This window comes from Phragmites australis, chromosome 6 (assembly GCF_958298935.1).
Source record: "Phragmites australis chromosome 6, lpPhrAust1.1, whole genome shotgun sequence".
In the NCBI taxonomy this organism is placed as follows: Eukaryota; Viridiplantae; Streptophyta; class Magnoliopsida; order Poales; family Poaceae; genus Phragmites; species Phragmites australis.
Window position 1 is genome coordinate 31,959,895 of NC_084926.1, and position 71,487 is coordinate 32,031,381.

General features: G+C 45.8%; 4 protein-coding genes and 1 pseudogene across 5 annotated transcripts; 3 read left to right on the forward strand and 2 right to left on the reverse strand.

The window, feature by feature from the left end:
- The first annotated feature begins 12,375 nt into the window (after positions 1–12,375).
- Positions 12,376–14,259, forward strand: LOC133923128 (NAC domain-containing protein 18-like). The gene is made up of 2 exons (XM_062368572.1): positions 12,376–12,455; positions 13,605–14,259. The coding sequence occupies exons 1-2, from the start codon at positions 12,376–12,378 to the stop codon at positions 14,257–14,259; spliced, it is 735 nt and encodes a 244-aa protein (XP_062224556.1).
- Positions 14,260–26,204: 11,945 nt separating this feature from the next.
- Positions 26,205–32,662, reverse strand: LOC133922232 (uncharacterized). The gene is made up of 3 exons (XM_062367464.1): positions 32,339–32,662; positions 31,276–31,712; positions 26,205–26,952 (listed from the first exon to the last, which is right to left on the reverse strand). The coding sequence occupies exons 1-3, from the start codon at positions 32,501–32,503 to the stop codon at positions 26,514–26,516; spliced, it is 1,041 nt and encodes a 346-aa protein (XP_062223448.1). The 5' UTR covers positions 32,504–32,662; the 3' UTR covers positions 26,205–26,513.
- A 3,890-nt stretch (positions 32,663–36,552) lies between these two features.
- On the forward strand, positions 36,553–41,872 carry LOC133922234 (uncharacterized). Of its 2 annotated transcripts, XM_062367467.1 has the most exons (6): positions 36,553–36,918; positions 37,135–37,265; positions 38,078–38,131; positions 38,799–38,912; positions 40,781–40,894; positions 41,559–41,872. In XM_062367467.1, the coding sequence occupies exons 1-6, from the start codon at positions 36,618–36,620 to the stop codon at positions 41,601–41,603; spliced, it is 759 nt and encodes a 252-aa protein (XP_062223451.1). In that variant the 5' UTR covers positions 36,553–36,617; the 3' UTR covers positions 41,604–41,872. The 2 variants fall into 2 exon arrangements, with proteins under 2 accessions (XP_062223451.1, XP_062223453.1); XM_062367469.1 differs by lacking the exon at positions 40,781–40,894.
- Positions 41,873–48,156: 6,284 nt separating this feature from the next.
- LOC133923129 (uncharacterized) lies at positions 48,157–49,361 on the reverse strand. The gene is made up of 2 exons (XM_062368573.1): positions 49,090–49,361; positions 48,157–48,718 (listed from the first exon to the last, which is right to left on the reverse strand). The coding sequence occupies exons 1-2, from the start codon at positions 49,359–49,361 to the stop codon at positions 48,157–48,159; spliced, it is 834 nt and encodes a 277-aa protein (XP_062224557.1).
- A 21,300-nt stretch (positions 49,362–70,661) lies between these two features.
- Positions 70,662–71,487, forward strand: part of LOC133923130 (nicotianamine aminotransferase 1-like) — a 2,266-nt pseudogene continuing 1,440 nt past the window's right edge.

Sequence of the window (71,487 nt, forward strand, 5' to 3'; positions counted from 1 at the left end):
GCCCATGCCTATGCTGGTTACTGATGACGACTCCATGGGGTTTTCTTTTGCTCGTCCGCGGCCTCCGCCGCTCAGCAAGAATGGCCACGCACAGCTCCAGGCGACGCATCCGCCGCTCGAGCACCGCCCGTCGCGCGACGGGCCCAGGCCAATCACATCCACGGTCGTCGTTGTGACTTGGGACTTCGGCTGGGATTAACGAGGGGCTTGGACCAGTGCAGTTAATGAAGCGACGATTCACCGAGGAGGCCGGGGGTAGACATGTCACATTGTCACTGCGCTACGAATCCATCTTGTTCGTCCTTGTACTGACTACTGACAGTACCTCACTGCTCAGTGAGAACCATGATGCACAAGGGTATGCCATACCGAAGAAAGACCTGAGTCAGCCTCGAACCTTTCAATCCTGGAAATGAACATGCTGCTCGGAGTATCTTCTCCTTGTTCTGGAATGCGTTTCGGTCATTGCTCTAGGACCTCCAGAGCTAACATCCATTTCTAGTGTGTGTGAACGGTGGTGGTGTCGCCAGCTACAAGGGTGGAGGATGTCATAGTATGAGGAATGAGCGTGCTAGGGTGTAGTGGCATATCAGTGGTGGAAAGATCCGACTGGCGGCAGAGCCACCAAAGACGATGAAGAAGGGAGCTCGCCAATTCGGGAAGATGGAAGAAGCGTGGAAAAAGAGGAGGCACCAATAGATGCATAGGGCAGTGATAAGGGATCTTAAGTAGGCCAATGCTTGCGAAGCAGTAGGAGGTAGTTTGTGGAGAAGGGTGTGGTAGCTGAAGGGAGAGATGGGTGAGCTAGAGAGGGTTAGGAGCGGGAATTTGAAAATTTATACACGAGTGAGGTGTGTTAACGACAACTTTATGAAATAACTGTCGAATATCTAACTATGGAGTATATGTACATAAAGAATATATCATATACAGACAGAGTATATACAACACATATTAAGAAGTTTTAGATATTATAGAATCGAATCAGCGGTACCTGATACACCCGGAATCAAGGAAGTACATATCAGAAAGTTTTCAATTGGTTAACTAACTCGATACGAATAGTACTCAAAATAAATTTATCTACTTGAACGTTAAGAAAGATAACTACCTATCGACCACGGCTGGATAGGAGTTGGTACCTCACCCCTATATAAGCCGAAAAGGCTAGAGGGGAAGAGGAGGAACTCGAGACAAGCATCAAGACCCTAGTAGAGAAGATATTCGGCGACTTTAGCTTTAGGTTTGATTAGATCTGATATACTCTTTATAACAGTTTTAGTCACATTGCTTGAACTCAACATCATCAATATACGACAACAATACCCCCACAGGACGTAAGGTATTACTCTAATCGGAGACCCGAACTTGTATACATTGATTGTCTCATCTCGTGATTAATCCCTGCACTTGAAGGTAACTAGTCAATTTACGGACATATTATCAGGAACTAATCTTTGACAGTTGACGCGCCAGGTAGGGGCCTTCTTCTATTTTGCAAGATTAATCATGTCTCGGGCTCACGTTTACATTGGATTCCCTGAAAACAGCTTCTACAACCACTTTGATTCAACAGCGGACAACTTCGAGTCCCCTCTCGTCGACTCGGAGATCATCTTCGGAACTATGGTTTTCCGTTGGGATGGCCAAAGTGGACTGATCCACACCGGTACCCTCGAATCTAGACCAGTGGATGCGTATGGTGAGATGGGACATCTCGAGTGGGATCCCGCGGAGCCTAATGTTCTCCACTGTATGGACACCAACAACAAAGAGGATGGCGACGATGATTCTAACGCTAGCTAGAGTAGCCGAACAGATCGATTCGAATATATGGCTAGAAGCAACGACCCACCATTGGCTGACTCAATGGTGATAGATCCACGGCACGGAAATTCCCAAAGGTTCGGCGACAGCTGTTGCCACTAATGGTACCGGTGCCGAGTTACCACCAGAAACATCTGTAGCTAGAGCCTTACGTGCACCTGACACGACTCTTCACTGGCAGACCACGGGAGGGCAGATACCTCCTGGGCTCTCTAGGTGACTTCCGGTGGGTGCACCTCCGCCCGTGACGACTCACAACTCAAGGGAGAAGCTCCATCCGAATAGTCACCATGAAGCTTCATCGGCTCGACCACACCGAGCCTTGGTAGTGACGTATTCAGTACTCCGGACGCTAACATACAAGGAGCGCATCTGATCCTTCGATCCCTTCCAGAGTTAGATCCGACGAATCCACTAACTCCTATTGTCAATCAAGTCAAGACCCTACTCGATGCACCTCAGATCCAAGTTGCTCGAGCAAATAATCCCCAACGATTCTAGGCCCCCCAGTCGGTACGGTCCCGGCTCGAGGAGCCACGGGCGGGAATGCTCTCAAATAGGGGAATCTCAGACAAGAAGCTTAGATGGTCGAGCCTGAACACAACAATATGGGCTAAACTGTAGCTGCCCTGTCCATAGGCGTGGAAATCAAGAAGACCTAAGGAATCGTATTCCTTACAATCGGTATGATCTACGGACGGTGATCGAAAACCACCGCGAAGAACACCGTGAAGATGATCGCCGCTACTATGACCGCGGATCTACAGGATGAGATGGTCGACATGACTCTCCTGCTCGAAGAGGCAGGCGTGACAGTCCCTCCCCACCTCCTCCTAATGAGTTGGACAGGGGCTATGAGGCTTTTGTGCACGGACTTCGGTCAATTTGGTGGCCCGAGAAGTTCAAAACGGGCCCGATCCAGAAATATAATGGGAAAATCAATCCCAATGAGTGGTTGCAGATATACACCACTGTTATTCGAGCAGCCGGTGGTGACAATCGAGTAATGGTCAATTACCTGTTAACCGCCCTTGATGGACCCGCAAGGTCCTGGTTGCTAAACTTGCTATCCAACTTGATTAGTTCGTGGGCAGAACTTAAGGCTCAGTTCATAGCCAATTTTCAAGGCACATTCGAGCGCCCAAGAATGGAGAATGACCTCCACCAGCTACACCAAGGCGATAATGAATCTCTTCAAGATTTTATCCGTCGGTTCAACGACAAGCGTAACACGGTCCCAGACATCTCCAATGAGTCGGTAATCATCGCCTTCAAATGAATTGTTCAGGACATAGATTTACGTGGAAAGATGGCTACTCGGAAGATCCGTATGATCAAAGAGCTTTTCGAGTTGGCCGATAAGTGCGCAAAACGAGCGGAAGCGCAAGTGCGCGCTAAAAACCTTCAATCTAGCAAGGACAAACCCGAGCCCTCGAAGAGCAGAGGAAAGAAGACCAAACTCGGTGACAAGTGCAAGGGTTCTGATATGACTATAGCTACGGTCAATATGAGAAAATTGCACAACACTAGGGACAACAAAGGCCTCAGTCGGGGTGGCGGAAAGCGGTGTCCTATCCATCAGAGCAACCAGCATGACTTCGACGAGTGCTATATGTTCAAGAAGAAGCTTGATGAAAAGATCAGGGTGAACGCTAAGCGTGGCAATAAGCAGGCTAAGTCAAACATTGAGGGTAACGAGCCCCAGTTCCATGAGGTTGACCACAGCTTGGCGCACATCTTCAAAGGATCCACCACATACGAGTCCAAAAGGCAGTACAAGGCGGTTGAGCGAGAAGTCAGCTTCACCCAAACTAGGCCCACTCGGTATCTCAAATGGTCGGAATAGTCAATCACCTTTGATCAAACTGACCATCTGGTTGTGATACCACATCCTGGTCAATACCCGATCGTGGTTCAGCCGACCATACTCAGCATTAAAGTTTTCAGAACTCTAGTCGATAGTGGTAGTTCATTCAACCTCATTTTCTCCAAAATCTTGGACAAGATAGGAATTCAGAGATCAGAGCTTAAAACAGGAGTTGAGACTTTCCACGGCATAACTCCCAACTCATCGACTATGCCTCTCGGCCAGATCGAGCTCTGGTCACGTTTGGCACGCCCAACAATTTCCGCACAGAAAAGCTGACTTTTGATGTCGCAGACTTTGAGACGATGTACAATATGATTCTAGGCCACCCAATACTGGGCAAGTTCATGGTGGTGGTTCACTATGCCTATCAAACGCTCAAGATCCCGGGTCCTAAGGGGGGCATTATAGTTAAAGGGGAACAGCGCGCGACGGTCAAATGCGATAAGCAAAGCCTGGATATGGTCGAACACTTCAGTCGAGTGGCTATCATTTCCAAGGACGCAAATTCTAAGCGTCAAAGGCACCAAGGTGTCGTCGAGGCTAAAGACTCCAGGCTTGTAAGTCTTGTTGGCACTTCTGAGTCCGACGACGCCAAAGGCAAGATCAACGATGATGTCAACAACAAGAAGACCGGTGGTTGCGTCAAGGTAGTGCCCCTTAACCCATCTAAACCATCCAAGATGGTTAAGATTGGGGCCAATCTTTACCCCAAATAGGAACTCAAGCTCATCACCTTACTCCAGGCAAACCAAGACGTGTTCGCATGGCAACTGTCCAATATGCCTGGGGTCCCCAGGAAGGTGATCGAGCATCGACTAGCTGTTAAACCCGGCGCCAAACCTGTGGTGTAGAAGCAACGAAGATTTGCAGAAGATAAGAAGTGGGTTATCCAAGAGGAGGTCGATAAGCTCCTAAAGGCAGGCTTTATTCGAGAAGTGCGTCATCCTACATGGCTCGTGAATCCCGTCCTCGTCAAGAAGGCCAATGGCAGATGGGGGATGTGCGTCGACTTCACCGACCTCAACAAGGCTTGCCCCAAGGATCCTTTTCCTCTCCCGCGCATCGACCAGATCGTGGACTCTATGGAAGGCTACGAATTGCTATGTTTTCTAGATGCCTATTCAGGGTATCACCAAATTAGCATGGGATTAGAAGATGCAGAGAAAATAGATTTTATTACTCTTTTCGGTGTATTTTGCTATGTAAAGATGCTTTTTGGTTTAAAAAATGCTGGTGCTACGTATCAAAGGTATATTCAAAATTATCTACAACCCCAAATTGGGCGCAATGTAGAAGCATACGTTGATGATGTTGTAGTCAAATCGGAAACCAGAAACACATTGGTTGACGATCTCATGGAAACATTCGACAACCTCAGTAAGTATCGCATGATGCTCAACCCTGAAAAGTGCACATTTGATTTCCGTCCGGCAAGTTTCTCAGCTTCTTGGTGTCAAGTCGCAGCATTGAGGCTGACCCACGCAAAATTGAGTCTCTCAACCAGATGCGGTCACCTCGAACACTGAAGGAGTTTCAGAAACTGACAGATTGCATCGCTACTCTTATAGTCAATTCATTTCTAGGATGGACAAGCGAGGAATGCCTTTCTTCAAGTTTTTGAAGAAACAAGACCGATTCGAATGGATAGAAGAAGCGGAACGCGCCTTCTGGGACTTAAAAAGGTACTATCTTCTCCATTAATGCTTACATTACCTAAAGAGAAAGAGAAGCTCTTTTTATATATTGCAGCTACCCCCACAAGTTGTAAGCACGATACTGGCGGTTGAACAGGAATGTCCCGAGAAAAAGGCCAAGGTCCAGAAACCTGTTTACTACATGAGTGAGGTTCTACTCGATGCTAAGCTACGATACCCGTAAGTACAGAAGCTGATATATGCAGTCTTGATGTCTTCCCAGAAATTACGGCACTACTTTCAAGCACACAGGATCACGGTCATGACGACGTATCTGCAGAAGGATGTAATACACAATCGGGAAGCTACTGGACAAATCACGCAATGTGCGGCAGAACTAAATGAGTTCTACGTAAGATACGCACCATGCACAAGTGTGAAATCCGGAGTGTTATCAGATTTCATCGCCGAATGGACAAGCGTTGAAGAAACAAGGCCAAACATGGTCGAAGATCACTGGACACTCTTTTTTGATGGATCGCTCATGCTCCAGGGCTTGGGGGCTGGCATTGTCCTCAAATCTCAAACGGGCGACGAACTCTGGTATGTTGTCCAATTAGACTTTAATGCTTCTAATAATATTGCAGAATATGAAGGACTGGTAAACGGGCTCCGCATAGCTGCACGCTGGGATTAAACAACTTCTTGTGAAACGGGACTCACAGCTAGTCGTAAACCAAGTTTAGAAGGAGTACCAGTGCTTGGACAAGAACTTGGTGGCTTACTTACTAGAGGTACGAAAGCTCGAGCAAAAGTTCGAAGGGCTAGATGTGACGCATATCAGAAGGAGTGATAACTCTGGTGCGGATGAACTTGCTAGACTCACTTCTTCTCGAGCACCGGTACCCATAGGGATATTCATTGAGAAACTCCTTAAACCATCTGTCCTGACAGTTCAGCAAATGGATGCTGGCCAACTCGACCAGCAGTCTGGTCAGGTCAGCGAGGCAGGACCCGCAGACACGGATGTTGCACTACTCGAACGCAACCCGACTTGGATGACTCCGTACCAAGCCTATCTCGAGGGTCGAAACATCCCTGGTGATGATGCGTCTGCAGAGAAAATTTCTCGTAAATCTAAGCTCTACGTCTTAGTAGACGACAAGCTCTACCGAAAGGTGAGTAATGGAATCTTGATGAAGTGTATCACTCAGGAAGAGGGCAATAAAATATTTCTTAATATCCACGAGGAACGTGTGGTAATCATGCGTCTTCTTGTACCTTGGTCAGAAAAATTTTCCGCCAGGGATTCTATTGGCCAACTGCCCTCCAGGATGCTTCTGAGCTGATCAAAAAGTGCGAAAGCTGCCAATTTTTCAGAAGGCAGACCACTCGACCAGCCCACGCTCTGCAAGCAATTCCTCTTTCTTGGCTTTCTCCATCTGGGGATTGGATATGCTAGGACCATTCCCAAGGGCCCAAGGTGGTTACAAGTTCCTATTTGTGCCTATCGACACGTTCGCCAAGTGGATAGAGGCCGAACCTGTAGGAAAAATAACCGCAAAAGTAGCCAAAAAATTCATGAGGAGTATAATTACTCTATCCGGCATTCCGCATCGGATAATTATAGATAATGGTATCCAGTTCCGAAGCGGAACCTTCATTGCGTTCTGCGAAGAATTCGGTATTAAGACTTGTTTCGCCTCGGTAGCTCACCCGCAAAGTAATGGTCAAGTTGAGCATGCCAATAGTATAGTCTTGCAGGGTATCAAAAGTTGGGTCTTCGACAGGCTAAAAGCCTACTCAAAATGCTAGGTAAAAGAGCTTCCCTCGATACTATAGGCCGTTCGTACATCGACTAATAGGGCCACCGGTGAAACTCCGTTCTTCTTGGTTTATGGAGCGGAAGCGGTGCTCCTGACTGAGTTGCAGTTCGGATCACCTCGAGTGGAAAGTTACTCTGAAGAAGGGCAGGAGCACCTACGAGCGGATGACATAATTTACTTGAGGAGTACCAAGATCAAGCATCTATTCGAGCGGCTAAGTATCAACAGGCGTTGTGTAGATATCAAAGCCAGGAAATTCAACCCAGACAACTAGGCTGCTGGGGACCTCATCCTACGGAAGGTGCAGAAACAGGCCCAACACCACAAGTTATCGCCTAAGTGGGAAGGACCTTACATAGTAGTCGAGGTCACTCGACCTGGGTCGGTACAACTATCTACTCCAAACGGCGAGATACTCGAGCACTCGTGGAACATTGATCAACTCCGAAAGTTTTATTCATAGAAAAGGTAGGTTACAGGTAAGTCAATTACATTCTATTCGGTTGGCTACTCGATTACATAGTTTTTTCTTTTTCACTATAATCCGTGTGGCTAGTGCAAAATTGACAAAAAGGGTCAGCTTAGATCTTGCAAAAAAACCTCCAAGAGTTTGGAAGCGTATGGATCCTTATTCACCCTTGAACGAGTCGAGGAACCTTTTATACTCCTCCCTCGGGCGGCAGCTGAGCATTCCTGGAACCGGCCACCGACCAGCATAGGGACCAGGGAAAGTGACTGAGGTGAAGACCCTGCTGGAGCTACTGGTTGGTGTTGGTGATGCCGAGTGGTCTTCTGCGTGGTGCGAAGATGATCTGGTGGTTGTCAACAGAGAAGACAATCACGCCTCCTTAGCCGGTGAAGACCTGAAGTCTCCACCGTTGAAGACCTTGATGGTCGCTTGGTCGATGATCCGGTCGAGATCACCACCATCCCCAATCCTTCCTCGTGCAGAGCGCTACGCCGTCTGGCTTGAAGTATAGGTCTTGATGTAATGGTGAACGCACTGAATGAGGGGATGGCGATTATCTGCAGTGGGCACTTTTTCCCTCTCTTTCTTAGGCCTGCCACTCGAGCCCTCGTCGTTGGAGGAAACGATGATGATTTCAGGAGGGACCATGGTAAGAGGCCTAGGGGAGAGGACTTCTGGGATTAGTTCATGAGGTGGAGATGGAGTGGAGGCCATGGCTTCAAGCTCTACAAGTCCTAGAAGGCAATGGGCAAAGGAAACTAAGGGGGTGATGTGAAGGATAGACAGCTTTGAGTCCCCTCTATTTATAGAGGGGGGAACGAGTCGTACTGTATAAACGTAGTTGTCAAGATCCGAAATGATGGCATCGCCTCGGGCGTGTAGCGCATTTAGCGGAAGTCGAGACGTCATGATGGCATTATGGCTTATCTCATCTCTGCAAAGAGGGATGGGTGGTCATTACGATGCGTCAAATCAAGATTATTGGGTCATGTGGTCGAGTGTCTGCTCCTTCAGCTCTTGAAGAGATAGGACAGTAGCATCCTGTTGGGCAATGGCAGCATCCCTTTCAGTCATCATGGCATCCTGTTGACCTGGTTCCTAAGTCTCTCTCGATACTTGACATCGTCGTCAATCTTGTTCATTGCGTCAGCAAGAAGTTTTTCTTTGTTGCTACAAGAGGACTCAAGGCCTAAAAAACTAAACTGGAAAGTAACTTTTGTTAGTCACCTAATAATCGAATCACACGCTTGTGATCAGGGATAGACTTACGTTCAATTTCCTCCCTCTTGGCTTCGAGCTTCTTGTGGTGGTTGGCCTCAGCGGCAGCTGCCTGGGCACCTGTGACATGGAGAAGAACCTTTATCGCTGCCCATGGGTCATTGGTTGGAATTGATATTGAGGTTTCTTTTCCCTTGAGCTGCAGGTCTTCTTTGGGCATGCTCGAAGCAGGATCTTTAATCTGAGAAGTTGGATCCGAGGCCGAGTCAACTGGAGGAGTTAGCCCCGGATGACTGGTCGAGACACTAGTAGCCTTGGTTTGCGCCTCAGTCGATAGCCTGCAATCAACAGAATAAGGGAAGAGGAAAAACGACTGCCAATCGACCAATCGAGATCAGAACCCAAGACAAACCTCCTTGAAATTGGAAAGTGTGAGATGATGCTTGACTTTGGCCTTTTGTGGTCACCTTCTTTATTCTTGGCTTGGCAAGCAGAGCCACTGTTGGAGTTACACTTGGATCAGGCAAAGCCAAGACATCAGTAACCTGCAAGGAACCAGACGATAAGAATTCGTTATCGAGTGAAAGTATGACCAGCTAAAGAGTGATAATTCGACTAAAATTACCTCTCTAGTCGAGTCATCAAGCATGATGGTCCCTTGAGTTGGCAATTTCAAGGATGCGCCAGACGTCCCCTAAAAAGCCACCCATGCAAATTCATCATCAGAAGAATGACCGAAAGAAAATTGATAACTCGAGAAGAGTTACCTTTTCGGCCGAGTCATCGAGAGTGGCGGTTGCTCGAGGAGGCAATTGGGTAGATACGCTCGCCGTTCCCTAACAAAAAGCTATTCATCACAACCGAATGCATTCAAGTATCCACTTAGGAAAAAAGAAGATAATAAAGACTTCTACTTCAATACCCAAGGGCTCCTTCACTTGCACTTGAGAGGGCTCGGATCAGGCAGCAGTTGAGAAGACGGGGATAATCTCTTCGATCGAAGAGACCCCTCGGCCTCCTCATTGGCTGATCCCTTCCCTTTACCAGCAGCATCAGCGGAAGAAGTGTCGTCGAGATCAAAGACCTCGCTCAAAAGAATGTGTTCTTGGCGGAAGACTGGAGCCTACGGTCATACAAACAAGTTAGATCAAATGGACGATAACTGGTCCTACTTTTCCATTAAGAAAATCCTTACATTTGGTCGAGAATTCTCAAGGGAGTAAGGTAGAATGTCACACTCTGGTGCGCCAAAAGAGAAAAGCTTGTTCAACCGGGCAGTGACATCTTGAGCAGGTAAAGCTGAGAAAGAGAAAAAAGGTTTACTCGACACAGCTCTAAATTCATAGCAAAACGAAATGGGAAAAATGCTAACTAAGCCTTACATCCGGCTACATCCCTGGAAGCATCCTCATCCCCATTGTATTCCCAAACCAGGTGTGTTCGCGCCTTCAAAGGACTTAATCTCTTATTAATGAAGTCTCTGACCACATACCACCAGGTTAGGCCAAATTGCCTCAACATGCCAATCTTGTTGGTGAAATAGGTGGTGTGGTCGGACTCTCGGTTCTCTTGTGTCCAAGAAGGATTTTGGAAGGGAAAAAGACCTCTATACACTAAAGGAAAACCAATCGGGTCAGGATTGGAGATGTAAAACCAAAGTTTTTTTCAATCTTTCGACCAAGAAGTGGTTAGGGGAACCAAGATATATGAGTTCTTCATTCCACTCCTCAATTGGAAACCACACCCCCCTACACATTTATTCTCAGTAATCCTTTCAGTTTATAAAAGTACTGAAAAAGATTCAAACTTGGCTCGATACCAAAGAAAAGCCTCACAAAGATTAACAAAAACACTCAACATGGTAACGGAGTTGGGGTTCAGATGGTGAAGTTCAATTTGATATCGATCAAGTACATTGAGGAGAAACTTGGAAGGAGGAATGTTAAAACCACAACGGAAGGACTCGAAAACTACAAACTCGTGCTCAATCTTGCAGGAAGGGAATCTCTCACCGGATCCGTCCTCCATTCGACCAGGTTGTGCGGTGGCACCACTCCTTCCGCTTCAAGTTTCACCGGCCGAGATTCTTGCATTGCCGAGGGTGTCCAGGCCTTGATCATAAACCTCACCTCGTCGTACTGATTGGATGAGGTGCCAGTAACTGCTGCGTCCGACTGCTTCTCCGACGAGGAGGAAGTCAGGATCTCTGAGGAAGAGTTGGGATCCATGGATCTAAAAGTTCTTTCTGGCAGTAGTGCGTGTTGGGGCGGAGAAAGTTGAAAGGCTAGTGCAGGAAGACTGGTGGCAACAACGAAGAATGGCCACTACAAGTCCGGGTCATACGAGTAAATAGTCAAAAGTTTATCGTCTCTTTAACAACCTCGCCCGTTTTTACCACGCTTCGACCGGTGTGAAAAGCGGTATGATGACGATGTGTGAATTTTTACACGCCCTTTTTCCCGCATTAAATGCGCCTACACCTGTCGTTTCAATTTTCGAAAGGTTTTTTAACTCTACTCGAAGTCGGGTATCGATCAGTTGAGTTCTTTAGTCTTTTTCTTCAAGTATCGAGTGCGGTTAGCCACAGGGCGCTCAACCCGACTGAGCTTCCACTCGATACTCGAGGAAGGACCCGTCTATACTCAATTCTTTCGACTATAAACCTAATCCACTTTACTCGATCAAGCTTAAACTTGGTGGTACTCGAGAGGGCGCTTATGGAAACCTTTAGTCCTGAGTAGAGTTAGGGGGCTATTGTCGAATATCTAACAATGGGGTATATGCGCAGAAGGAATATATCATATATGGACAGGGTATGTACAATACATATTAAGAAACTTTAGATATCACGGAACCGAATCAACGGTACCTGATACACTCGGAATCGAGGAAGTATATATCAGGAAGGTTTCGATTGGTTACCTAACTCGATACGATTAGTACTCAAAATAGATTTATCTATTTGGACGTCAAGGAAGACAACTCTCTATCATCCACGGCTGGATATGAGTCGGTACCTCACCCCTATATAAAGCGAAAAGGCTAGAGGGAAGAGGAGGAACTCGAGACAAGCATCAAGACCCTGGCAGAGAAGATATTCGGTGACTTTAGCTTTAGATTAGATTAGATCTAATATACTCTCTGTAATAGTTTTAGTCATATTGCTTGTACTCGACATCATCAATATACGGCAACAATACCCCCACAGGACGTAAGGTATTACTCCAATTAGAGGCCTGAACATGTATACATTGATTCTCTCGTCGCGTGATTAATCTCTGCACTCGAAGATACGCAGTCAATTTATAGACATTGTCAGAAACTAATCTTCGATAATAACCTAGCTTGACCAGGTCACTACTCACTGATAATCATACTGTTCATGATCTCAGCATTAAAAAATCATGTAGTACTGAAGAAGAACAACGTAACTCACACCCAATATCCCATTGTTGGTACAACAGCACCTAGCACTCCAGCGAAGGAAAAAAAAAAGATCGGACCAAACAAGTTCGGGCCTCATCCCCCGCCATGGCTTCAGATTCGAAAAAGGGAAGTCCCCAATGCCGACAAGGCCTCGCGATCGGAATCGGAAACCACACTTACTCCGGGTCAGCGTTTTACTTATCGTTTTTGAAACCGTAACTGCTCCCACGGTAATCGAAAATGTACGGTTATCGTGATAATCGCTCGAAATTTGATTGAAATTCGTACGAAATTTGATTGAAATTCGTACGAAATTTGATTGAAATTCGTACAAAATTTATTTGCTAAAATTTGAAATTTAAAAAAACAATACTAGATTCCTCATTCGGTAATTAGGCCGGTTATTGAGCAATTTTCTCGATTTATCGAGCGGTTTTTTTGAATTTTTATATTATCGGTAATCGCTCGGTTTTATTGTTAACCGCTCAATTTTCTTAATTTATCAAGCGGTTTTCTCGATTTTTTTTAAGAGAAGTTTCAGAAAAACCTAAAAATTAGCTTAATCTTGTAAAATTAATAACTAATTCATCTGACCTTCAAATCAAGTGAAACAAATTTTGTTAGTTTTTTTTAACATGTAGAAACATGATAAAAGTATTTATACTCATAAAAAGTTGAAAATTATCTATGAGAAAATATATTTGTTAAACTAAGTTAAATACATAGTTTACCCTTTACTAATCTAAAAATTATGAAACTAATTTTGTTAGTCTTCTTACATAATCATGCCTTTTAAAAATACATGAATTCATGAATTAGTTACATGCAAAATTGTGTAAATATGTTACGACTAGATTAATTCATAAGACTCATCACATCTCTAAAATTAGTGAAACCACTTTTATTAGTTTATTTATACTATAATTTATATAGAAAAAATAATAGTAGATATGAACAAGTTAATTACAGTGTTGTTTCTTAACATATTTATTTTATACTTATGAACTTTGTAAAAATTATGGAGAAATTAATAAAACTCTAAATGAAAAGAAATCAATTTTAAAGATCCTCTTAAGATACGTCAAAAAATATGTGTTAGCATGTTAAGCTTTTATTTAACATGAGTTAATAACTGACCCGCACGTTTCAACTTTTTTCATTTTTTTCAAACTTCCTACCTGTAGAATATGATGCAAACGACATTATTTTTGAAATTATTTTTCACATAAGGTCTTATAATTGTCTCTAGTTTGTTTTAGGATTTATTTTGATTTTTTTTTTCAAATTTTTCAAATTCAAATTCAGTTACAGTTCGATTTCTAAAACCGGATCAGAGCGATAACCTCCAAACCAAGAACCACAACGTCGGCGGCCAAGATCCATGGGCTCCCGCCGGGATTCAGATTCCGGCCCACCGACGACGAGCTCGTCGAGTTCTACCTCCTCCCGCGTGCCTGCGGCCACCCCAACCCACTCCAGGGCGTCATCATCGAGGACGACGACGCGGGCTGCGCGGCGCCTCCCTGGAAGCTGCTCGCGCGCCACGGCCGTGGCGACGAGGACGAGTCGCGCTTCCTCGTGCGGACCAGTGGCACGAAGGCCGGCGCTCGCGAGGACCGCCGCTGCGGCAGAGGAGGGACGTGGACAGGGCAGAGGCGCCACGACAATATTCTCCGCGTCGGTGCCGGCGGCGGCGAGCGGATCAAGTGGAGCAAAAACGCGCTCAACCTGCACCAGGGCGGCGGCAGGAGCGTCAGCACGGGGTGGGTCATGCACGAGTACACCGTCACCTGGCCACCCTGCCCGTGCCCGGTCAAGATCTGCCACGTCGCATTCACGGGCTACGGCCGGAAGCGCCAGCGCGTGCCGGACAACTGGGAAGACGACGACGCCGAGGGTGAACTGGCACCACCACAAGCCGCGCCGCATCAGCACGAGCTCGTGGCCACGGCCGCTGCAGCACCTCTGAGATCACAACGATGCCGATGACGTTGGATCAAGAACTCGCCGCGTCGCGCTCGCATAATCAAGAACATTTCTTGAACCAGTCACAAGCTTATAATCAAGAACAGTTCGTGAACTACGACGAATCATCCGTTCTGGCTTATTGCGCGCTACTGGCATCAGACGCCGGATCGAGCCAAGAACCTCCTACAGTGCAAGAACTCTTCGCGTTCAGTGATCAGCCTCTTACTCGAGAACAGCTGTTGCAGCGGGAGCTGGGTCTTCTTCTTGGCAGCACCAACTTACCGGCGGGCTTTGCTTCCACGGCGTCGGCTCCCAGAGTTGAGGCCTGCTACTACAACGAACGCGTCGAGACGACGGCGCCGCCGCCGATGACAACAGTGGAGCAGCCGCATGACAGTCAGGACCAAGGCGAGTTGTTCGGGAAGTGGGGTGATCTCGACACCTTCTGTGATGTGCGACTGCCGGAGAACGACGGTGACGCGTCTACCAGAACGCTCGCCGGTCAGGACTGTCGCTGGTGATGGTTGCGGAGCCCACTTGGACGAGGAGACTGCTGGCCAAGAACAAAGCGATATGTGATCTCGAGTTCTCCATCGCCATTCATACCTTAACGGGGCTGTAGGAGGTAGGAGCAGAGCATCAATCAGGACGCCGGCCGAAGTTTGTTGCTACGACTTTGTTCCCTTGGATGTAGCACGCTGACGATGTTGTCGTTTTTGTTACAGTGTAACAGCAACCTTAAGTCATTAACATACTGTGTCTTTTTTAGCATGACACTTTCTTTAGCGCCTAATGGGCTTCTACTACCAATTTTTAATGAATGAATAGCAGTATTTGTTCATGGCGATAATGCACCACAACAGCTCCAATATTAGTAGGAGTATTTTTTTTAGAAAAATCAAACTTTGTGTATTTTGATTAACATTTAATTAAATTATAAGAATGTCTATTGTATAAATATTATATAACTAGGTTCACAATAGCTATAGATGATATATTTTGTGAGAAAACCTTAATCAAAATTTAATTTCAAAGACCAAGCAAAAAAAAATACATCTATTATTTCTAAATAGAAGAAGTACTGGTCCGGAAGAGAATGTCTCAAACAACCTTTTTTTGGTGGGTGGGGGGGGGGATCAAGGAGCTTCATTGCTTAATTTTCAGCAGGATTACAATAAGAGACCCGTACTGGTAATGTTGCCTCAATGAGCCACACACCATAGTAGTTGAAGCTTGCTTTGTGCACAAGTGTACAACTTTATTACAACAATGACTTGCAAGAGGTTAGGAGTTGTTTAGGGTTCTTGTGGTGAAACCAGCCAACTGGAAGGAAGCACTTTGTCAGGAGATCGATAAGCTCCTAAAAGCAGGCTTCATCCGAGAGGTGTAGTACCTAAAATGGCTATCTAACCCAGTCATGGTCCAGAAGCACAATGGCAAGTGGAGAATGTATGTTGACTTCATCGACCTTAACAAGGCATGCCCAAAGACCTTTTCCCTCTTGTCCAAATCGACCAGCTAGTTGACTCAACGGTCGACAGCGATCTGTTATGTTTCTTAGATACTCGATTGGGGTACCATCAAATTAGTAAGTTTAGGGAATATGAGAAAAATACGGTTTTTATTACACCCTTTGGGGTATTTTGCTATGTAAAAATATCTTTTGGCTTAAAAGCGTCAATGCCACTTATCAGTGGTGTATTCAACTTGTTCTCCGACCACAACTTGGAAGAAACATCGAGGCATACATGGATGATGTGGTCATCAAAAGCAGGACCAAGACACACCTGGTCGCAGATCTTCAAGAAATGTTTGACAATCTCCGGAAGTACTGCATGAAGTTGAACCTGGAGAAGTGTACATTCAGGGTTCCATTAGAGAAGTTGCTCGGATTCCTCGTGTCTCATCGAGGGATAGAGGCAAACCCTGGCAAGATCAAGGTCATCGACCAGATGAGATCCCCGACCAGGTTAAAGGAGGTTTAGAAACTAACATGATGCATTGCTGCTCTGAGTACATTCATCTCAAGGCTAAGGGTGAAGGGACTGCCGCTCTTCAAACTCCTGAAGAAAAACGACCACTTCTAGTGGACGTTGGGGGTAGAGGCAGCATTCCAAGAGCTCAAAAGGTACCTCTCCTCCCCTCCTCTACTAACCGTGCCTTGACCCGATGAGGAGCTTTTGCTCTATGTTGTCTCAACACCACAGGTCATGAGCGCGGTCCTGGTCGTCGAGTGGGAAGGTCTCCAACGACTAGTGTATTACATTAGTGAGGTCCTACACGATACGAAGGCTCGATGCCCATAGGCTCAGAAATTGATATACACTATCCTAATGGCCTCTCGTAAGCTCAGACACTACTTTCAGGCTCACAGTATCAATGTGATTTCCTCGTTCTCAATTAGGGAAATTCTTCATAATAGAGATGCGACAGGAAGAACAGTAAAGTGGGTAGTAGAGCTCGGGGGATTTGATTTCCAGTTCATCCTCCGAATGTCTATCAAGTCCCAGGCGCTGGCCGATTTTGTAGCCGAGTGGTCGTCCTTCAAACCCAAGTAGGTGCAACGACCAGAGGCAGACGAACACTGGATCATGCACTTCGACAGATCATTCACACTAAAGGGAGCCAGGGCTGGAGTGGTTCTAACCTCACCTATCAGTGACATCCTCAGGTATGTAGTTCAATTATATTTTCCAGCCACTAATAACACTGCTGAATATGAGGGCCTCTTGTCTAGAATGCGAGCAGCCTCCACACTTGGGATTAAACGACTATTCGCGATAGAGGACTTGCTACTAGTCGTGAACCAGGTGCAAAAAGAGTTTCAGTGCTCTGACTTGACAATGACGGCATACCTCACTAAAGTGAGAAGACTAGAGCGATGCTTCGTTGGTTTGAGGTCAAGCACGTCCCTCGTAAGGACAATTTCCTAGCTGATAAGCTAGCCCGTCTAGCTTCTTCTCATGAACCTATCCTAGTTCGAATCTTTGAAGAAAGACTCTCACGACCATCCACCATGGTCTCAGGCCAAGGTGATGGGGATGCTCCGCTTAGAAACGGAGCACCCGAGGCAATACCTTTGGAGGCAATGCCTCCTTCGGTGCCGTTGACCTCGGGCGGCCATAATATGGTCGCCCTGCTCGATTCGGGTATGACCTAGATGGATTAGATCTTAGACTACCTTCAGAATCAAACAGTCCCTAACGATGATGCGTCAGTAGAAAAGGTCTTGTGGTAAGCTTGCAGATACTCCCTGGTAGAGGGGACACCTCTACCGTCGAGGGAGCAACATTCTTTTACTAAAATACATCACTCAGGAAGAGGGGAGCACAATGCTCTTTGATATCCACGGAGGCATATGTGGTGGCCACACTTCATACCGCACCCTTGTCGGAAAAGCGTTCCAGCAATGATTCTATTAGCCCACTGCCCTCCAGGATGCCTGTGAGCTGGTGAAACGGTGCGAGTTGTGTCAGTATCATGACCGAAATACCAACCTACCAGCCCAGGCACTACAAACCATACCACTCTTTTGTCCTTTTGTTATCTGGAGGCTCGATACCGTGGGACCTTTCCCTAAAGCCCTATGCGGTTTTGTGTTCCTATTCGTGACAATCGACAAATTCACTAAGTAGATCGAGATCAAGCCCGTCAGGAAGATCATCGTCACAGCAATGATTAAGTTCATACGAGGGATGGTACTGCAGTTTGACAGTCCAAACCGTATAATCATAGATAGTAGAACTCAGTTCACCAGTAGTTCTTTCCGAGACTACTGCGAAGAGATCGGGACCAAGGTTTGCTATGCGTCTGTGGCTCACCCCCAAAAGCAACGGACAGGTTGAAAGGGCAAATGGGATGATACTACAATGGACAAAAACTCGGGTCTTTGATCAGCTTAAAAGCTATTCGAGACGCTGAGTGGACGAACTCCCCATAGTACACTGGTCATTACGAATGACCCCTAGCCAAGCCACAGCTAAAACTCCTTTCTTCCTGGTTTTTGGCACCGAAGCAATGCTCCCCTCTGAAATCGTCCTTCAGTCGCCCTAAGCCAACAATTACTTGGATAACGATCAGGTGGCACGACAGAAGGATGACATACACCTGATCAAAGAGTTCCGCGATCGCACTCTAATTCAAGCCTCCCATTATCAACATAGCCTTAGACGCTACCACGACCGAAAAGTGCGGAAGCGAACACTGGCCATAGGAGACCTCGTCCTTAGACAAATTTAGAATAAGACCAGTCAAAATAAACTCTCCCATAAATGGGAGGGACCCTACAATGTGGTTGCCATCACTCGACCTGGCATGGTCAAGCTAGCCATGGAGGACAGCCGTGACTTACTCAACTCATGAAACATCGTCTTGTTGTGCAGGTTATATGTGTAGCGTCACCCAAAGACGGGCTTGTCTTTATATCTTGTAGGACCTTTCGAACGAGCGTGGAATACAGCTTGTAAGTTCTTAAATTCAAGAAAAACCCAGATGCAGACTTCACAACCAAGCCACGGGCTCCCGACATATTGATTCTCCGACCACAGCATGTGACCACGCTCGACAAACATACGAAACTTAGTGACCAAGATGCCAAATGACCAGGAGGCCAGAGACAACGATCACAAGGCCACAAGTCCTCGCTAGGGCCAAGCGCTACTCACTCCCGATGGACTTGTCGAGCAGTGTCTTGTTTCATGCACCAAGAACCTGACTAGTTTGCTGAATAGAATATGAAAAGGCGTCCAACCCCCACGCTTTTTCATTCATAGAAAGGTTAGGTTACATGCCGACCAGTTACACTCGATTGGACTAACTATTCTATTACATACCCACCCTATCCTCCCTAACTCAAGTGGCTAGTGTAAACTTGACAGAAAGGGTCCACTGAACTCTCACCTCTATTTGCCCTTGAATAAGTCAAGGAACCTCTTATACTCCTCCTTGGAGCGGCAGCTCGCCACTCCATGGATCGGACGACGACCGACATAAGGTCCAGAGAAGGTGGCCGACGCAAAGACCCTGCTAGGGCTACTGACTGGCGCTGGCACACCCTGCAGACCTCCCTTCCACTTCATCTCTGACTCTTCCTCTTCATCGATCTCCTTCTCTAGAAGGTCCCAATCGACCCCCTCCTCATCATTAGAGATATCGACGACCTCGACCGAGGGATCTGTCTGGGCGGGAGATCGAGACGGACCGACAGGTGGCGGCCTTCTTTGGAAGGGCGTGAGCTCGATGATCACTGGCTTCAACCTCACAAGCATACCCGCGACAACTACTGTCTCCAGAAGCACCACAACGAGCTGATCCAGAGTTAGAGGTGACTCTTCCCTCGCCGAGCCGTCTGAGATCATTGACCTCTCCGGTGATGAAGGAGGGGAGTACGCCATGGCCTCAGGACCTGCAGACACTACAAAGCAGAACGTGGGACGAGATGGAGGCAAATGGAATCTAGGCACTAAAGGCTTGAGGGAGAGAAGGAAGGCAAGGGGGTGGTTCAAAAGGCCATCAAGAACTTCTCTTTTAAACCACAATGGCACCCCAACCAGCACGGCATTCAAACCGCTCAAAAGTTGAGAGGCGCACAGAAGGAACCAAGAATCCTTTAGGTCTAGCGCAATCAATGTCTATCTCTCGTACCCTCTTTTTTCCCTCTCAGGACATTTAAACCTCCCCACGTGACGCAAAGTTCAGAGTTGCACTCTGAGGACTAACAACGTTAATGACCACTCCCTAGGTAGACTACATCTGCCCGAGGCCCAAGTGGTGTGACCAGGCTAGACCACGGTCACGAGGAAGCTCAGGAGCTACTGCAGGTGTATTGAGTAAAGGGGTACGCTGGCAAATGGGCCTAGCGAGGGATATAACGACCAGAGGCGTATATTTTCTAAAACTAGTCAATCGCGTGACCAGTACAAGGCATATGCGACCAGTCTCCCTACGCCATCTCATAAACCCGTGACCGGCCTCACTGGTCGCAGGGCCGAATCTGACACAACCTGTCTAATCGTATTTATTGACATCCACTCAAGTGTTTTCCTTCCCCAGATGCCAACTCCAGTGGACGAAGTCATAGATGGCGCAGAGGGGCATTGTCCTGTCTCGTAGCATTAAATTCTACGGAGTGAGACTTTTGCAGGTCGACGCGGTGCCACACGACAGATGAGATGTTGTCACAGGCCGATCAAGCAAGTGGTCAGGAACAGGACAGAGAGGCATTGTCCCATCTTGTAGCATTAAATGCTACGGAGTGGGACTTTGCGTACCAACATAGCGGCGCACGTGGATACACCTAGTCCTCCATTATGATGCTTGGATTAGATATTAGGATCAACAGGGTCTTTTGTTTAGTCCCACATGTAAGTTCTGCTCCTCCCTAGTATATAAAGGGATGAGGACCCCGTTTGTAGAGGAAGGTAGATCAATCTAGCAACCAGCTAAAACTACCTCTATAATCAATTGAGATCCTCCATAACACAACACACAGAACGTAGTACTATTATTCTCCGAGAGGCCTGAACCTGTATAACTTCCTGTGTCCCTAACTCCATCATACGCGCACACATCAATTCATGAAATGCCGTTCATACACCCGTTGTCCAACATACCCTAAAATCATTGTTGGGGACTAACCCTCGATAGGTAGGAAGAGGGTTGCTGCCCTTGTGGATAGTGGAAGTGCACACAGCTATATGGATGCCTCATTTGCTAGCAAATCTAACCGTCCAAATCAACAAAACCCCTCTACATAAAATTAAGGTTGGTGGTGGTGGAGAATTGATGTGAGGTGGCCATGTGCCCAATTGCAACTACCAAATTCAGAAGGAGGAGTTTACTAATCCATTCTAGTTCTTAGAGTTGCACAGTTATGATGTGATTCTTGGTTGTGATCGAATATATTCTTACAAACTAGTTGGAATTGATCTTAAGAAGAGGTTTCCTACTATAACCAAGGAAGTTTCAAAGGCAAGTTTGTTTCATTGATTGTGCTTATGTTGAATAGTGTATGCTTAAGGTTGCTAAAAAATTTGACAAATTGTTCTCCAAGGGGGTGAGGGGTTATATCTTGTAGATTAAGAAAGTGACTGATGAGAAGTCCAAGAAGAGTTGGGGGAGTCAATCCAATCATTGTTGGACAGATATGCTGAAGTATTCTCTGGGCCTACTAGGTTACCACCAAAAATATGTTGTGTTCATACAACACCACTTAAGCCAGGCAGTGTACCACCAAGCATAAAACCTTATAGGATGCCCCATACACAAAAATATGAGGCTGAGAAGTTAGTAAAGCAAATGTTGGCTCAAGGAATTATACAGCCTAGTGAGAGTTCTTACTCCTCACCAGCCATTTTAGCCAAGAAAAATGATGGAAGCTGGAGACTATGTGTAGATTATAGACAATTAAAATGACATGAACATCAAGAATAAATTCCCAATCCCAGTTATTGATGACCTTTTGTATGAGCTCAATGGAGCAAGGTATTTCTCTAAACTGGATTTGAGGCCAGGCTTTCACCAAATCCTAATGAATGAGAAGGACATTCATAAAACTACATTTAGAACTCATTTTGGACATTTTGAGTTTTTAGTCATGCCTTTTGGCTTGACTAATTCCCAAGCCACCTTCCAATCTATGATGAACACAGTGTTCAATGAACAATTAAGGAAATTTGTTCTGATCTTTTTTTATGATATCTTGTAATATGGAAAAATTTTAAAGGAACATGTAGAGCATTTGGAGGTTCTGCAAATCCTGAAGGATAATCATCTGACTGCTAAGAGGAGTAAATTCTACTGATAGCTCTAAAATAGAGGCAGTTAGGAATTGGCCAACCCCCCCAGAACATTACACAACTTAGAAGCTTCCTAGGATTAGTTGGTTATTATAGAAGATTTGTGAAACATTTTGGAATTATATGTTGACCATTGCATGACACGCTAAACAAATGCATTTAATTGGGGCAGGAGCAAACTAAGGCTTTTGGAGAGATCAAACAAAGACTCATATCAGCACTTGTCCTAGTTCTTCCTGACTTCACACAACCATTTGTCCTAGAAACATATGCTTGTGGAGTAGGTATAGTGGCAATACTCATGCAAGGTGGACAGCCAATTGCTTATTACAGCAAGCCATTGAGTTCAAGAGCACAATCACAATCAACATATGATAAAGAGACCATGGCAATTCTAGAAGCCATAAAGAAATGGAGACACTATTTCTTGTAGACTAGATTGATAATTAGGACAAATCAACAAAGTCTTAAATTCATTACAGGACTAAAGATCACAGAAGGGATACAACATAAGCTACTACTCAAACTGGTGTAGCTGGACTATAAGATTGAAAAAAAGGGGGAGGAGGAATATAGTAGCAGATGCACTGTCAAGGGTTGATCATGAATGCCTAGCCATATCCATTGTCCTGCCACTATGGATTATAGAAAATATTGAAAAGCTATGTAGATGATGATTCTTGCCAGCAGCTCATTGCCTAGTTGGCTATAGCTCTAGATCCAAATTCACCTTACACTTTACACACTGACATATTGAGGTATAAAGAAAAGTCACATGTGGGACAAGACATCAATACTCAAAATTAGATTATTTCTGCTTTACATTCATCTATAGTGGGTGGATATTCTGGGATTGCGGCAGCCTATCAAAGGGTGAAGAGGTTGTTCCACTGGAATGGGATTAAGAAATCTATAGAGAATTTTGTTACTTCTTGTCCAAACTGTCAGAGGGCAAAAGGAGAGAATTGCCATTATCCTGGACTTCTTGAGCCACTCCCCATCCCTGATATGGCTTGGTCTTAGATTTCAATGGACTTCATCGAAGGGCTTCCAAAGTCAAGTGGTAAAGATATAATTCTTATGGTAGTTGATAGATTTACCAAGTAATCATATTTTATTTCCCTCTCACATCCAATTATTGTGGTTGAAGTGGCACAAACCTTTATTGATCACATTGTCAAGCTCCATGGGTTTCTACAATTATTGTATCCGACAGAGATAGAATATTCACAAGTGAATTATGACAAACCTTATTCAAATCCTTCAAGATAAAAATTTAGTTCAGTTTATCACCCTTAAAGTGATAGCCAAACTGAAAGAGTAAATTAGTGCTTGAAAAATTATTTGAGATAGTGCATGATATTTGTTGAACCAAAGAAGTGGTGCTCTTGGCTTCCTAATTGGCTTACTAACTACCATTCTTCCCTCAAATGCACTCCATTCCAGGTTTTATATGGATACCCACCTTCATTGATTAGTGAGGTCTCTATACCAGGTCTAGAATCTTCTGGTATAGCTTTCCTATTTGAAAAACAACACATGATTGAAAGGCTGAAAGAAAACCTTAATCAGGCACAAGCTCGAATGAAGAGATATGCATACATTAAAAGATCTGAGAGGGTTTTTAAAGGAGATATGGTTTACTTAAAGATGCAACCATATAGACTTGCTACCTTTGGCTTGAGAAATTCACTGAAACTGACCACCAAATATTATGGCCCATTCTTGATACAGTGACCTATTTTTCAACCGCAATGGCTAGTTGTTTTTCTCTAACTGCTAGTTTTTAGGGTTGGCTTTATAAATATCTTTACCTGGACATCTGAGATTGCTAGAGCTAAAGGGAATATTCATACATAGCCACAAGGTGAAGATATTTGAAGATTAAAATATTTAGCACAAGATTGACTTGATTAGTGCTAGTTTAGGTCTAGTGTGTATCTAACTAGGTAATTAGCCTATAGTTCATCAAGTGAATTACCCACACTTGTTACTTGTGGTGCTTTCCGACAAATAGACGGCTTGGCTGCGTTGTTGTCTTGTGAGACCTTCTCAGGAGGTTGTGGAGTGTCCATGAACTTTGTAAGTGGGAGTAGTGTCTCGTGCCGGAGAAACGAAGCACTACCATAATGAAGACAGCAATGAGAATCTGAGGTCAAACCTTGTACAAGATCTACCACCGCATGGGTGACTCTAACAGCTAAAATCCTTGAAGTAGCCAACCAGGGAGTTTAGCCTTTGAGAAGGAACTCCAATATAGGTTAAAGGTGAGCGACAACTCACCGATATCATGAGAAAAAATTGCATTTTGTATTTACTTATTATACTTACTTTTTCATATTTATCTTTTTTATCATTGCTATGTGTAGTTTGTAGGATTAGTTTTAAAATTTTTGTAGCGGTACAATGTAAAACTAGATAAACCTCGTAGCAATGGCCACCCGCTGGCTGACATGCGCACCACCCTTGCGAACAAAAATGGAAACAAACAATCCCCAATACAGACCTGGCTTCGGATTCCAAAAAATGGGAACAAAACAGGTGACCGAGATGGATTCGAATTCGGAATCCGCAAGAGCACTCGCACTGCAGCCTACGGGTATCCCCGTCTATAAAAGTCGACACACACACTCATCTCCGAGACTCCCATAAACCCTAAAGAAACCACCCACTCATCTCCCTCTCCGTCTCATGTGCGCGGCGCGCGAGCTCTCCCTCGAGGACCAAGAACCGACCATGTCGGCTGCGGAAGCCCTGGGGCACCCGCCGGGGATCAACTTCCAGCCGACGGACGAGGAGCTCGTCGAGCTCTACCTCCTGCCGCGCGCCTGCGGCCAGCCGACCTCGTTCCCCGGCATCGTCATCGAGGACGACACGGGCGCCGGCACATCGCCCTGGAAGCTGCTCGCGCGCCACGGCCGGACCAACGACGACGAGGCGTACTTCTTCGTGCGGACCACCGACAAAGTGAAGGCTGGGAGCCGCAAGGACCGCAGCTGCGGCAGCCGTGGGACGTGGGTGTGGCAGAAGGGCTGGGACAAGGAGCTCACCGCCGGCGGCGAGCAGATCTCGTGGAGCAAGTGCCTGCTGAACCTGCACCTGGGCGGAGGCAAGAGCGGCAGCACGGGGTGGGTGATGCACGAGTACACCGTCACCTCGTCGACATGCCCGTCCCCGGTCAAGCTCTGCCACGTGGCATTCACCGGCCACGGTAAGAAGCGCCAGCGGGTGCCCGACGACGACAGCGAGGATGAAGCTCTAGCACCACAAGCCGCGACGCCTCAGCACAAGCGCGTCGCCGTCGCTGCCGTTGCATCATCTTCTTCCACGGCGTCGACGACGACGTTAGTGGATCAAGAACGCGGCGTGCTGCTCTCACACAATCAAGAACGTTTCATGAAGCAGTCGCAAGTTTATAATCAAGAACAGTTCGTGAACTCCGTCTCCGAGGGATCATACCTTCAGGCTTATTGCGCGCTACTGGCATCAGACGTTGGATCAAACCAAGAACCTCCAGCAAGGCAACCTCTTACTCAAGAACAGCAGGTGAAGCAGCAGTTGGGCCGTCATCTGGGTAACGTCGGCTTGCCGGTCTTCCCTTGCACAGCGCCGACCAATGCCAAGGCCGCCTACCATGAGGAGCAAATGCTAGCGACGACGGAGCAACTGGCAGAGCCCGGTACGATGCCGATGGATCAACAATCCGGCACGACGGACCAAGAGGAGTTCTGCAGGCAGTGGGGTGGTCTCGACTCCTTCTGTGATGTGCTGCTGCCGGAGAACGACTACATGGCTACCGGAACGCCAGCTGGTGATGGTTGTGGAGCCGATTGGGACTGGGAACGTGCTTTTCAAGAACAAGGCGAAATGTGATCTCGATCAGGACGCCTCGGATCAGCAAACCGGAATTTTGTAGCTACAAGTTCCCTCCGAATCAAGCAAGCTAGCACGCTGATGTGAAGTAGGCAATTATCTGATTGTTTCCATGAAACGCTTACGTTACAAGACATGGTGTAACAGTAGCCTTAGCATACTCTGTCTTCCATAACATAATACTCTGTTTTTAGCCCCTGAAGGGCCTCTTGTAATCTATACATATTACGACTACGAACTTTAATGAATGAAAAGTAGTCCTTTTTGTTTTTTTTTTTAAATATGATATTTACTAAATATTCGCAAATATTTGTTCTATGAAGCCCAGTATCAAAGTCAACCTAAAACAAAGCACATAGGCCTACGTGAAACAAAGTCTAGAATTTGCTAGGTGCATGATGCACATCATCACAACAGGATCACACAGAAATATCTATTTTCGTGGAATTATTCTGCCAAAAATGAACATTTCAACTTTCAAGCTCAAAACATCATGCCGGCAGTCTGATGATGTAGTCTGCTCTTCAGGAACCTAGTAGCCTCTTCAGGAAATGACTCACCTGCATCGCCAAAACAACCTGCCAGTCTGATGATGTAGTCTGCTCTTCAGGAACCTAGTAGCCTCTTGATTTCCACTTTCTGCTCCGAGGTCAACCTCGAGGGGAATTTGATTCTGAATTTGATCCTAAGACTCCCCTTCTTGGAAGGATCCTTGGGGATTGGCATACCCTCTCGGGGAACAACCTCCTCAAAGCCAGGGGAGATGACATTGTTTATCGGTATTGTCAAGTTCCGACCATCTAATGTTGTTACATGGACAGTACATTCGGTCAAGGCTTCGGCCAAGGAAATCTTCTGAGTCATGACCAGATCATTCCCCTCTCTTGTGAATAGATCATGTGGCTTCTCATCAATTACAAATACAATATCTGCGGGAATTACATGCGGAGCCTCATTGCCCTTTTCAGGGAATGTTATTTTTGTCCCTTTCTTCCATCCAGGTTTTATGTCAATTGTTAGGATCTCCTCAGCAACCATAGTTCTCCTGCCAAATCAAGAAAGAGTTGCTAGTAAGGGGCTAAATGAAAGTAACTAACAGTCAACTGCAAACTACACATATATGGCAAGTCAAGAAAAACATGCAGAAAAGGGAAGACCTTAAAAAGATTGAAGCTATTGCCTGAAGAATCACACCTTATATCTCTGCCTTCTAGAACAGATATACGACTTGTCCTCGGGACAGAAATTGGTGGAAGGCATACTAAATGCTTAACATAATCCTAAGATACCAATATGGGTCATGCTAAGACGAGAAGGGCATCAGGACACACTAATCCATGTATCATTTAGTTCAACTGGTTAGAAAAATATAAATGGCAAGAAACATGTGTGAAATAAAATCATAGATCCACTGAAAGTAGGATATGACTGATAAAAGTTAAACCAATAAGAACTTGAAGCCATAACAGTCAGTACAAAGATTGAAAGTCTCAGAAAAACAGATATGGCACAAGTGCAGTACAATCAATCAAATTGCTCAAGGCTAATGCATGACAATCCTGATGAAGATCAGCGAACTGATGACATGATGAGTTGTGTGCAACATAATGAACTAATGAAAGAAAGTTATCCCCTTGAGTTGTGAAACAACTACACTACAGTTTTTGGCTATGCCCAAAAAAAAAAATCCAGAATGAATTGCTATGTGAGCCAACTAAGTAGCACATGAACTTTTATTAGGATTGATAACCAGTCCTTGAGCATAAGTAGCATGAGAAAGATTATGCTACATGTTTATACCCAAATAAGCTTTTCAAATTTCAACTTTCAAAAGACTAGTCAATGTCATATAGAAGACAATTATGCTACATGTCATCCATAATCAACTAAACAGTTGGTGGTGCATTTGACAAATGTTGACATGGCTAAAGTGAAAACTGTCAATGATGCATTTTGAACATGAACTCCCTCCCTCCCTCCTCCGGCCACACCGCTCCAACCCTAGGGCATCGTGGACGACAACCGAAGCCTCGCCCTCCCGTCTCCCATGCCTACAACCTCAGTTCTCTCACAACCTCCCCCCAAATTCTTCCTCAATAATTCAGGAACGTCAGAAGGCCTTCAAAAGTGTACATAATCAAGTTGAGCACCACTAGTCATCCTACTTCTTGCAAGCAAAACAAGAGATGAAGATCTTGTAGTCACACAAATCCTAAGTTACTTAAGATGACAAATATGGATCTTCTTTACAGCAACATACCCTCTTCCACTCAAGCAAAAGTACTCCACATGCACCTCCTAATCAGCATGACTGCTTTTACGTCAAGTCTAGGTTAGCGAATTAGCTGATTACAATATAGCTTATCAAATAGACACAAATATATGCATAAAACTTACAGAAATCAGATGTGACGACTTGAATTGTGAACATTATTTGTTGTAATATTAATCAATGGTTAGTTATTTACTACAAACAGTTCTGGTTCAGATAGAAAATTGTGAATTTTTGTAATAAATTAATATGAACAATGTGTTAGGATATAGTAATGTAAGATTGTATACATATCTCATATAAAAGATAATTGCATGACTTTGATATTTCACTTGCTTCATATTTGATTGCAATGCTCGGAAAACTTCATTCAGCATTCAAGGTAATATCAACAATAATCAAGAAGAGCATGAATAAATAGAAACACATGACGATACCCCTCCCGCACTCAAAATTTCATGAAAAATCACACCAAGTACTAACCAAGGACACATTAAGACTGAATCACTAAGACCAAATCAAAAGAAAAATGGGCTGTTAATTCTTCTTTGTAACTGAACTACAAAAGAAAGACAAAAGTTATAAGGTTGAATAAAATCCCTAAGCAAACTATGGAACACCGTATCAATATAATGAGCACATGAGAACTGCGCATAGCGCAGATGGCCAGGGCTGTGTTGTTACGCCCAGGTCGCCAGCATTCGAGCCCTGCTCGACACAGGTTTTCTCACCTTTGCACAGGAGGAGCCTCTCCTCCTGTATTTCTTTCAAAAAAATATAATGAGCACATGAGCCCTAGCCAGGAATAAGCACAAGGCAGCAACAAATAAGTAGAAGGAAACATTGATTTTGAGATTTGGGCAATTAATTTCCGTGTTTGTTATTTCCTTTTAGTTTTTTTCCTATCTTTTATATTTTCTTTCAGTTTTCTGCTATCCTTTATATTTCCTTTTGAATAGTTCTCCAGTCTCATCTGCTAGTGAACTAGCATGACATGCTGAAAATAAAAAGTTGTGACTTGTGAGTAAAATTGTAACTTGCACATAGTTATGGTTGCTAGGTGTCAATTTGATAGATAAGCCACAATCAAGTCCTCATGTATGGCTTACTTTAAGAACTCTGTATGGCTTCAGAATCAGATTAAGGCCCCGTTTGGCAGGGTTTCAGATTCTACAATTTCAGTTTCTGTTTCTCCCTGGAAATATCAAACATTTCTCCAGTGAATGAGAATCACTTTGTGCAATCGTTTGGCTAGTATGGTGGTTTCAGATTCCTGAAAGAGTGTATGTGAGAGGAGGGAGGTGATTCTTGTGAGAAACCATTTTCAGTTGTTTCTCCCTCCTAGTGTAAAAACAAGAAACATATCTCCCGTTTCTGATTCAAAACGCTTGCTCGCCGCATCATTTGGCAGGGATTCTCTTGTTTCTGATGAGAAATAGAATCCAGAATCCCTGCCAAACGGGACCTAAGAATATAACAAAATTTCCTTTTGCTGGGAAAGATGTATAATGTGATGATAACTTACATCATAACTATTGTAGAGAAACAGGCTTTAAGAGGAGCAACATTTAGGAGAAGGAGAAGAGTGTGCAATTTAAGGAACTACTATACTCACAAGTCACGACTTTGATTTTCAGCATGTCCATAGACCTTGCCTGAAATGGTAATATGCCTCTTCCACATTGTCACAGATGTGCAACTACAAGCTATGACAAGTGGATCCTGTGTTCAAGGTATGAGCTTTACTTGGGCTATGGGTCCATTTAGTCAGTGTTTGTGCTTGGCTATAAAGGTCCAAGTCCTGTACCAGAGAAGGCAACAATTAAATGAGCTGAACTCTCTTCTTCTCATTTCTTCTATTCTTCTCCCGCTTCTCTGATTTCTCTCCCCATATTCCCCCAACTGCTACTGGTTGGGTGATTCGATCTCTTCCGAGTTAGGGTCATAACACATCACTAAATCAATGCTGAATGCATGTTTACTCAATAAAGCCATGGTGACGAATTATAAGTTCCCAATACTTTTCTGATTAAAAAAAAACTTATGTAAGTCGCAACATAGGCCCTAAAAGTTGTTTGTCTGGCTCACTTGGTCCCAAGACTTCAGTTTTCTTTGGTAGGTCCCTAAGCTTATATAGGTTTGCCAAATAGGTCCATCTCTCAGTTAGACAACGCGTAGTAATACCTAAATGATGCAATTAAAGAAGTTTATAAATGTAAGCGGTAAATCTACTGTTCATATCTCTGAAGCTAGTTGGATTCCTCCTATAACATGCCTGGGATATGTGATCAGAGATAGCAGGGCGGAAGTTGTCTTTTGTTGTCCTAGTGAAGTTTGGAATGCTTAATCTGTGAATAAGTTAAACCCTGGCATGCCTTGAAATTCTGAAATTTGCTTCCAACAGGCAGCTAGATCATTTAAGCATCGAGCAAGGCTGACAATATCCTACGAGAAACTGGACCTAAGGAAGAAGATAGATCAAAGGTTTTTACCACAGTTAAAGAAATCTTCATGAGGCCACAAGATTTTTTTTTCCATTGACATCTATTTCTCTCAACAAGAGGAAGCGATACTATTTTGCATATCTCAGTGGATTGCTGGATGCCTCTAGAGTAAATTATTTAATTATTATTAGGATTAATTATGCCCCCATAATTTTTTAACCAATTCAGGAGGCTGATTTCAGTTATCAATAAGATATCACGTTTCTCTCAAATAAAAATTAATACGTAAGCTCAGCGACCACTACCTCAACCTGATGTAGTACATTGTTTATGTGTCACTTAACTAACATTTAAGTTTAGGGACTCAATTTAGGAAATGGGAAATGTTAAAGAAACTCTTGCACAATTTCAAAGCTTGCACAGTGGAAATGGCTAACGGATTCCAGATTTTTAGTTGTTCTCAATGATATCGTAAAATCTCTAATGTAGATACAGCAAACAGCATAATATGGCAATTTAAGACCTGTGTACTTAACTATGTACAAATCACACTATGACACTAAAATATGCTTCCTGCTCTGATATTAGTTTAATTATGCAACACTGAAAGAACTATAACTAACTTTAAAGGCACATAATAATAGTCACTCACCCGCCAGCATCTAATATCTCCCGTGAAATCTTCATCTTCTTTGTGGTACCTTTGTACAGGTCGGCAAGGTTGCATGGCAGTTGATTCTCAATTGGTGCAGCCTTCTGGGGCCGTTGTGGAACGTGCATTGATGCCTCGCCAGGGAACTGAGAGAAGGACCCAAATATGTCATCGCCAAACATCCCAAACCTTGAGCCCCGCATGCCCCTATCAACACCTCCGCCCATACCACCCATGCTTGAGAATGGGCTCGAGAACCCAAAGAACTCGGCAAAAATATCATCTGCACTGCGAGGATTGAACCGGAATGTCGACGTGTCCCCGCCATAGTAGTAAGGACCACTGGGACCACCTGCTCCAGGAGGTGGCACCTGCCCCTTGAGCCCCTCTTCCCCGTACTGGTCATAGACTGCCCGTTTCTGGGAATCACTCAGCACCTACAAGCAAAACATGCAAGAACATTGGTTTTTCCACACAATCCAATTAATACTCAAGTGTAAAATGGGTTGCTAATAAAAATACACTGCAATTAGCTAATTGGTGGCACAGGTATCAGTCTTGAAGTTTATCATAATCCATAGCACAACCAAAAAAAAAATTTGCCCTTGCATTCAGAAACTGGGAAAAACAAATCAGGGTTCAAGAAGAACAATAAGTGGCAAAATTCTAAACGAATGATGCTACCTTACCGCACCGAAAATGACAATGATGAATGCTAACATAGAGATGACGTCATTCATCTCCAAATTGCAGTGCTCTCGTTTGATTCCACAGACAACGTAAAACGTTAATCTTTCATTGGCTAATATTCAGATTAAAAGGCACCAGAGTCCGCGAGGAAGGGGGAAAAATAGATCTTTTCCTACAGAAGAGCCTTGTTTACGCAATGGCGAGCACACCGTTATAATTAGCTACCCAATCAGTAATACGAGGAAACGGAAACAATTCCCCGTAAGAGTATGAATCAATAACCATTCTTTTGTCGGCGACCAGCAACGAGCACCGGCACAGATCAGAGGCGCAATGGGGCCAGGAGAGAGAACGGGGGCCGGCGCGCACGAACCTCGTAGGCCTCTGAGATCTGCTTAAACTTGGCCTCGGCCTCCTTCTTGTTGCTGGGGTTCTTGTCCGGGTGCCACTTCATGGCCAGCTTCCGGTACGCCTTCTTGAGCTCGTCGTCAGAGGCGCCGCGCTCCACCTGCAGCACCTTGTAGTAGTCCACGCCCATCCTGCCGCAGCCGCCGCCGTCCTGGTGTGGTGGTGGTGTTTGGGGGTCGGGGAATTTTCGTGCGGGTTGATTCAGGAGAGTCCCGATCTCGCCTCGGAGTGGAGGTGGCCACGTCGGTGTCTGCCGACTGATGGTGCTAGACAGACCTGCCAGGGTCTGCCGCGAAGTTTCGGAAAAAAGAATTCTCTGTAAACTGCAACCCTCTCTTTTCCCAACGGATCCTAATAGTTTTTTGGGTTTATATTCGAAGTGATGAAAATCGCTACTATAGTAGATTTAATGGTTTTTCCCTTTGAAAAATTGCAAATTGCTTTGATATCACTCCTTTAACCCTTTTGCAAACATACTACTCTTTTACTTTGGTTTACTCATTTAGTATTGTGTAGTTTCCGATTTAATCCCGTCTATACCTTTGCACCACATAACTAAAAATCAATGGTCTTAGATTAGATCAAAGATCTCTCTCACTATTATCTTCCCCATGAATCTCCCCTTCTTTCTCTCCCTACTGAGTCATGCGTCATATCCCACCATTGACTTCTCTAGTTCCACTCCGGACATGTCGATGTCATCCCTAACCTTGCTCGCCGTCATGTCTTGCTGCCTCCTCCAATCGAGCCCTAACCCCATGCCACCCTTCTGACCTCACCAGTCTTCTCCTCCTCCCGCATCACCCTCAGCCCCACCACATCCCTCTCATTCTCATTGGTCAATATGCCTCACTGAAAGTGCTAGAGGGAGAGGTGAATAGGCTTTTCTAAAAATTAAAACTAAAATAGCGGATTAAATCTTGCCGGATACTCCGGTGAAGGTCGGATACTCCGGTCTATACAGGAAATCAAGAACAACTACGAATTAAAGCGAGCAGCTAGAATCCAAAGTTGTAGCTAGGTCTACTAGTTATCACAGAGCTAAAATAACAATTAATACTAGTAAGATAATCACTAAGGCAATTTATATGAAAAATCACAAATTCACACGATTGAGTAAATTGCACAAATAAGAACGCGAGAAATTATCCTGGAGTTCGGCCACCTCACAAAGAAGTGCCTACGTCTCCGTTGAGGAGTTCACAAAGAGCCGGGTCTTTTCCAACCCTATCCTCTTCTAACGACCACAAAGATCAAACTAGAATTTCCTTACTCAATTTGAAGTTGATTACAAACTTCCCGTGGCACTCCACAAAGATTGGGTGCTCTACGGGCGACGTCTTGCCGTTTAGAAGCACAAAGCTTTAAGAGTAAAGATCACAGCGAATGCTCGAGGAAGAACTCAATGCACAAGTGGCTTAAACTCTCTCCAAACCCAAACCCACTAAATTTTGCAAACTTTGCACTAGAGGTGGTTGGAGGGATTTTGAATACTCTTAAAGTGCTCAAGGAGTCTAGAGTTCACCAGTAACAGCAAGCCTTTAATGTCATAGGGTGTGGGAGTATTTATAACCCTCTCTCAAAAACTAGCCGTTACTATTCTGTCAGACCGGTCACAGAACGTGTCAGAACTAGCTGTTACAATTCTGTTAAGTTACCGGAGTCTCCGGTGAATACCGGAGTCTCCGGTGAATACCGGAGTCTCCGGTCCTGATAGGGCTTTCGAAATGACTAAGTCCAGAGACTTGCCGGACCCTCCGGCCTCTCCAGGTACCAGAGTATCCGGTGAACACCAGAGACTCCGGTCCTTTTATCAAAAAAGAATAAATGCTAACTAAGACACCCCTGCCGGAGTCTCCCTCGGAAACTCCAGTTAAAACTTTTTCTCCTACCGGAGTGTCCGGTGAACACCGGAGACTTCGGTCTTTTTCAATAAAAATAAATGCTTAACCGAGACTCTCTAGCGAACTCACCAACTACCGGAGTATCCGGTGAACACCGGAGACTCCGGTCTTTTTCAACAAAAATAAATCAGAACTGAGCACCCTCTTCCGGAGTCTACCTCGGAGACTCCGGACTAAATACTGAATACCGGAGTATCCGGACTCAGTGAACTTTGCAGAACTAACCCGGTGACCATGGGTGAGTGTGTCTCTCAACTTGTTGGTTCTAAAGGATATCTTGAGCATTGAGATACTAATCAAGCAATCAAATGCAACCTTCTTAATAGAGCGGATATCCTAGACTCAATTTCAAAAATAAAAAAATTTAAATCCTATTGAGTACTCCTAGTTGCTTCTCCTTTCTTTTTGACGGGCGTCAAACATCATATGTCTTCTTAACTAAGACTTAAACCTGTTCATAACTTAGATAAACATATTAGATCCTTAATCATTTTGTCATCAATAAGCTAAAAATCACTTAGAGGGCCTAGATGCACTTTCACTCACCAATGCCGCACCCCAGATTCGATAACGCCTTCCCACCCTAGAGATGGAGTTCGTGCACCTCCAGATGCGCCATATGTCCAAGGTGGCGTGGTTCGGTGCTAGGTTGGTGATGACAGCAAGAGATGGGTAGTGTGGCATCAATCTACTCCTCCACGTTAGGTTAGCTGAAGACAGTGGTGAGTTATAATAGATTCGAATAATTTTCATCGTATATTTTACACAATCAAACGATTTACAATCAAAGTTGGTCCCCCGTCTCCTCTCCTATCTATAATATGATAAATCACAATCAATTAGCTGATTAACAATCAATCTACTCCCCACATTCGTCCTTGATTGTATTCTTTGATTGCATCCTACTCTCTTTCCTTCTATCATTCTATTTCAAAAACTTAAATCAAGATAAATGATCATTACATAATGAAAGGACAAGGTCAATCAACGGTATGTCTTTTTCTTTCTCTTTTTCAAAACTACGGTAAGTTCTCAAATGATTGTGCTATCTTTTCTTCTCTTAGTCTATTTCTAAAATTTGGTCACAATCTCTGGTCCCTACTACTGTCTACACGGATCAACAAGCAACAACCTCAACTCTAGTCACGAACCGATCACCTACACGGATGGGTGTCGGCCATCTCCTCTCATCAGCTTGCACCCACCTCATCAACCCCGGCCAAATCCATTGATCGATGATGGCCATCTCCTCAACACCATCTATCTCCGCGTTGCACGGCCACCTAAATTCGATCGTCATGTATGTAAATCTTTCTTTTGTTATGCTATATTATTTACCTTTTCAAATTACTATATCTTAAATTGATTCTACTTGTGTGTGAAATACGTATACAATTACTAGTGTTTTCAAGTTTTCTAGCTCATAAGATCATAGCTAAGCATGATAGTCATGATACCAAGTTACCAACAATAAAAGGGTAGAAAAATGTAGACAAGTTTGGAGTGGCGACACCTACAAAGAGAATTGAGTTAGGGTTCGCAATATTAGAGGAGGCAATGGATGGTGGTGGAAAGAGTTGGAGATCACCATCATCTGTTGTGGAAATAGTTCGCTAATTGTGGTGTGTGTATGTATATAACATATGAAAAAACTAAACAGAGAGCCCTCACTATTTAGCTTATCCTGAGAGTCCTTATGCAAACAGTCCAACTGTAAATATACGCTACCTAATTGAGCTATTTGTGGACCACATATGTTCTTCGTCGTGAAGATAAAGACTCATCTAATCCCATGCAAAATGTCTCCTTTCCTCTCTCCGAGCACCAATTTGTAGCTTATCAACGACTACAGGTGGCACGTTAGCATTGTTAGGATATCCTCTTCGCGGTATAAAAAATCGAAGGGGGGGGGGGGGGAGCCAGCCTGGCGATGGGCTGCATGTGGTTGGCAAGGCGGTGGGCAAGGTTAGGGTTTGCGGCGCCACACTTAAGTGGTTTGGGATGACCGGGGTTGGCGGGACGACAATCATTATGGTGAGGGGCGATGACACCGAAGGCCATAAAAAGACAACTCTAAGTGCGAAGAGTGTTGGTTGATAGGATGAGGAAGCTGAGAAATATATAGGTATTGTGAAATTTGTTAAGTGTGCAAATGTTTAAAACCTCCCCACACACGCGTCGACAAAAATTTACTGTAGTGCTTGAGAAAATAAATTCTCAAGATATTCTTAACATAATTATATAAAAAAATATTCTTAACAACAAAACCGGCCGCACACTTTGGGCCAGGGCCCACAGAACCCATACGCCACAGGGGATCCTTCCCGTGCACGGACGGCCATGACGGTCGATGCGGTGCTCCTCGCCGTCGTCGTCGCCTTCCTCCTCCCGCTCCGCCTCATCTCCCTCGTCCTCCGCCTGGCCTCCGCGCGCGGCTCCAGCGCTGGGGACCTCCGCCGTTCCTGCGTCGCCTTCGCCGTCGCGGCTGCTCTCCTCGCTGCCATCTTCGCCCTCCCGCGCGACCACGCGAGGGAGTGCGCCGCCCCTGTCGCCATCGCAGTTGGTGGGGACGACGGGAGCCGCTTCCGCGAGGAGCTGCGGTCGGAGGTTGAGCAGCTGAAGCACCAGCTCGCCCGGCTTGGTACGTCGGGGATTAGTTGCTCCTGTGTCCTGTTAGGGCTAATCCTATCAGACCATGTTCTAGTTAACCCGCTCTCTAATCTTGTGATTTGTGATTGATTTGGTCTCTGAGTTTCCTGCTACTTATTGTACTCCACTTGCCTTGCGAAGATAATGGTGTTTCTCACTTTCTTGTATTGTGCTTTTTATGCTGACAACTCTTGAATTATGCATGTAGAATTGCTCTGGGATAACAATTCGAAAGCCTTGGATGAGAAAGGTGATGCTTTGGAGGAGGAAGATGGTCGCGTTATGAGAGCGATGGGGCATGATATCCAATCTCTGATCAATGAGCAAGAAAACATCAAGGTATGTCCTATGCGTCTGGTGATATTTTCATATTCAAATTTTCAATTCTAGGAGTTAGTTTGTTCGTCGAGCATTACTCTCTGGCCCAATTGCACACATTGCAGTACCACTTTACCAGTATAAATACATATAAATGAATGAATATTCTGTGTTTCTGCTGTGGCTATAGTTGATACATATACCAGAGCAGGACCTACCAACGTCCAAGCTTGAACTTTGTTGAAGGTAGGCAAAGATAATTGGATCCATAATAGGACTGTTCCATCATATGAGAGATTAGTTGAGGCGAAGTGGGTACAATGCGCTTATCGATGTTGCTACAGCTTTAAGAAATTATAATATGCTGCAGAGTAGTGGGACAGTTAAGAGATATTGATAGGAATGTGGGAGTTGTACAAGTGAAATTTGGGTGCTCCATCTAAGCGTTTTGATTGGAAATTTGGGCTTTTGTGGCAGAGGAAATCGATATCGTATCAGCACACATACTGGTCCCATGGCAAGGACCTGTCAAAAATAAAATGTTATTTTGTTTGTTAGGTAAATTCGTGATGCTTCCAGGGCGCATTTAAGCAGTAAGAAACCCATGTCTGTGACCTATACTCTCTTTTTGTAGGGGTTCTGTGATCTGCATATAGTGTGGTCTCTGGCACCCTTAAGGTGCATTGGGAGAGTGTTATTTCCCAGTGTACTGAAATTCGTTGACTCTAGCAATGCACTCATCTTTTTAGCATATGCTTTTGTTTGGTCTAGTCCTTAAACTCTTTGTTCATTTAATGGAGCATGTGATGATATTGTGTCTTCTCGTCATGCAGGAATCATTGTGCTGCTCATATTCCAATAATAGTATCAAGGCAATGGAAAATGAGGTGCCTCTCTCACTCAGAATAACATTGAGTAGCTGTGTATTTTAGATTTTCCTACTAAAGTAACACTACTTAGTTTGGTCAAACAACTACCAAAGAAGTCAGAAAATTGTCTTATACACATTGTCCCAAATGGCACTCGTAGGTTTTGATACATCACCTGAAATATACAAAATGTTAGCTGTGAAAGCTCTGTTTATCTTGTCTCGAGGATCAGAACTCTTCAGTCTTCACAAATGCCTTAGAATGCTGTACACTTTTGATATTTATATATGATATGCATGCTATTTAGAATGCTGTTTTATTTTTGATTTTCTTCATTGATACAACTTTATGTAGCTAACCATGCTACAGTTATGAATGCCTGATTTTTCATGGGTGTTATTTACAAAACCAACAAACCACATTACATGTGTACAGGTGTAGGACTGGAGGTGTCTATATTTTGTCTTCTATTAGTGGGCTTTTGTTTCAATAGCTTGGTTGGTTTTGTTAATTTGTTTTGCACCTGTCTTACATTGCCCTGTTATGTCGGGCAATACAAATATTATTTCAGTTGAACGTTCTCCTCTTGTATTAAACTATCGGTGCTTGCTTTGTGTGCTATTGGGCTTCCTTTCTGAAAGCTGTTTTAGCAGTTCATCTCATTGGATTATGATTTATGGAATAGGTTCAAATTCTAAAGGATGAATTGAGAAAGACGAACTCTGACATTTTCAATTTACGGTCATTAGCAAAGGATACAATGGAAAGGGTTGGAGCTCTACATTCAGATATCAAGAAGGTATCTTTCTCTAGATTATTTTGGTGTTTGGTTATCTTCAGTAACTTAGTAAGTCGCATGACCTTTTTTTCTGGTATTTCTTTCTGTGTAAGTTTTATGTATATTTTTGTCTGATAGTACAATTTAAAATTTGAGTTTTAGAAACTAGTTTTTTCTTTTGAACTTTGCATTATAGAAATTTAGGTCCACTCTATATAAAAACAAGAAGAATAAGCGTTGGTGTAACGATGATTTTGCTATGTTGGCACTATTTCTTTTTGGCATTTGTCGATTTCAGATCTTTCAGACACAATTGAGTCTTTTTTTAACTGGAACATTACACACTAGTTAGCATGGAGGTTCACTAAATGTTTCCCCTGAATACAAATTGGCACACATTCGCCATGAAGCCATTTTAACAAAATAACCAACAAATGGAACTTAAGATCAAGAACTCAAATTCTATTGATTAAATTTGTTAAGGAGACGTGTGGGATGAGGCCAGTTTGTGTTGCACCACGGGAGCAAAAGGGTTGAGGGCACTGTTGCCATGATCTGATGTTGGTCATCGATCAAGGGTTGTTTGCTATTGTCTTGGTGGCACGTAGCATAGCTTGTTGTTGGCAGTGTTGTGTGGGTTTTTTCTTTTTCTGTTTTGGCTGTTTTTCTGGTGTGTTGTTTGTGGACCGGTTCCTTTATTCCTTCTTAATATAACGACAGGTAACTCTCCTGCTGGTTCGAGAAAAAAAAAATTGTTAAGGAAAAAGGGCACAAAATTTCACCAAATAATTGCATATACACTATTAGAGTTTCCTATTTCTACGTTTATCACTGTAATAGAGCTAGCTGCATATGTCACTGCAAACGAGGGAAATAGCTCTTCTTCTTCTTTTTTTTTTTTGCTAATCTGACAAGGGTAAGTGGGCTTGATTGAAGCCAAATTACCATTTTGACTTGCCACAAAAAGTTAATAAGGTAAAATTACACAACTGAGGCATTTTATTGAGCATATTTGGGCCAATCATCTGGGTCGTACTTGTCAGTGGCTAGTTGGCCACATTCTTGCACCATCTGCCACCAACCATCTCTATGATAGTCATGCGGTGGTGTGAGCAATCACAGTGATTTTGGGGTAGAGCATGAAGTCACCGTCCCGCTTCTTTTCTTCGCCATGGCTACCTGTCATGATGAATAGGAGATATGAGATTGGTAAGGGTATTTTAGACACTATTAAAAATTGGTGTCGGCAGTGATAAATAAATCCCATTGCCCTCTTCTCCCGTGGCATGCAAGCAATTAGCTAGATCGAGGTGGCAGATAACTGATTGCACACTTTTGGAATGGCAAATGCACAGTTGCTCTTTTTCCTATCCAGACAACAGATTTTTCTTGAAGGTGCTTTTCAGGAGAAAACCGGACTGACAAACATAACAGCATGCATTCCACCTTAATGAAAGGAACTTGCTTGGCGTAAACAACTGTCGGAGAGGCTAACGGCCTTGTGCATGTTGTACCTCAAGACCCATTAGCCTTGAGAACTGTCTTCATAATACTAGCCTTCAAAACTCCATACGCATGAACAGAAAATCTTAAGACAACTCTGACATTTATTATTGATATGTTCTACCAGTGTTGAAAATTTTAGTCTTATTTCTAGTATCTTCATTCACACCACTCTAGAAAGGCCATCATGGTACAATAAGAGATTTCAAGCTTTATTTGTTCTCTTTACTTAAAGCAATGGCAAAGTTCATGTGGACATAGACATGTATGTTCATTTATAATAGTGTACTGTTTCTTCATAACTTCCTTGTCAAGTGAGCTTTGCATTACAACGATGATATTCATAGTCGTATCATGCCTGGGAGAGTAAACGTGTCATTATGTAGGTTCAAGTTATAACTGATGAATGGGGGAAGTTGAACTCTAATGTTAACAGAATGTGGTCATTCGCAAAGGATACAGAGAAAAGGGTTGAAGATCTATATTCAGATATAAAAAGGGTATGCTTATTTAGATTATCATTTGTTTTCATTATATTAAATGTTTTGCATGTGGGATAAATTTTTGCATTTTATCTCGTTTTTGCATTTGATTATTATTTTACTGTAGAATTGGAAAGTTGAATATGCCTAGGTCAGCTTCCTATTGTAAATAATCAAGCGATTTCAAGATTTGCATTGCCAGTCTTACATTTTCAGTTTGCATCTGCTCTTTTTATTTGTTTTTGCTAAAAAAAAGAAAGTTGTAGAATTAATATTCAGATGATTGGAACATATGTGATTGGAACCATATTTATTTAGATGGTAGTACCATATTTGCTTCAGTATGCTGCAGTTGCATGTTCTGAATACAAATGAAGTCACAATAAATTGTTTGGTCAGGGAGTGTGCCTTAGGTGGATGTCCACCTTTGTCCGTACTAGAATGTTCCAAATGCGAATAGAGCTGTGGGGAACCACCAGATAAATAATCACATGTTGAATTCTGTAACAACACATAAATGAGAATTTTTTTAGAAGGATAGCAACTGAAACATAAACTCTCGAAAACATTCCTGGGTTCAAGAAGGACTTTGTGATGACCCCCCCCCCCCCCCCCAAAAAGGGAAATTACCCCAAAAAATAGTCTTGTCTTAACACCATTGGCACTAACAACTTATGTACAGGGCTTCAAGCAGACGAAGAGAAAAGTGCCATTCTGGAGAGATTGATCATGATGTGGACCTGATGTAGCACTGACCTTGGCACTTGCCATGGAGCTACGGAGTAGTATCCAAAGCATCCGGAGGTGTTTCAGCCTGTCTCTGAGTCTCCGATTAACGAAGAAGTCGTTTTGCCACTTATTATACGATTGTGTATAAACAGCATATGATGCTGGTCCGTGGTGGTAATGTATATATACTGATGTCAGGGCCCTTGTGAACTTGTTAACTGTTTCCATGCCGTCATGTGAATGTATATATATGTACATTGATGTGGAGTTGCTATCAGTGTGAATAAGGTTTTGCTTGTTTCAGTTTCGAATTGTGGATTATAATTAGAAATTGGAACAAACAGACAGCTTATAGAATCAGATTATAGTAATTTGGTATTCAGATTGCTATAACCCATCTCCCATCGGATTGTATCAGATTGTAAAGTGTAAAAGACTAAAATATCCATCACACTTTCGTTGAATTAACTCGTCATTGTAATTGCCCCACCCTGATGGCTCCCCCCTCCTGCTGTGGAGGACTCATTCCCTTGATGTCCCATTGTTGCGACGCTTGGCCGGCACGGGCATTGGCGTCACCGCCTCCTGTGTTGCTGATGTTGCTACTCGACTCTCGTAGTCACTGGCGCGCTTTGTCACGTTGCTTGTCGTTCTGGTCGTTGCAACCGTGCTTTGCGCGTGTTGTGCCACCTCTTGTTGCGCCGCTCCGGCCTCCCCCACCGTCGCCTTCCTTGCGTGCGCATGCGAAGAGGCCATTGCCAGAAGCCTTTTCGCGCCGCCGCTTGGTCACGCGCCACCTCGCCCCTGCCGGACCTCCTCCCCTCCGGTGAGCCCCCTGGCTGGCCTCCTCCCTTTCCCTTCGACCATCTCCCTCTTTGGCACGCCCCTCTCTCTCGCGGCCTCCTCTTGCTGCAGCTGACCTGTGCTGGCGTCCCACCGTCGGCAAGCTCCACTGGATCCAAGCCGCCCCCTCTCCCTCCCTCCAGCCTCCCTCCTGCGCCTCCCTCTTCCTCCCCTCCGACCTCTCTCTAGCGCCGCGCCGCTCAATTGGCCCAACCAGCTAGTCTCACTGGCGTGCCATGTCGCCGCATGTATGCCGCTACCGAGTCGACCCGGCGGGCCTCCTGTCTCACTCAAGCCTCCTCCCTCTCGCCCTGCGGTCTCTCTCCAGCCTCTGTGAGCTGCACGAACAAAAGCCATCACTAGTGAACTCATTAGTGACTTTGGAGGAGGCGAATATCACTTGATTTCTAACACTCCCCCTTACTTGATACCTAGCCTTATCCTTGGCTTCTCCCTCGTCTCACCACCATGTGTATAAGACCCCAAACCCAGGTTCTTCTGTGCCTCCAGTATCAGTCCCTAGATTAAGTAGCTGATACGTACAATATAACAGTTATAGTATCGCAATCAAACTTCGAACATAATTAGTAAGGTTATAGAGTATAAAGGTTAACAAACCATACCGAATATTACAAACCTGGTCGAGCGGTCAACATAACACAGCAGAAGGCAAAAGCCCAAACCACAAGCAGCTTAGGGTGCGGGCGTGACTTCTAAGACTATTCTTCATCCTTGCCTTCACCTTCGGCGAAGTCAGCATCGGTTTCCTCATCTGAATGACAGCAAGAATGAGTACGGAAGGTACTCAGCAAGCCCTATACTACTGCGTCGAGCTCGGGGGCTGTGAAAAGCCCTCGGGTGAAGCCTCAGTTCGGGCCCACCGCGTACAGCGATCGGTGTACTTCGTCAGTGAAGTCCTCCGAGACACCAAGACAAGGTACCCCCAAGCCCAGAAGCTGCTCTATGCCGTGCTCGTCGCTTCCAGGAAGCTGCGCCACTACATCCAGGCGCACAAGGTCTCGGTGGTAACAACATATCCACTAGGGCCGATCCTTCAGAATTGAGAAGGCACTGGGCGCATCGTCAAGTGGGCAGTGGAGCTAGCAGAGTTCAATCTGCACTTCGTCCGCCGCCAGGCAATCAAAAGCCAGGCCCTGTCTGACTTTGTGGTAGAGTGGACGCCAGTCCCTGAGATCGACCATGAAGAAATTTCTGCATATCCCGGGCACGATGCGCCCGGGTATTGGGTTATGCACTTCGATGGCTCCCTCACGCTGAAAGGTGCGGGGGATGGAGTGGTTCTCACCTCCCCAACGGTGAAGTACTCCGGTACATCGTGCAGCTGTATTTCCGTGCAACCAACAACATGGCGGAGTATGAGGGCCTCATCGTTGGCCTCTGGGCAGCGGTGGGCCTTGGGATTCGTCGCCTGCTGGTCAAGGGAGACTCCCAGCTGGTGGTCAACCAAGTGTCCAAAAAATACCAGTGCATGGATCCTCAGATGGCGGCGTACGTGGCGGAAATCAGGAGGCTGGACATGCACTTTGACGGCCTGGAGCTGCGGTACATATCTCGCCGCGACAACGCTCTGGCCGATGACCTCTCTCGCCTGGCCTCTTCACGGGCGCTCGTCCCTACCGGAGCCTTTGAAGAAAGGCTCACACGGCCTTCCGTCTTGCCTGCCGACTAGGACGAAGGGGAACCCTCGAGCCTAGTTGAGGGAACCCAGGTGGCGCCCTCAGTGGGAAGTCCCATCAGGGTGCCGCCCCCCGGTGAGTGCGCTGCGCTTGCCGACAGTTCTCAAGATGCCTCGTGGATCGACGAGATCCGAGGGTACTTGAAAGAAAATATCCTTCCCGGGGATGATGCCTCTGCCGAGAGGATTGCACGACAGTCCAAACGCTATGCCATAGTAGATGGGGATCTCTATCGACGCAGCACGGACGGTGTCCTCCTAAAATGCATCACCCGGGCAGAAGGCGGTGAGCTTCTCACTAAGATCCACGAGGGCCAGTGCGGTGGCCATGCATCGTTCTGCACGCTGGTCGGGAAGGCCTTCCGGCAAGGTTTCTACTGGCCTACAGGTCTCCAGGATGCTTCTGAGTTAGTTCGGCGCTACAGGGCATGCTAGTTCCATGCAAAGCAGATTCACCAGCCAGCTCAGGCTCTCCATACCATCCCCTGTCATGGCCCTTCGTGGTATGGGGGCTGGATATCCTGGGTCCATTCCCCCGAGCAATCGGGGGCTATGAGTACCTCTACGTCACCATCGACAAGTTCACCAAGTGGCTAGAGGTGGTCCCAGTTATCAAGGTTACCAAGAACACAGCGCTTCAATTCATCCACAGTATCACAAGTCGCTTTAGCGTCCCGAACAGAATCATCACCGATAATGGCACTCAGTTCACAAGTGCCCTGTTCGGGGACTACTGCGAGGACCTCGTCATCAAGCTCTGCTTCGCATTTGTCGCTCATCCTCGGAGCAATGGGCAGGTCGAGCGTGCGAATGCTGAGATACTGAAGGGGCTCAAAACCCGGACCTACGACGTACCCGCGAAGCACGGGAAAGGGTGGATCGATGAGCTGTCTGCTGTGTTATGGGCCAACCGGACCACGCCAAGCTGCACCATCGGGGAGACTCCATTCTTCCTCGCCTACGACGCCAAGGCGGTCCTCCCCTCCGAGCTCACTCTTGGCTCCCCTCGGGTGAATGCCTACTCCGAAGACGAACATGAACAGCGAAGGCGCGACGACGTCGATTACTTGGAGGAGCGCCGGCGATGTGCCGCCGTCCGAGCAGCCAGATACCAGCAAAGCCTGCGGCGTTATCATCAGCGTCACATCCGGGTCCGGTCACTCGAGGTTGGGGATCTAGTTCTCCGACGCGCTCAATCGCGCGAAGGAAAGAATAAATTGTCCCCTATGTGGGAAGGCCCCTTTACCGTGATCGGTGTCCCATGACAAGGCTCGTTCCGGCTGGCTGCGGAGGATGGGCAACCGCTCCCAAACGTGTGAAACATCGAGCATCTGCGCAAATTCAATCCCTACGCAACATGTTTGTGCTCGGGCCAACTAGGCCAGGGGTCCCCCCCGCCCAAGTTGGCCGGGGGCTGCCACCAACCATGTAAGTTACCACTTTTGTACAAAATTATCAATATACACTCTTATTTTTGAGTTCTTTTTTTCTGGGATCCATATGTTTAATCTGTTTGGTGAGATGCTTGATTGTGCGAGAAAAACACGCTCTCTCATTTTTCCCATTGATAAAAATGAATCTCGGTCGGTATGCGCGCGGGCAGTTGCTGCTGACCTAAGTCTGTTGTGGTAGGTTGTGGTGTTCGGTTGCATGTTAGTGCCCTGAGCACCACCGAGCCTCTGGGGTTCTCGGGTAATTATACCGCTTGAGCAAAGAGTGGTCGGGACCGCCTAGACCCCAGGGGTGGGCTGTCGGTGCTCGGTCTGGCCAGTCCTACCCTGGGCGCCACCGAACCATGGGACCTCTTGGTTATGCCTCTGTCTATACACTTTGTCGTTCCAGGTATTCGAGAGGTCTCGGGTCAAAAATGAGAGCAGTCTATAATGAGTACTGCACTAACAGAGCCCCCCAAACAAAGAGTCTTTTCCTATTTTCTTAAGCTTACAGATCAACAATCAAGAATAAAGCAGCCCGACCGCAAGGGCCTCAGTGCCCAGGGCGCTGCTCGAGCCTACGGGGTCCTCGGGTAATCCTACTACTCGGGCACGAGTGGTTGGGACCGCCTAGCCCCGGGTTCTCTCACCTGCTTTCCAGTGCCCGGGCACTTCGTACGAGGGAACCAAGTTCCCGGGTACCCCAAGCTCGGGGCGCGTACACCTCCTGTATCGGTCGGCCGAAAGGCTGACAGCTGTCCGATGAGTGACTAAAGTCATATGAATTTCCATTCTTACTTATGCAGTAAACTATTGTTCCCGAGTTATCCTCGGGACCCTCGTATTCTAATCTGTTCGGCGAGATCTTCCCCTCGCGCACAAAACCCTGCCCACGTGCTCGCTTTTTCCGGAACGACAGAAAAACACAGTAGTCAGGTGTACCGTACAGACGACGATGGCTGACCGAAGTCCTTCATGGTGGCCATGGTGTTCGGCCGGCTTGGTAGTACCCCGGGCACTACCGAGTCTCCGAGGTTCTCGGGTAATCCTACCACTTGAGCAAAGAGTGGTCGAGACCGCCTAGACCTCAGGGGCGGGCTGTCGGTGCTCGGTCTGGTCAGTCCTACCCTGGACACCACCAAATCGTGGAGACTCTTGGTCGCATTTCCGCCCGCACGTGTCTCCAGCCTGCTTGTTTGAGAGGTCGCAGAGTGGAAAAGTGTTCACTGGTCGTGGCGTGCTCCGTGCTAGATTGACTCATCTCCCGAGCAAGGAAGTTCGTGCCTTTGTCTCTTGACTTAGTAGCTGCGGACTCGTGAGGGATTGAGGGCGGAACGCTCGGGTAGTCCCACTACTCGTGCGATGAGTGGTCGGGGCGACTTCACTCTCGGGGAAGGAAGGTCGGGCTCGATCCGGCTAAGTACTTCTCGGGACATCAAGTGAAAAGCAAAAAAATATCAAGACAAGCGCAATGGAGGTTCGATCCCGAACAAAGGCTTCTATTATATTTTTTAAAAAAAGAACCATTCTGGAGGGGATCACTCCCATATTTACAACATTCAAAAAACAAAAAAATCTAATCTAATCGGCAGGCTCTGAAGGAGGCGAGGACACTTCGCTGCTGCTGCCACTGCTCGGTTCCGCCAACGGCTCCCGTGTAAAGCACGCCGCCACCTTGGCGGCGACGTCCCGAACAGCTTCTCACGCGGCCGCTTCCTCGGCGTTGACCAATCCCTGTCGGACCGGCTCCAGCGAGAAGGCAGAGTCTCGGCTGCGGTAGCAGGCGAGGACGTGCTCGGCCTCTGCCTGGGCCAGAGCACGCCCTTCCCGGGATGCCAACTCCTGCACGACCCTCGGGAGAGCCTTGAGGCACCGTGTGATCTCCTCGAAGCCGAGGGCGAGGTGGCCAATTGTCTCTTTGTCCAGCCCTTGCTCGCCCACGTAGACGCGCCCGAGCCCGGCCAACCTCACGGACTTCCGCGCCTGACGAAGGATATCTCGCATCATCAGCTTCACGTTGGTCCGCTCGGCCACGACGGTCTCGAGCTCGTCCTTCGCGATCTGGAGCCGCTCCACAAGGCTGATATCCTTGGCTGCGCTGGTCGGGACGCCCTTGGTGGCCGGGGCCTCGGCTTGTGCCCGCTTCACCTGCTCGGCCAAGGCTGCAACGGCCTGTTTCCAGGTGGCCAGCTCGGCCTCCCACTTGGCGGCCTGCTCCTCCCGGGCAGTGAGGGCCGATGACGCCAGGGCGGCCTCCACCTCGTGCAGCGCAATCTGCTCCTCCCGGGCATCCTGAGCCGTTGACGTGATCTCGACATCGGTCTCGCGGATCGCGACCTCCTCCTCCGGACGAAGGACTTTGGCGTGACCACACTCGAACTCGTCGTTCCGGCGGGATAAGTCTGCTTGGGCGGACTGCACGAACTTCTCACGCTTGCCAACCGCCTCCTCCCGAGCAAGGACCAGCCGCTCCCGAGCGAGCAACTCCACGGCCCGCCTCCGCAAGGCCTGGTCGCGCTCGGTCGCCTGCTGCTCCATGCGGCTGGCCTTCTCCTGCGCGGGACAGCCTCGTTGCGCGCCTACTCCTGTGCCTCCCGCTCCTCGGCCACTGCACGCATCGACCCCTCATGGGTTATGCGGGCTGAGGCGATACGGACCTCCAGGAGCCTGCCGACCTCTTCCAGCCACCCCCTCTCTTCAACGAGAGTAGCGCGGTCCCTGTTGAGCTCAGCTCGCTCCGCCGCCACGGCCGCTTCAAGCCACTCGATAACCTTCTGGGCGCTTCCGAGCACATCCGGGAGGGGTTCCGGGGCCTGGCTTGATGGCGGCCGGGTGCTAGGTCCCCTGCGAGCCCACTCTATAGAGGCGCTTAGGGTCCCTGACGACCGCCACACCGACGCTGCCCTCGCCGCGACCACCTCCACCGCGGCCACATGCTCCAGCCTCGGAGTGCTCGGGGTGGTCTCGGACGGCGCTGGCTGCTCGGGAGCGGCCGCTGCCCTCGGCTCAGGGTAGGGCGGCGCCGGCGGCTCCGGATCCACCGGCGCGCTCAGCTTTGGGGCGGGCGCGCTCGGCCCAGGAGCGGGATCCGGCCTCAGCTCCTCTGGCTGCCTCTGGCCTCCGGCGGGGTCCTTGGGCGGTCTGAAAACAGAAAAGTTAGTCCCCAAACAAGCATCCGGGCAAACATGCTCGGGACAAAGAAAGAACTTACGTGGACTTCGGTTCGCGGTACTGCCACCGGGACTCGGGGATTCTGAAGTCCGGGCCCTGTGGCTTCGGCTCGAGATCCGCCTTTCTCCTCTTCAGTGTGGAGCCTGCCTCCGGCGGCAGGTCTACTCAGGCGCCCGCTGCGGCGCCGCTGGCCCGACCCTGGTCCTCGGGCTCTCGCGCCTTGGACCTGGCTTCCGTCCCGGACTCCGCGCCCGATGATTGGCCGCCCCGGCCACCCTCCTTCGCGCCGCCGGCCATTGTCGTGGAGGCGACGGCAACGTCGAGGACGATGGCTGGGGCACATACGACCGGGGGCATTTCCCCTTGTCCCTTGGGGCTTCTGCTCCGCAGCCGGCGGCGCCCCTACCAACGGCCTGATGGCTGCTGCCTGCAGCATCCCTACGGCCAGCCTGCTGCCTGCCTCCCGCGGTGTCCCTGCTGCTGGTCTGCGACCTGCCGCCCGCGGTGTCCCCACCGCTGACTTCCTGTGCGCCGCCTGCTCATTGACAATGCGCGACTCCGGCAGCACGCTGTCGGAGCCCTTGTCTCGGCGGCTGCTTCCTGCCCTCGGCATTTTTTGGGGGTGGGGAGTGTGTTGGAAAGGGTGGAGGAGAGAATGCGCTGCGGGCCAAAGGAAGAGCGAGAGCTCTCGAGCGCAAGGAACAAGAAAGCAGAAGCGATGATCGCAAGAATGGCGTAAGGGGGCAACGGTTCGCTCCCCTCTCCTTTTTATATCCTAGGGATTTCAAATAGCGCTTTCCATGGCGCATTCGGCGAGGCGCATTTTCCTCGTTCGGCGCGGGTGCCAGGCAAATCTCCCTCGATACGTGCGGTTGTCAAGCGCACTATCCTCGATCTGCGCGGTCGCCACGCTCGCCGCCCGCCTCGTTATCACGCGCCTCGAGAGCCGGAAGGACACACGTCCCTTCAGTTCCCCGCCAGGCCATACCAAAAGCCTGGGCCAGAGAGACCAGCACCTGAGAACAGGCCACGTGGCATCGGTGCTGGGATCGGCCTCGATGAAGACGGAGGCACCATTCGCAGTCTCTAGGCCATCGCCTACCAATGGGCTCGGGGGCAGCTGTCGGTGACACAGGAACCGGGGGTCCCTGAGTCCCGAGGCCAGAACAGCAGAGTGCCACATGGCACCCTCCCACGGGGGTTATCTCCCTGAGGTCCGAGAAGACCAAGTTCCGGGAGAGAGTGCTCGGGGCCATAAATAGTGGTCCCCAAGTACCCGAGTTCCCCGATGACCCGAAAAGACCAAATATTGGGAAGAGGGTGCTCGGGGCCATGCATAGTGGTCCCCAAGCACCCAAGTCCCCTGACGACAAGAAAAGCCAAGTTCCGGGAGAGAGTGCTCGGGGCTGCGAACAGTGTCCCCCGAGCACCCGAGTCCCCCGAGGATCCAAGGGAAGTCAGTTCCGGGAGAGAGTGCTCGGGGCTGGGAACAGTGGCCCCCGAGCACTCGGTTCCCCGAGGACCCGAAAAGCTAAGTTCCGGGAGAGAGTGCTCGGGGCTGTGAACAGTGGCCCCCGAGCACTCGGTTCCCCGAGGACCTGAACAGCTAGTTCCGAGAGAGAGTGCTCAGGGCCGTGAACAATGGCCCCCGAGCACTCGGTTCCCCGAGGACCCGAATAGCCAATTCCGGGAGAGAATGCTCGGGGCCGTGAACAGTGGCCCCCGAGCACTCGGTTCCCCGAGGACCTGAACAGTCAGTTCCGGGAGAGAGTGCTCGGGGCTAAGAACAGTAGCTCCCGAGCACTCACAGTTCCCCGAGGGCCTGAGAAGTCCTTCGCCGGTGGTTCCCACAGAGGCCCAGCGGTGAGGTGTCAACTGGTGAGAGTTCCGATGCTACATTTAAGAGGGCGCGTGGCCTGTCACTTCTAACCACTCCCCTCACGCCAGTTGTCAGTCCCTGCCACAGACTGGCAGGGAGGCGTGGGGGCATTTAATGCACGGGTCCTATCACGCGTCATCCGGTGCGTCTTGGGATAACGTCGTAGAGCTCGAAGCACACCGCCTGCCACCCTGCTGTGTCAGGCCTGCTCTGACCGGGCGAGCACGCGGGGCTGCTCGGTGGCTGCCTGGTGGGCCTGCCTCACAGCGCCCGTTGAAAAGCGGAATGATTATGAACAAGACCGGACAGGGGCGCGTTTTCAACCCTCCCCGTCACCTCGCGCAGCAGCCCATGATAGTTGCTTTCCATTTATAGCGCCTTGGAACTCGCACCATCCTTTCTGGGCATGCTACCGCCCCGACGTGTACATAAGGCGGGGCGGGCTCCCCGAAAAACATCAGAGGACAAGTCTAGGAGCCTTGACGAGCACCGAAGCACGGAACACATCAACGAGTCCCGAAGAATAAGGAGCACGAAGCTCAAGACTTACACAAATATTCTTGTAACGCAGCAGATCCTCCGAGAGACATTCTCAGAGCATTTATAGCATACACACAGGAGTAGGGTGTTACACTCAGTGCAGCTCAAACCTGTCTAAAAATCCCCTGAGCATTTACTCCTTCCTGCATCCGATCACTCCACCTCCACCTGCATCTCATTTACTCCCATTTATTTCACCTACGAAGCGGGTTCAGAATCATCCCCCCTGCCGAATCTCAAAGGGGTTCCCTCCGGATCCCCGCTTGAGGAGTTCACCCTCCGACACAAGTGTTGATAGAATTTAACTATTGCAAATAGTTTACAAATAGGACCATAAATAGCACATGAGATAATAAGTCCAGTTTTAAGTTGATCATGTAGATTATTTGAAAATATAGGTTTAATATGATCAAGGAGATAGGACTTGCCTTCTTCGAAGTTCTCTTTGAGTTCTTAGTTATAGTCGGGATCCTCCTCGCTCTCGACACTTCTTGCACAGCACTCGCAGAACTCTAATTGCTTTGCAAAGGTGACTACGATCAATAACTACTATACTAGAGAAGAATCAAATAACACCAAATGAAAAGCCAAATGAGTCCTAATAGATATCACAATGTGATAGATGAGGAGATCTTTATTTTATATGAATTTCAGCAAAAGAATCACCGAAATCGGAGCCAGAACAGAGAAGTTATCGCTTCCAAAAGATTTACTCAGAAATTAAATCTAGAAATTACGAAATGGGGCCCATTGGACAGTAACATGGGCCTATATGAATAGTGACTCGGTAGGACCCACATGAATAATACTAGTTTGGGCCAAGTTTGGCTCAACACGGGCTTGGATGGGCCGGGCTTGGGTTCAAATGGGCTAGGTTGCACAGTGCCAGGCCCACACAGTGCAGGCCCACTTAGGTCTTGGGCTGGCTAGCTGTTGGGCTTTGAAGCTGGGTCGGCCCACGGGGCGCGGCCACTAGGTGGCTGGGCCGGCCAGGTCGAGCAACGGCCCAAGGCCGTTTTCCACCCGTGCGCATGTGCGAAGGCACGGCTGCATGGGCGCGCGGGCGCGCGACGGAGGAAGGGGAAAACAGAACTTCGACGAGGCATCGCGGCAGCTCAGCACTGGGAAGCTCGCTGGAGGGAGGTTCTCGTCGGAGTTCATCGATGATGAATAGGCGCCAGCCATCAGCTCGATACCGTGGACTCGGCTGGGGGCTCCTCGATGGCGGCCGGCAGCGGAAGCAGCACAAATGACGACCCGGGGAGGAAAAAGAAAAAGAAATTGGTTTTAGAATTAAATTCAAATGAGAGATTTGAATTTGAATTTGACTTTGGATTTGGATCATTTCAAATAAATATATTTGAATTATGATTTGAACTTGAATCTTGAGCTTCCTAAGATGATTTGAATCAAAGAATTTGAATTTGAATTGGATTTGAGCTGAATAGAATCTAAGAGTATATTTGAATTTGAGAGATATTCAAATTCAAATCTCCGCACAAAGAACCATAAAGATCACAAATCAAAGCATATGAACCAAATTTAATACAAGGACTACTTTGAATTTGACTCTAGTGCATCTTGGGACTCCTAGTTAACTTAACATACCTAATACACATATGAATGTATATATACTGGTGTATATATATTTATATGCCAATTTTTCTAACCTTAGCTAGCTAATTAATCATAAAAAGTTTTAATTTGTAGCAAAATTTATAACTAATTAATATATTTAAAACTTCGGATGTTACAATGTGAGCCCCACCAGTCATAAGCCCATGCCCTTTGTTCACGGTGGACAACACACCAAGCCACCCCCGGTCCACTGGCCCGTGAGCCACCAAAATATGAGAGCATTACAGATAATAGATATTCAAAAATAGCAATTCACTTACCTTAGAATTTAGGTTGCCAAGCAACTACCAGCTTTTACAAACCAGATTATGACAAATTAGTATTTCACAATCCACAATATATAAGTTATTTTTCACAATACATAATTGAAGCAAACCCTATTTCTCAAAACATTACCCTAGTCGTCTTTCGAAACATTACCCTATTTCTCAAAACATGAAGCATAGAAGTTTCTTGAAAGAGAGTGAGAGTTATCTGTACTAGTCAATACTATATACTAACAGCGGTGGAATCCACTAGCGCTCCTGCTACTGTAGCTACTGTAGTAGGGCCCACCCACCATTGTATATGTATATGGATACCTATACGTATATGTATATGCATATATATACGTATTCGTATACATATAATATAATTTCTATTTTAATTAAATATCAGGAAAATGTGAAAGAAAAATTAGTTATATTGATAAATCGACTGAAACAATCTAAAGTACAAAGAAAAAAACTAAAACTCAAAAAAAAATACAAAACAAATTTTGTTACATTCATATTACTAACGTAACTACTGTCTACCAATATTATATATATATATATATAAATCTATGAAGATACAAATATATATTTATATTTATATATATATTACATACATGAGTCGAGATGGATCCAACATACTACTTCCGATAACATATATTAACGATAGAAAAATCAGTGCACTAATATAAAATAATTTTGGTTAGTTTCATATTACTGACGTAGCTACTGCCCACCAATATATTATATGTGTGTATATATATATTATATACATAAATCTAAATGAATCCAATATTCCTCTTCCAATAACATATATCAACAATAAAAAAATCAATACACTCTACGTGCTACTAAAGCAACTATAAATCACGCAACATATCAGCAAAGCGCGCTAATTTAGCTAGTACTTTTTTATAGGCGGCAGAAGAAGTGCTCGCGTCAAGCAGGGACTGGAACGATGAGCACATCATGTCGCCACCTTTCAGACTTCGGTTTCCTAGCTTTGTGATGAGTAAAAAAACGTCCAGAGAAGTGCTACCACATGTAAGAGTAAAAAGGATTTTTCGACCTTTTCGCAGCGGATTTGGCATTACAGAATGTTGACCGAAACATGCCCGCGGGCCAGAAAACGACTTGCGCGCAGGATGGTCGTTATCTGACCCCACAGAAGAAGACGAATGCATGAGCACAGGATGGCCAGAAGATCTCGACACGGGACTTCACTGAAAACGTGGTAACTGGTCGCGTGAAAGTTTGGAACAAAGTGTCACATGAATCTCCGCCCGTGCTTCCACATGTGCCATCACAGAAAGCAATCGTGGCTGATAAAACAGCCATTCACCAACCGCCAAACTATTTTTTACCGGTACTTCCCTACGGCGCCATTGTTAGAGATGTACGGGACGGGACGGGACTCAAACCTTCGTCGGCTCGATTCCATCTAGAAGCGTCGAACTCCGTACTCATCCACACTAACCACCAAACTTGCAAAGGCCAGTGATTATTAGTCTCGGATGGTACCACCAATGCCAGGCAAATAGCGTGACCAATCTAGTTGTTTTACCAAACATTTTTTAATTGTTCGTATCATAATTTTAGTAATAAGTAAAGATGATTAAATGGATCACTTGAATCGGCTCGGTATGAGCTCAGCTTGGCACGGTCCGAAAATGGCACGGTTCGATAGGCCCGTTTACTGTAATAGGCCGTGACGTGCTGTCGGTCCACGACACGGCCCAGTTTTCACCATGCCGTGCCAGGCCGGCCCACGACACGATTGGCACGACGGGCCTGGCTGGTACGGTGGAGGCATGACAGGCTAGGTTGGCACGGTGGAGGCATGACGGGCTCGGCCGGCACGGTGGAGGCACGCTTGGCCTGTCAAAACTTCGAAAATAATAAAAAATCAAAAATAACAACTAAAAAATTCCCAAAAAATCAAAAAAATATAGAAAATAAATAAATAAGAGCTTTATTGATTGGTTGCCTCGTTAAAAACCTTTTTACTAGAAGGAAAAAAGAGTACAACCTATGATTATGCTTCGAAAATTACATGATTTCATTAGAAACCCTAGAATTTTGCTTGCAATATTTAATATGCTTCCTCAAGTGTCCCGTTTTATTTGAAAATCTGGCACCTAATTCATTGCTGCATATATTACACTTAGCAAATCTTACCTGTTCTCCGTAATTTCTCTAAAGACCTTTTCAAAATATTGCCACACACATGACCATGCACGCGAGTTCTCGGCGTCTTGATCCATGAATTAAAATATGGAATTGATTTCTTGATGTGAAGTGGCTACTGGCTACTTGGCTAGCAATTAGGAAAAGAGAGATGGGTGACCGATAAAATCACATAGAGTTTGAGATGGTATTTATAGACCAAGACGAGAGGTGGGTGGGGGTGGGGCCGTGGGGTCATTTTCACAAAACATAAAGAAAAAACATTAATAAAATAAAAAACTTAGAAATAATAGGGACACATAATTAATTCTAAAAATGAGCTTTATTGATATGTTGCCTCATTAAAAACCTTTCTAGCAAAGGAAAAAAGAATACAACCTAGCTCAGAAAATTTGAAATTACACGTTCTCATCAGCATCTAGATACAAATTTTGGAATGATTCTTCAAGCTCAGTGTTCTCTGCAGTGTGTTGCATTCATGCTTCAGCTTGTTCCCAATCTTTTACTATGGTGAGTATTTCAACCATCTCACTTGACAGATTTGTTCTTCTCTCTTCGATTATCCTTCCAGTAAGACTGAAGGCAGCCTCAGAAAAAACTGTAGATACAGGAACCATTAACAAATCTCGCGCTAACAATGAAAACACTGGATAATTCGTCTTGTGCTTATGCCACCATTGCAGTATGTTGAAGTTTTCTTGTTCATGGCTGATAACGTCACTGTCGATGAAGGTAGTTAGCTCCCCTCCGGATGTTGGAATTCCGATGCTCGTAGACGATCGTGACGAAGAGTCTGAACTTCTTGATGAAGAACCTGCACCGTATATTCCCCCCCCCCCCACGTAGTCGTCTTCTTACTTGTTGTGGGTGCTAGTGGAGGTCGTTGCAGGCGAACTCTGCCATACTTTGTTTCATATTTGCTATAAACTTCGAATAACTTAGAATGAACATTAGTATAATAATTAGAATAATCGTGGCCAAGAGCATCGCTTAGAATTGCGAGAACTCTACAGAAAGCTACAATTTTAGCTCTATGATCTAAAATAAAGGCAAAGGCGTACAACAAAGGAATTTCTTTCTAATACTTTAAGAATTTAGATTTCATAGGAACTACACAATATCTTAGAAGATTGTCATTTTTATAGTTGTTTAAATGAGTAGCAATTTCAATAATATTATGCACTACTAAACAAGATGTTGGATAATAAACTCCTGATAAACTCACAGTTGAATCATAAAAAAATTCAAGAAACTCCAGTATCCTTTCGGGAACATACCAATGCGCTTCTGTGAGTAAAGTTTGACCCATGCTGATGGTAATGTGTATGAATAAACATACCAAATGTGCTCTTGTATGGTATAATATTTTTAAGCATCAAGAAAATATAGTTCCATCTTAACGGCATGTACACAGCAAACTTACGTGGACGCACACCAATTGCAATATAGTACTGTTTATATGCTGCAGTTCGTTGGTTAGAGGAGTTCATAAAAGGTATTGCAGTACAAAAATCGTCTAGATATTGCGAAAATCTCTTCAAACCGGATTTTACTATAAGATTGATAATATGACAAGCACAACGTTGATGTAATAAGAAAGATTCAGTATAGGTACTCAACAACGGAGTAAGAATATACATTGCTCTAGAATTTGCACCGGTATTATCTAAAGTGATAGAAAATATTTTATTCATGAGACCAAAGTCTGCAACTACTTGAGATATTTTTTCAGTAATATTTTCACCGATATGCGTATTGTCAATCAACCAAAAACCTATTATTCTCTTTTCTAATTCCCAATCATTATTTACAAAATGAGCAACCATACTAAGATAATCCTCTCTAGCCCTATCTACCCATATGTCCGAGGTCAAAGCAACTGAAAATGTACATGTTTGTAACATTTCTTTAAGCTTGCTACGACACGCATTGTAGTATTTTATTATATCCCTACTAGTTGTCTGTCTAGAAACATGCATGAACCTAGGATTATGAGCTTGCTTAATGTAATCTTCAAATGCAGTAGACCCACCGATATTGAGTGGTAGATCCGCTCTTGCAATGAAGCGACATAGCTCTTTTCGAGCATTGGCAGAGTTGTACTCCCAATGACGAATAGAGCCGTCGGGGTTGTACTGTAATACCGTTTGTTTCATGGCTGCTCCACTCTTTCGCTTGCAACTTGTGGCGTGCCTCTTCAAGTGTCCTGTTCCATCTGAGAGCTTTGCAGATAATTCATGTTTGCAAATATAAGACCTAGCATACCTGACACTTACCCCATCTTTCTCTTTGTAGAACTTTTCAAAGTCTTGCCAAATTTTGGAACTACCGGCTCTTGATCTTTTAGACCTAGTGCTTGCTAATGTGTGCCTGACGATGGACGTGATGTTGCATCACCTGCATGTGAACCAACCGGAGGTTCACCGTCGGGTCCATCATCACCTGTCGCACTGGTATTAAAGGGGTCGTAGTCCCCTGTGAGTCATTGGAGAAAAAAAATCATGATCTATGGATGTATCATGATCACTGGCATCCATGATCAATGTCGAATGACACTTAAAAAATTGCAAATATTCAAAATTAGAAATAATCAAGTAATAAAACTAATAATAAAATAAGACTAAACAACGATGCAAAAAAATCACCAAGATTTCTTCAACTTCAAGACAGCAGGTCAGCAGGATGACGGTTTTGGAATTGCTCGGATTTTTTTCAACAATTCAAACTAATTTTGCCAAATTATTGCTAATTCTCAAGAACTTTGAGACAAGAATGAGAGCAGGAAACAAGAGAAAAAATAGTGTTGCTAGTGTGGAATAGAAGGGTAGGGTGCTCCTCTATTTATAGGTGAAAATGATGATTTTTGTAATTTTTTTTGAATTTTTTGAACTCAAACGGTCAGAAAATGGCTATAAATTTTAAAAATATCGGGTTAACGAGTTAAACGGGTCGTTAACCCACGTGCCCCCACGTGCCCGTCGTGCCCTCACGTGCTGGGCCGTGCCGTGCTGGGCCATCGTGTGCCCGGGCTGTGCCGTGCCGTGCCGGCCCGGTCGTGTCTCTTGTGCTGCCGCGTGCCCGGGCTGTGTCGTGTCGTGCCGGGCCGTGCCCGTGCTGGCCCGGCTGAGCCGTGCCCGTGCCGGCCTGCCGTGCCGCACACTTGGTCCAGGCACGGCCCGAGGCTTCGTACCGTGCTGGTCTGGCCCATCTACACTTGGACCGGACCGTGCTTAGACCGTACCAACAGTATCGTACCTCGGGCTAGACCATGTTACATGGCCCATTTAGACATCCAACTTTTACGTCCAAATTCTAGATAAGGAACCCGATACTCTTTTCGAATCCTTGACTTGTGGTATGCTCCGGTGTCACACCCGGTTTTAACGGCCAAAACCAGATACGGCTTATGTGTGCCTAGGATGTTCAACACACATAAGGACGTCACAGGTGAAGTAACAAAAGCAATACTTTTATTAAATAACGTTAAACTCTGACAGCAATTGACATATATTATCTTCTATTAAGATATCTGCAGTGAAACATAAGCACTGGTGCCCAACAACACCGCAGGCAACCGACCGGGAGACACGCGCCTAGAACGTCACAACCTCGTCTTGATAGTCTTCAACATCTTCACTCACTGAGTAGCAACATACATGTCTCATGGTATAGGGAAAATAGCAAGTGTGAGCACATAGAGTACTCAGCAAGTGGGGAAAAGTAATAATATGCAAGCTTGTATCAAAAATAGGCTAACACATGGTATATTTGCGTAAATACGAGTAATAAAAATATATTTGGACTCAAAAGCATTAAGCAATTATTATGTGAATGTAACCCAAACAGTTCAGCATCCAGTATACAAGGCTCCTCACCTTGCATACCATAACTGTCTAGTACTCCCTGTACTATAACCAAAACCATAACCATCTAGTACTCCCTGTACCAGAACCATAACCACAACCATTTAGTACTTCTTGTACCAGAACCATAACCACAACCATCTAGTACTCCCTATACCAGAACCATAACCATAACCAAACCCATAACAAACAACCAAACTCATAACCACAACCCACTAATTATGTGAGGATCCAAGTCTCTCATATCCGTGAGCACGGCTGTTATAACAGTTTTATACTCTGCAGAGGTTGTCCAGCTTTTCCCACGAGTCAGTGAATTTCATGTTGCCGTGTTCGCGAAACACTTAACACACGCCAGTGGTGTGCCGCCAATAATCACTGTATGACACTTTCCACTAACCAGAGACTAATCCAGTTTGTGTCTACCCACTAGGTTCCACCGCCAGGCTTTACGCAAGCTAAGCTCCTACCCAGAAGCCCCTTTTGTGTTGACCCAACACACACTGGATAGACTCTAATTAGTATGTCACGTCTTACCCATATCAGCTTCGTGGTTGGTACGTTACTTCTTGGGTTGTCGCTCCACAAACTGATCCTTACTTAGGTTACTTGAGCAAACACTAAACAAACATCATAACCATAATAACCATCAAAACCACTTTGCTCAAGACATAAGATTCCATGTTGCTAGACCATTAGCAAATTAACCATCAATATTGCATATGTTCATTAGTCAAGATTATGACACTTTCCAATATCCCAAAAGCATGGTTAAGCAATCTACCCATAAAAGACATCTAACCATAAACCATCTAGGTTCCAAGAGATAATAAGGGAAAATCTAGGGAAAACCCTAACATAGGTGACTACCCATCATATTGACAGACATTGCATGCAATTTTGTAAAAAAATATATTTAAAAACATAGGTTCAATATGATCAAGGAAACTTTCCTTTTTCCCAATGCTGCTCAGTGTTGTAGAAATCTTGGTCTTGAAGTCCCTCGAACTGCTCCGGAACGTTATTGACTAATCGCGAGAACTACCGACAAACAACACAAAGGAAAACACTAAGAAAAATATACCAAATATCATTAAAACACTTTAAAAACACTATGGTTAGATAGAGATAATTTTAGGAATATTTAGATGTAAGAATCACCTAAATCAGAGTTAAGATGAAAAGAGAACAGCTTTCGGGAGATGGATTAGGCTGAAAAGGAAAAACTAGTTTACTGGAGTTATCTTCCTATAGGAAAAGAGTTTATTGCACAATCACCGTGTCAGGCTTAACAACATCCTTATGCAAGATTCAAGAAGTGTATGGCAAACTAGACTTCACTGACTAGGCTAAGGAGAATGATGTGGCGGGCTAAGGAGAATGATGTGGCGCTGACTTGTCATGCTATGCAAATAACATCATGGATTAAAAAAGGGATATGCGGAGATCTAGTATCGACCATCTATGATGGATCAAAAAAGCCAAAGGTTGCGCTTCTAGGTTAAGGATACTACTAGTCACTCTATGTAGCGGTGGTGGTTTGGGTTTCGTCGAAGATGGGGATCGGGCACGTGGCCACAGACATTGATGTTGGCTTCAGTAGTGTTTTAGTGAAATGAGGGAAGCATGGCATAGAACGCGGAAATACTAACTTAGCGGTATGGTTGGTTTTGGAAGGGGTCATTCGAGGTAGTGGTAAAACAACGATGACTGCTTCTAGTTTTGGTGGTGACAGCGAACAGATTCAAGAACGAAGACGCTAGCGTTTCCAGAGATTGGCTATAAAATTTGATAAACCGTTTGAACAAAGATGTTTATATATCCCGGGAACACAATGTTATGGCATAGTTTTGGGTAGATCATCCACTGAGAGGAAGAACGATCAACGGAGATGAGACGGGTGATGGCTACGATGTACTGTGGTTGGCAATGGCGTCCCGGTCGTGTCGCTACACAAACGGGGATGAGCTCCTAGGGTAACGTAGAAGACTTAATGGGACACGACGTGACGCGGTTGGTGCATCCATACAGCTTTCGGATTGACGGAGAACGTGAATGCAAAATCCGGTGCGCGTGCAGAACACGTCCAGAAACCGGACAGTGGGTATGTCGACCTTGATTTCGATAGTTTGGCTAATCTACTGGCCAAACCGGTTGGTGAGGGCGTGGGGAACATGATGAGATATGTGCTGGTGAAAGGGTATGGAAAACGGTGCACTAGTTGGCCGGGAACATTGATGCCAATCGGCTATAGCACGGCTGTCTCGCAGTTGTCCACGACGGCAACGACCATGGCGGCGTAGATCGGGCTTTGGCCGGGGCTTGGGCTTAGCTAGGGACTTAGTATGATGCTAAAACAGTAGTAAGGGATGAGAAGAAGGGGTCCTCACCTTGCTTTGATAGTCGAGGAAGGAGGATTCCCGGAGAAGACGACGTAGCGCATCACGGGCGGCGGCGACGATGGCTCCGGCGACGTACGGGCAGGGCAACAGCGACTTCTAGGGCTTGGGGCATGGAATAGGGGTAGGATAGGGTGTGGAACTCATATATATAAGGCTAGGGGCGGCTAGATGAGATGGAGTCTAAACCGAACACGAATCGGATTTGAGTTCGAGTCGGTTACGATTTCCTTTTTCACAGCTCTGTATTCCGAGGATGATATCTCCATCGTCCGGACTCCAAATTGGACGTTTCTTGATTCTAAATTGTATTACTCGAAAAGATATACAACTTTTGTAGTCATTGGAACTTCTGAAAACGTCATCTTGATTTCCAAAAATACACCACAAGATAAACTATTTGAACTCGGACTTCTCTGCACAGTACTGATTTCGGGAGCCATAACTCCTAGTTCCATTATCCAAAAGAGGACTTTCATAGATTTAAATCGAAGCTCTCGACGGGACCTACAACTTTGGTATTGTCAAGATTTGCATTTGAGGTCGTTTTTAACTCCGAAAAATCATGCGAAGATGAGGCTGCCCAGGACTCTGCGAAAATTTACAGATTTCGTTGATCCTTTGTTGGGCCATCTAGAAGACTTGGCTAAGGATTTGGACTCGAGCAAGATTGAGCCCAAAGACACTTTAGGTATATCTAGGGTTTAGAACAGAAACTTTTGCAGAAAAATTTGAATATGATTTGAATTTGAATTGTGTTCGGAGTGAATTTAAGAGAAACGAAAAAGATGAGGTTGAACAAGAATAGGACTAGATAAGGAATTTGATTTTAGATTTGGTAGAATTTTGAGAAAGAGGAGAGATTGGCTTTAAACAAGAATTTGGATAAGATTTGAATCGAACTGGAGAAGGATCAGGTATGATCAAGGATTGAATAGATGATGAATTCAAGGATTTTGAATTCCAACCATTAAGATCCTTAACTTATTCACTACTGAGTTTTGTAAAAACCTTTTCAAAATCTTTTTCACTCAAAACACCAAAGAGAAAGGAAAAAAAAAGAACTCTAATGCATTTACCTGAATCCTTACAAAACTCAGCATGCAATGTACATAAAATAATAACCTATATTAATTGATTGATTAAGAAAATAGGTTTCAAACATATACTACTGGTGAGGCTATTCAACAATTTTAGAAAATTTTAGAAATTTAGAAAATCTAAAAATCAGGGTGTTACATCCGGTGTAGTACTCGCCAGACAATTTGGATCTATCTAATGAACCATCGTCGTCACCTTGCTCGGCCATGGTTAGATTATCTCCATAAGGCCCTACCTCTAAAATTAGCCTCAAATGACCTACGGATAAAAGTTTATGTCATAAAATCCGGTTTATACTTTAGGGGATGAAGCGTACTTGTCTAAAAGTTAAGTGGATATTTCCAAGGATTATACGTACACGAGAAAGAAAGCTCTTTGGCAAGCCTAACGTTTCCCTTCCTTACACAGTGAATTTACCTGGTTTACACGCATTAACGAGCTTTACACATTTGCAGCGTGGATTCTAGTGCCGTATTTGATTCGATCTGACATGTCATTGAGCATATCTCAAAACAAAGAAACATAAGGGCCGAATTAATGTTATCACTTTCTTAAAAAGTTTGCTGATCAAGGTAGGATATACACGTAAAGATGCAAAAATTTATTTGGAGAATCACGAGGATTATTCGAATTATAGTTGTACTAGTATATAGTCCAAATCCAATAGGAATCAAATCAAGATATGATCGATTGATGGAGTAACGACAACACCAGTAAAAAAACTATTTGGAAATTTATTTCGTGGCCTCTTGGTGCTAATTCTGCAGACATCCCGTGACAGATTTACGTCCTTTTTTGAAAAACATAGTAATCAAGGAATTTTAAGCTCGTTTCAAATTAATCCACTCGTTTTCTAAGACGTGTTATATTTTTTTTTTAAAAAACCCTATCTGTATGAATTTGGAAAGGTAACGCCAAACTAGAGCCACGTTAGCCAAGCTAGCCCAAACGGTGCGACACCCTTTGCCTTGCAGCAAAATAACCATGACTCCGAGTCCTACTACCTGCACGTTTCATCAGTTTATCCTGGATTCCTCGGGTCTCCGAGTTTCAAGGATGGCTATGGTAACCTGCAACACTCTTCCCTAAAAGGCTAAAACAAAGATGCAACACAGCACATAACTTCTCCTATTCTTAACAATCAACATTGTTCTGGGTCTAGCAACTAGTTAATAAATTCTATGAACTGTGCTAATTTTCAGACGTGCATGCTATAGTTATATAGTATGTACACTTATTTTTGGTAAAAAGTTGACTGAACGCTTTTCCGTCTCTATTTCTGGATATATTTTATGTATGGGGCAAAGAAGGTAATGAGAACCAAGACAGAGAGCTAGGCATGCACGTGCACATGGTAAGGCCATATGTACTTCCCTTATTCACTCAGATACATAAAAGCAATTTGGTAAATACCGTAGGCAAATTAGATTGAATTCAGAAATTAAAGTAGAAACAATGTAAGAGACAAACTAAGATAAATCTGCTCAATGTTTTGAACAAAAATCAGAGCATTTTGTGAGGAACAAAAACCATGCAAAATTATCTCAATTTATAAATCCATAAGACACAAACGCAGAACGAATCAAGGTGCAAAAATTAACTATGTATAGGCAAATCAAACCAAAAATTGTTTCAGTTGAAAAACAAAGGCAACTCAATTTAATATTGAAAACCAAATCAACATAAAATATGTAGCCAAATTAGGTGATTTTGATAAAGAAATATTAGTAGAACTGCAAACAAAATTAAAAACATTTTAACGTATTTTTGCTAGGCAAAGTTAAAGTAGTACATAGGTAGATTGGTACAACTGTGAACAAACACTCTCGAGCTTTGCCTCAACGCGCTCCTGACCAACCTCGCCTCAGTAAATTTAATGGGCGGTTGCTTAGATCCAATGGGAAGAGGGCATGGCCCATTGTGGCGAGGGAGGAGGAGACAACGCGGGTGTGAGGTAGAGATCGGTAGGGGAGGGGAGAAGCTGCCCACCGAATTGTGGGGAGCGAGAGATCAACGCAAGTATAAAGGAAGAGGACGGAGATAGCAATTGAGAGGGAGCAGGATAGAAGGGTCAATAATGGGGGAATCGAGTTTCGGTGTTCGTGCTATCAATCACCGAAAATGAAACATGCGTGCGAGTAGAGAAAGGGACGTCACGTTGCCGCCGCCACCAAAAATTGGGCACGGCAATAGGTACTTCGCCACCGAGAATGGGAACAGTGCGGCGGGGTGGAGGTTCGCACGGGCGAGGGAGGACGCGCCGGCGGCAGCGGGAGACAAGATGAGCATCTGCGTGGTGCGGTACAAGATCAGCGCGAGCGTGGACGAGCGCGCCCTGTGGCCTGTGCTGCGGCTGGCGCACGGGACCCGTCCGTGTTCCCGGGCTACTGCACGGCCACCGAGGCCGAGGACGCCGTGCGCTCCGGACCGGCGAGTTCAACTGCTACCCCGCCGCCCGACGGTACGTGTCGTGTGCTAGTTCTAGCATATGGTTTTTTTTTTGTTCATATGTGCATGTTGCTCTGCACGTATGAATGTCGCGTCATGACTAGAACTGCTTCATCCGTCCAGTCCACGGATCGATCGCCATGCCATCTGCACCTTCTCTTTCCCGATCGACGTGTTCGCACCAGGAAACCTGCCAAGAGACATGAGCGGATATACTTGTAATATTGTATAGCTTCCTTAGAAAGTACTCTCGAGTCCTAAAAATCATCTGACATGAACAGTATTTTTTTAAAAAAAAAATATCGACATGTTCACGCTTACAATTTTTTTTAAAGATTATCGACCTTAGTTCCAGTACTCAGGTTGGGACCTATTAATCATACGAGAAGGGTCTAATTTATATTGCATCACATCAATCTCAAGGCACTTTGGGGAAAAAAACTGGTGAAGTGTAGACGATTACTCGGGCGACCACGTGCCGGCGCCAGGATTCCACGAGCCCGCCTCGTCCGGCACCGCGTGATCACGCTTGGGCGATCGCGCCGTCGGACGCAGGCAGCCACGGGTGCGCGAGGGAGTGGGGGCACGCGTGCCATGCATCTGGCAGGCACTGCTGCCAGCGCTGCATGCTGCTGCCGGTTGCCAAAATTCTGATGATGATGGCACATGACATGGCAGAGGTCTCACTCCTATCTTCCGTTTCTTGACAAACGGGTTCAACGTGTTTTGATGTTTCAAAATTGTGATAGCGTTTATTGATTATGTAACTCATCATGCTCGTGTTCTGACTATTATTATTTTCCTCGAATAGGATCGATGTACTCTTCTTATGTATTTTTCTTGCATGTCGTTTATTTATGTTTACCCAAATTATTTGGTTGTTAACTCCACGTTCCAAAAAACACGGCTGTGGCGTATAAACAACCAGAGATTAATATGTTTGTATTATACAATACCACCCACCTCATCTGATATTTATACAACAAGATAGCTTGAAATACAAGATGATACAACAAGAGGATCAGATCCAATCAAATCGGATCAGCACTACAAGGCAACCAAATCACCAATATATGGTTGTTGCCAGATATGGTTTTACAGCCACGACACGCTTACTAATTGGCTTGGAGTCCACGTTGTTTAACAGCCCCTCGTGATCAAAACTGGTCACCAAGTTGAGATCATACTTCAACTTGTCGAAGGGTTCTCTTGGCAGGGCCTTTGTAAATATATCGGCAAGCTGATCAGCAGACGAGATAAACTGAACATGAAGCGTGCCGGCTTCTACCTTCTCTCATACAAAGTGAAAACTGATGTGTTTGGTTCTCGCATGGAACACTAGATTCACCATGGGGAAGGTAGCTCCAAGGTTGTCGCACCATAGAGTAGGTGCCTTGGCCTGGAATATGCGCAACTCTTTTAACACCGACTACACCCAAACAAGTTCTGCAGTTGCATTAGCAATTGTCTTATACTCCGCCTCCGTACTAGACCTGGACACCGTAGGTTGCTTCCGCGCGCTCCAGGAGATCAGGTTTGGGCCAAGAAAAATGACATAGCCACCAGTCGAGCGACGGTCATCTGGACAGCCAGCCCAATTCGCATCAAAGAACACACTGAGCTCAGTTGGCGACCGTTGTATCAGTAGTCCAAGCAATAGGGTGTGCTGAATATACCGAAGAACCAGTAGTGTACATCGGTTGGTTATTGGAGAAACTGGAAGAGTTTGTTAACGGCAAAGGAAATATCTGGTCGGGTCAAGCACATGTATTGCAACACTCTGATGGTGCTATGGTATTTAACCGTATTATCAGCAAAGAGAGGAGTTACGGACGTCCTTCTCAATTTATCAATGCTTGACATGGGCGTGGAGATGGACTTGCAGGTCACATGTTGACCCTCTTAAGGAGATCAGTGGCGTACTTGGTTTGAGTAAGAACCAATCCTTCTGAGTGCGGCTGAACCTCCACGCCAAGGAACTACCTGAGTGCACCCAAGTCCTTCATCGCAAAAGCTTCTCGGAGCTTCATCATGAGTTTGTCAGTAGCTTGAGGACACGAGCTTGCAATAATGATGTCATCCACGTAGATAAGCATATAGATGGTCACCTTCTCTTGCAAGAACACAAACAACGAGGTGTTGGCAGTAGATTGGACAAAACCCAAATTCTAAAGCTTTTGACTGAGTGTGGAGTACCATACTCGCAGAGCTTGCTTTAACCAGTAGAGAGACTTGTGAAGCCTGCAAACAAAGTGTGATCAATCTGGATCAACATATCCAGGTGACTGTTGCATGTATAATTCTTCCTCAATCTCCCTGTGCAGAAAGGCGTCCTAGATAGCCACTTGACGCAGGTTCCAGGAGTTAGACACCACAAGGGAGAGAATGAGCCGAATCATCGTAGGTTTGACCACGGGACTAAAGGTGTCGTTGTAGTCAATGCCAAAGCATTGAGTGAAGCCCTTGGCAATGAGGAGCCTTATAGCGATCAATAGTGCCATCCAATTTCTGCTTCACCTTGTAAACCCATTTGCAACCGATGATGTTTTGGTCGGGCCGGGGAGGAACGAGACTCCACATTTCGCTCTGAAGAAGAGCGGCATGCTCCAAAGCCATGGTGTTGTGCCATTCTGGAGTGGCCATGGCATCGGCGACAGTCGATGGCTCGGTGATAGTGGCGAAACCACATTTGGTGGGGGTGTAGAAGATCGTGTCGTCCGTGAGAATGTGAGGGACTCGAATCCCATCACGTAGCCGAGTGCGAACATCTGTGTTGGTCGGTTCACCGGGCGCAGGATCGGGGCCGTCCGGGACGTCCGCTACAGCACCATGCAGCGTACTGGGGCCATGCAGCTATTCCACGTCGGGGGAGCTGGGAGCACGGGGAGGCAAGTCGGGAGTTGGAGCCTCATAAGGATCTGCATGCACATGATCATGTACTGGAAAACTAGGGTTAGCCACAGAAACCGGTTGTTTATCTGCATATGATGGCTCTTCCACACTGGGTTCGATAGGAGTGGATGACAAAAGAAGAATTTCTTTAGAGATGCATGGCGGCATGTGTTCAGGAGTCAAGAACGAAAATACGTGTTCATCAAAAACAACATCTCGTGACACATAAACACTGCCGGTTACTCTATCAAGGCATTTCTACCCTTTGTGGATGCTGCTATAGCCAATGAAGGTACACTGGCGAGAACGAAAGGATAGCTTATGGTTATTGTACGGGCGTAGGTTAGGCCAACATACACAACCGAATGCGCGAAGCTCTAAATAATCAACTGGACTAGGGAAAAGTTTTTGGATCAGTGTAGAGTTCTTAAGAACACGAGTGGACATGCGATTAATAAGATAACAAGCTGTGGAAAAAGCTTCATCCCAAAAACGTAATGGCATGAAGGAGTGTGCTAGGAGGGCTAGGCCAGTTTCAACAATGTGTCCATGCTTCCTTTCGATAGCACCATTTTGCTGATGTGTATGCGGGCAAGACACGCGATGGGAGATGCCAAGTTTGGATAAGAAAGGGTGGAGTTTTAAAATTCGCCCCCCTAGTTAGTTTGAACAGAACAAATCTTTTTTGCCAAGTTGTAACTCAACACGTTTTTGGAATTGATAAAAAAAACATGTTCTACATCGGACTTGTGTTTCAAGAAATAAACCCATAAAAACTTGTTGTGATCATCTAGGAAACTAACATAATATGAATGACCATTGACTAAGTTTATAGCAAGAACCCACACATCTGAATGAACAAGTTCATGAGGTGAGGTAGACATGCGAGTAGAAGACTCAAACGGAAGTTGACGAGCCTTGGCTTGTTGACATGCATCACAAACATGAGGCACTTTATTAGGTTGTTTGATCAAAGGATGGAGTGGACGATGGATGAGGATGGATGACCGAGTCGTCTGTGACAAGTTCGATAAGGGTGTGGTGGTGATGAAGGCATGTCGTTGGATGGATGGCACAGGGTAGAGGCCGCCACGGCTTTCATCGGCCACCAGTGTTGCTTTCATTGCTCGGTCCTTAAGGAAGAAGCAATCCGAATGAAACTCAAGGAAGATATCATTATCTCTGGTTAATTTGTGGATGGAAAGGAAATTTTTGCTAATGTGGGGAACATGCAAGACGTTGTTAAGATGCAATGGACAAATTGAGCCAAGAAGTGTAGAATTGCCAACGTAAGAGATAGACAAACCTGCATTGTTTGCAACCTGGACTTGATCTCCTCCCTTGTAACGATCACGGACGCTCAGCCGATCAAGATTGTTGGTGAGGTGATCGGTGGCGCTTGTGTCTGTATACCAATTGGTGTCGACCTGGTAGGAGTTGGTGTAGTCTTCGCCTCCGCCGATTTGGACGTGCCCGGCCAACTTGGTCTCCGACTGGTATGCATGGTCGAAGCTAGAGTAACAGTGAAGCGCGTCATGGTCGTATGTCTTGCAGATTTGACAGGCCGACTTGCCGCGCCCACCGCGGTCGCCTTGTCCACCACCGTGACCACCTCCAGCGCGGCCATCATTGCCACCATAGCCGCTGTTGCCACCGCTAGGGCCGCTAGGACTCTAGGAGCCACAACCTCCTCTTCCTCGGCCAAAACCACCCTGTCCCCCACGTACAGCCTGATTAGTAGAGTGCTAAAAATGTTGCTGGGCCGGGAGAGGTTTGTTGCGTGTCTGATAGCTGATGAGCTGGCCATAGAGGTCACCGAGGGAGAGGTCTTCGCGTGAAGTGAGGTTGGTAATGAGCGCGTCGTAGTGGGCGGTGCCGAGTACCGCGATGATGTAGGAGACCGTCTCCTCCTCGTTCAGGGGGTGTTCAATCGAGGACATGATGTCAGCGAGGGACTTCATACATTAGAAGTACTCCCCCATGGACATGTCATCTTTCTGCGTCATGGCTAGTTGTACGCGGAGATGGACGATGCGAGCCCTCGAGCGTGAGGCGAACATACGCTCATGTGTGCTCCACGCCTGTGCTGCCGCCAGGAGGAACATCATGTGCCCAAGGAGGTCGGGCGTCAGCGAGGAGAGGATGGCGCTGAGGACAAGTTGATCTTGCCGGAACCACGTCGTGTACTTAGGATTAATGACCTGAGCAGAGTCGCCTTCAGTCGTAGCAGCGATCGTCTTTGTCGGAGCAGGGTGTGTCCCATCCATGAAGCCCATGAGGTCATGGGTGTGGAGTGTAGGAATGAATTGGGCATGCTATAGGAGATAATTCTCCTGATCAACCTTCATCGTAACAAAACTAGTGAGCAATGGCAGGGAAGATGAGGCTGGTGAGTTGGTGGAGATCATGGCACCGGTGGTTTGGGAAGCGAGGGCAGGAGCAGATGGAGCCATGATCAGATCTCGGCTCTGGTACCATATAAACAAAGAGAGATCAATAGGTTTGTATTATGCTGTCTAACAATACCATCGATCGCATCTGATATTTATACAAAAAGATCGCTTGAAGTACAAGATGATACAACAAGAGGATCAGATCCAATCAAATCAGATCAGCACTACAAGGCAACCAAATCACTGATATATGGTTGTTGCCGAATATGGTTTAACAGCCACGATACGCTTACTAATTGTCTTAGAGTCCACGTTGTTTAACATGGCGGTGCACCTGTCGTGTGACCTCCCATACAAGCTATCAAGCGGTGATATCTCCTGACCGTCGGAGGCACTCAAGGCATTGAGGTTGTCATCATAGTTCTTGCGCAATCGGGCACCAACATATTGCTCCCGAAACCAAGCTATCCGAACTACGAGGCACGTGCCACATACAACAACTTGGAAGTTTGCCATTTCGACCTGATTCCTAAAAGGAGATGGGAAATCGACGTGGACTCCCTGGAGTCTATTGCCGACAAGAACACCACTGCAATGGTCATCATAAACCCAAACAACCTATCTATACATATAAGCATTTAGCAAAGGTATGGTTGCTTTATTTCTTCGACTATTTGAAGTATTAGCAAAGATAAACATGTAATTTTTTATGTCATTTAGGTTGCGGAGGTGGCAAGGAAGCTTGGGATATTAGTTATTGCTGATGAAGTATATCGCAATTTGGTTTTTGGGAGCTCCCCTTTTGTCCCCATGGGTGTCTTAGGACACATTGCCCTTGTGTTGACCATATGATCACTGTCAAAGAGATGGATAGTCCCTGGGTGGTGTCTTGGTTGGGTAGCAGTATGTGATCCCAAGAAGATTCTACAAGAAACTAAGGTAAATCATTAACTCATCACACGTCCTTATTTCAAGTGTTCATGTGCTGTCGCTAGCTACCAATGTTTTGCAGATTATTATGTCAATCACAAACTTCCTTAACGTTTCAACTGATCCTGCAACTTTCATTCAGGTTAATATCTGGCTTGTACTTTTCTCCCCTCCAGATTGCTGTGGTAGTCCTCCATTTTAAATATTTAGAGATGATT

What these genes read in the sequence shown, in the direction of transcription:
- LOC133923128 (XM_062368572.1), top strand. Translation starts at nt 12,376, where the DNA reads ATGGCTTCAGATTCGAAAAAGGGAAGTCCCCAATGCCGACAAGGCCTC. An exon ending in GGAAACCACACTTACTCCGG is followed by an intron (nt 12,456 to 13,604) that starts GTCAGCGTTTTA and finishes AAACCGGATCAG; the next exon opens with AGCGATAACCTCCAAACCAA.
- LOC133922232 (XM_062367464.1), bottom strand. Translation starts at nt 32,503, where the DNA reads ATGGGCGTGGACTACTACAAGGTGCTGCAGGTGGAGCGCGGCGCCTCT. An exon ending in AGATCTCAGAGGCCTACGAG is followed by an intron (nt 31,713 to 32,338) that starts GTTCGTGCGCGC and finishes TTTTGCTTGTAG; the next exon opens with GTGCTGAGTGATTCCCAGAA. An exon ending in GAGATATTAGATGCTGGCGG is followed by an intron (nt 26,953 to 31,275) that starts GTGAGTGACTAT and finishes TTGATTTGGCAG; the next exon opens with GAGAACTATGGTTGCTGAGG.
- LOC133922234 (XM_062367467.1), top strand. Translation starts at nt 36,618, where the DNA reads ATGACGGTCGATGCGGTGCTCCTCGCCGTCGTCGTCGCCTTCCTCCTC. An exon ending in ATGAGCAAGAAAACATCAAG is followed by an intron (nt 37,266 to 38,077) that starts GTATGTCCTATG and finishes CTCGTCATGCAG; the next exon opens with GAATCATTGTGCTGCTCATA. An exon ending in TCAAGGCAATGGAAAATGAG is followed by an intron (nt 38,132 to 38,798) that starts GTGCCTCTCTCA and finishes TTTATGGAATAG; the next exon opens with GTTCAAATTCTAAAGGATGA.
- LOC133923129 (XM_062368573.1), bottom strand. Translation starts at nt 49,361, where the DNA reads ATGCCGAGGGCAGGAAGCAGCCGCCGAGACAAGGGCTCCGACAGCGTG. An exon ending in GGAAATGCCCCCGGTCGTAT is followed by an intron (nt 48,719 to 49,089) that starts GTGCCCCAGCCA and finishes TTCTGTTTTCAG; the next exon opens with ACCGCCCAAGGACCCCGCCG.